The following is a 65,558-nucleotide window of genomic DNA, read 5'->3' as shown; positions in this document are numbered from 1 at the left end:
TGAGCCACCGTGCCTAACTGAGATCTGGTTGTTTAAAAGTCTGTAGCACCTCCCGCTTTGCTCTTTTCCATCTGCTCTGGCCATGTAAGATGTGCCTGCTCCCCCTTCACCTTCAGTTATGATCGTAAGTTTCCTGAGGCCTCTCCAGCCATGTCTCCTGTATAGCCTGCAGAACTGTGGACCAATTAAACCTCTTCTCTTTATAAATTACCGAGCCTTGAGTAGTTCTTATAGCAGTGCGAGAATGAACTAATACAGTATGCTAGGTAAGGAGTTCAAACTTTATACATAAAGACAAAGAGGAGTCATTGAAGGATTTACACAGGAGTGTGATGTGAACAGATTTACATATCAAAAAGATGGCTCCTATGGATAAGTATGGAATTGGTTGGAGAATCTCTTCTCCTAGTGATGTGGTGGACTTGGAGCAGAGAGGAATCTTCCTGCTACGGAAAAAAAAAAAAAAAAAAAAAAAAAATTCTAGAAAGAAGCTATAATTCTTTGAGGACATGTTGTCTATCAAGCTCTAGGCCTTGTCTGCCAAAGCCACTTCCTTGCCCACAAAGGAAAGTACATCCAAAGCTGGGAGCTTGGCAGTGAGCATCAAGCAGTGAGCTCACAGAGATCACCAGCACATAAAGATGCTAGCCACTGTGAATAAGAATCAATAGAAACAACACACAACAGATTTAGATGCTACGGGACTCCAGGTAGTGGTCTCCTATATATGATATTGAAAGGTTAACGTATGAATTTTTAGAATCTATTTTTAAAGAAAAAGAACATACACAAAATTTACAAAAAAACAAAAAAAATTTGTTTTTAATTTTTATGGCTACATTATAGTTGTACATATTTGTGGGGTATATGTGACCTTTTGACCCAAGCATACAATGTATAATGATCAAATCTGGGTAACTGGGATATTCATCACCTCAAACATTTATCATTTCTCTGTGTTGGGAACATTACAAATCATCTCTTAAAGCTAATTTTGACATATATGATAAGTTATTGTTAATATAGATGTATGGGCGGGCATGGTGGCTCCCAGCACTTTGGGAGGCTGAGGCAGGTGGATCGCTTGAATCCAGGAGTTCGAGACCAGCCCGGGCAAAATGGTGAAACCCTATCTCTACTAAAAACACAAAAATTAGCCGGGTGTGGTGGCACGCGCCTATTGTCCCAGCTACTGAGGAGGCTGAGGCACGAGAATCGATTGAACCCAGGAGGCAGAGGTGCAGTGAGCTGCCAAGATTGTACCATTACACTCCAGCCTGGGTGACAGAGTGAGACTTGATCTCAAAACATTTAAAAAAAATTTTTTTAAATGTATGAACGGAAGATGAATAAACAACAAGAGATTATCAAGGAGAGCCAAGCAGTTTTTTTTGTTTGTTTTGTTTTTTTTTTTTGATACAGAGTCTTGCTCTGTTGCCAGACTGGAGTGCAGTTGCATGATCTTAGCTCACTGCAACCTCTGCCTCCCGGGTTCAAGTAATTCCCCTGCCTCGGCCTCCTGAGTAGCTGGGAGTACAGGTGTGCGCCACCACACCTGGCTAATTTTTTGTATTTCAGTAGAGACAGGGTTTCACTATGTTGGCCAGGATGGTCTCGATCTCCTGACCTCAAGTGATCCGTCTGCCTCAGCCTCCCAAAGTGCTGAGATTACAGGTGTGAGCTACCGTGGGGTTTTGTTTTTTTTTTTTTCTTTCTTTTTTTTTGTGACAGGGTCTCACTCTGCTGTCGCCCAGGCTGGTGTGCAATGGTGCAATCTCAGCTCACTGCAACCTCCACCTCCCAGGTTCAAGTGATTCCCCTGCCTTGGCCTCCTCAATAGCTGGGACTACAGGCGCACACCACCACCATGCCCGGCTAATCTTTGTGTTTTTAGTAGAGACGGGGCTTTGCCATGTTGCCTGGGCTGGTCTCAAACTCCTGGGTTCAAGCAATACACCCGCCTCAGCCTCCTGAAGTGCTGGGATTATAGACATGAGCCACTGCTCCTGGCCAAGCATAGACTTACAAAGTCTATGAAATCAATAATAGAAAATAGAGAATGGAGGGGAGGTGATATTTGTTTAATGGGTATGGAGTTTCATTTGGGAAGACAACATGGATGGATGATGGTTGCACAACAATGGGAATGTAATTAATGTCAGTAAACTATACACTTAAAAACGTTCAAAATGTTTTTTAAAAAGGCATATCTGACCACCTAAGCATAAGGATATGGAAAGGGTGAGCTTGAAAAAGTCACACCAAAAGTAAGGTGGTATTTCTGCATTAATAACCAATCTTTAAGATGAATCATGATGAATCATATGTGTAATCCCAGCACTTTCGGAGGCTGAGGAGGGAGGATCACTTGAGCTCAGGAGTTCGAGACCAGCCTGGGCAACATGGGGAGACCCCATCTCTACAAAAAATCAAAAATTAGCCAGGCATGGTGGTGCAGGCCTGTAGTCCCAGCTACTTGGGAGGCTGTGGCAGGAGGATCACTTTAGCCTGGGAGGTCAAGGCTGCAGTGAGTTGTAATCATGCCACTGCACTCAGTCTGGGCAACACAGCAAGACCCTGTCTCAAAAAGACCAAATTAATAGCAAACTTTAAGATGAAAAACATTATAAGGGTAGAGGTGGTCACTATGCAGTAATAATAAAATGATGACATTTAAAAAAATTCACCACATAGATATAACCATCTAAATTAATATGTGCCTAATAAAATAGCCTAAAATATTTAAAGCAAAAATAATTAAAGCTACAGGGGAAAATAGACACTTCCATCATTACGGTGTGAGATATCAACAAATCTTTCTGAATTATGGTTACACCAAGGCAGCAAAACATCAGGAGCTGGCGGCAGCAGAGACCACTGGCACTGGTAGAAAAAGCTGAAGTATAGAGCACTAGATAAAGCAAATGGATAAGCAATTTGATCCCTAGGTCCCCTCCTCTACTCCATGCCACTGGCCAACTGCCCCTTTCTGAGTCTAGCATAACACTGGAGATTTATTCTCTGGAGATGGCAAAACAGAAGGTCTTTGGGCCAGCAGCTGAATAAGGGGGTTAAGTGATTGTATACACACTGAAATCTGAGACCTCCTACCCTCTTCTCTCACTTGTCAGCCAAAATGGCAACTCACTCAGTCACTAGGAGGGTAAAGCCAGACCTTTACCCTCCAGACAGCCCCTCTATGTGACTCTGGCCGACCCAGGAAGAGAGATCTAAGACGAATGTTACCCAACAAAATATCCATCCGGCTCAAAGTCAACATGCTTGCCATTGGTTTTTCAGATCTCGCTCTTCATAATGAACAATCAAGGATTACTAGACAACTAAGGAGAACCTCTGCCTTAAGAGAGACCAAACCTAGTAAGCAGAAAAAAAGCAACTTGCAGGAAAAAGAGACTCCGTAGAAAAAAGAAGGAGGAGAAGAGGAGGTGAAGAGGAGGAGGAGGAGAAGGAGAGCAAGGAGGAGGATGAAGGAGAGGCATTAATAACCTCAGAGTGGGAAAAGAAGGTATTGTATTCATGAAATAGTAACCTGATTCTACGAAAGTAAACATTCACAGAGCAACAGAAACTACTGGAAAATGATATATTTTTTAAAAGCATGATGGTAGACATGAAAACAATGAGTAAGTTTGGAAGACACAGTTGAGGGAGTACCCCCCAAAAAGAAAGAAATGGAAAATAGTGAAAAGATTAGAAAAGTAGAGAATCAATTTAGGAGGTTCAATGTCTGCATAAAGAAGGAACAGAAGAAAATGAAGGGGGTAAAGCATTAAATAAATAATTCAAGATTGTTTCCCAAAACTGAAGTATATAAGTTTTCAAACTGAAAAAGGCCACCTTAGCTGGACGTGGTGGCTCATATCTGTAATCCTAGCACTTTGGGATTCTGGTTTTTAAAAAAATTATTGTTATACTGTAAGATTTTTTTAATTGCTTATATCAGTCTTCATAAATATCAATTTTAATAGTTCATTCATTCAGCAGTTATTTGTTTGGTATTTCTTTGCCTGACAGTCACTCTTCCAGGCACTGGGTGTATAGCAATGAGCAAAACAAGGCCCTGGCCTATGAAGCTTACGTTCTAAGCTTTATAAGGCTTACAGTGTAATAAAAGACATTAAAGAGAAATAAAATAAAAGACATAAATAAAAGAGAAATCAAAGACATAAATAAATAGATAGTGATAAAGTCTTCTCAAACTTTTTTTTTTAACTCAGCATTATATCCAAGACTTACCTTATTTTATGTAACTATAGTTCATTAATTTTTTTTTTTTTTTGAGATGGAGTCTCGCTGTATTACCCAGGCTGGAGTGCAATGGCACAATCTCAGCTCACTGCAACCTCCGCCTCCAGGTTCAAGCAATTCTCCTGCCTCAGCCTCCTGAGAAGCTAGGATTACAGGCATGTGCTACCATGCCCAGCTAATTTTTGTATTTTTAGTTGAGACAGGGTTTCACCATATTGGCCAGGCTGGTCTCAAACTCCTGACCTTGTGATCTGCCTGCCTCAGCCTCCCAAAGTGTTGGGATTACAGGCGTGAGCCACCGTGCCCGGCCAGTACATTCATTTTTATTGCTGTATAATATTTCATGATAGGACCATAACTGTAGTAGGATAAAAATGGCCTCTCGGCCGGGCGCGGTGGCTCAAGCCTGTAATCCCAGCACTTTGGGAGGCCGAGACGGGCGGATCACAAGGTCAGGAGATCGAGACCATCCTGGCTAATATGGTGAAACCCCGTCTCTACTAAAAATACAAAAAACTAGCCGGGCGAGGTGGTGGGCGCCTGTAGTCCCAGCTACTCGGGAGGCTGAGGCAGGAGAATGGCGTAAACCCGGGAGGCGGAGCTTGCAGTGAGCTGAGATCCGGCCACTGCACTCCAGCCTGGGCGACAGAGCGAGACTCCGTCTCAAAAAAAAAAAAAAAAAAAAAAAGGCCTCTCAAAGTTACTGAATCCTAATCTTTGAAAACTGCAAATATTACCTTATATGAAAACAGAGTCTGTAAAGACATAATTAAGTTAAGGACTGTGAGATGGGGAGATTATTCCAAATTATTGGAGTAGACCCTAAATGCAATCACATGTATCCTTATAAGAGGGAGGCAGAAAGAGACCTGACACAGACAAAAGAGAAAAAGGCACAAGATGGAGGAGTGATGTGGCCAAAAGTCAAGGAGTGCTGGCAGCCACTAGGAGCTGAAACAGACAAGAAATGGATTCTATAATAAAGATAAATTATAAAAAGAAAACAAATAGAAATCCTGGAGTTTTAAGTATGAGCTAAGAGGAACATTAAAAAGAAAAGAAAAGAAAAAAGTAAAAAGAAAGAAATTCTGGAGTTGAAGAGTATAATAACTGAAATAAAAATTTGCTAGAGGAGCTCAATATAGATTAGAGCAGGCAAAAGAAAGAATCAGCACACTTGAAGATAAGTCAATTGAGATTAACAATCTGAGGACCAAGAATGGAGAAAAACAAACAGAGTTTAAGAGACCCATGGAATACCATCGAGCATAACAACATATGCATAATGAAAGTCCCAGATGGAGAGGAGGGAGAGGAAGAAGACAGAATATTTGAAGAAATAATGGCCCAAAACTTTCAAAATGTAATGGAAGACTCAGTCTTTACATTCAATAAGCCTAATGAATCCCAAATAGGATAAACACAACGAGATCAAAACCAAGATACATTAGAATCAAACTATTGAAAGACAAAGATAAAAAGAGAAACTTGATTTTTGTTGTTGTTGTTGTTTTGAGACAGTCTCACTTTGTTGCCCAGGCTGGAGTGCAGTGGCATGATCTCGGCTCACTGTAACCCCTGCCTTCTCCATGCCTGGCTAATTTTTGTATATTTAGTGGAGACAGGGTTTCACTATGTTGACCAAGCTGGTCTCAAACTCCTCACCTTAAGTGATCCACCACCTCAACCTCCTAAAGTGCTGGGATCACAGGCATGAGCCATGAGCCACCACTCCCTGCCCAAAAATAGAATCTTGAAAACAACAAGAAAAAGTGACTCATCATATATAAGCTAATCTCAATAAGATCAACAGTTTATTTCTCATCAGAAACCATGGGGGCCAGATAGTGGGATGATATATTCAGAAAATGCTGAAATAAACAAAAGAAGATTAAGATTTCTATATCTATCTATATATAACTAAGATTTCTATATCTGGCAAAGCTATCCTTCAGGAAAAAAAGGAGAATTCAAGACATCCCCAGATAAACTAAAGTTGAAAGAGTTTGTCACTAGTAGACCTGCCCTATAAGAAATGCTAAAGGGAGCTGTTCAAGTTGCTACTAAAGGACACTAGATAGTAACTCAAAACCACATGAAGAAATATTATAAAAAATAGACCTTAAGGCAAAAATTGTTACAAGGGACAAAGAGAAACATTTTGTAATGATAAAAGGCTCAATTCATCAAGAAGATATAACAATTATATATTTCACCTAACAGCAGAGTCCTCAAAGTATTTGAAGCAAAAACGGACAGAATTCAAAGTAGAAACAGGTCAGCAAGAATAGCTGGAAATATCAGCCGAGCACAGTGGCTCACGCCTCTAATCCCACCACTTTGGGAGGCCGAGGTGGGCAGATCACCTGAGGTCAGGAATTCGAGACCAGCCTGTCCAACATGGTAAAACACTGTCTCTGCTAAAAATACAAAAATTAGCTGGGCATGGCGGCACGTGCCTGTAATCCCAGCTACTTGGGAGGCTGAGGCAGGAGGATGGCTTGAACCTGGGAGGCAGAGGTTGCGGCGAGCCGAGATCATGCTACTACACTCCAGCCTGGTGACAGAGCAAGACTCTGTCTCAAAAAAAAAAAAAAGTTAAAAATAAATAAATAAATAAAATAAAATAAAAAGAATAGTTGGAAACGTCAATACTTCACTTTCAATAATGGCTAGAACTACACACTAGATAAGGAAATATAAGACTTGAACAATGCTAACTCTACCCAACCATAGCAGAATATACATTCTTCTCAAACTACACATAAAACATTCCCCAGGATAGACCATATATTAGACCACAAAACAAGTCTTAATAAACTTTAAAGGATGGAATTCATATGAATTATCTTTCTGATCACAATGGAATGAAATTAGAAATAACAGAATTAAAAGTGAAAAATTCACAAATATGTGGGAATTAAGCAACACACTCAAATGCCCCATGGATCAAAGAAAAAAATCACAAGAGAAATTAGATGAGATGAATGAAAATGAAAATACAGCATACTGAAACTTACCGAATACAGCAAAAGCAGTACTCAAAGGGAAATTTATAGCTGTAAAAACCTACATCAAAGAGAAGAAAGATCTCCAATTAATAACCTAAACTTCCAATTTAAGGAACTAGAAAAAGTAGAATAAACTAAACCCAAAGCAAGCAAAAGGAAGGAAAGAATAAAAATTAGAGTGGAGATAAATGAAATTGAGAAAAACAACAGAAAGAATCAATGAAAAGTTGATTCTTCAAAAAGATCAAGAAAATTGATGAAACTTTAGACTGACCAAAAAAAAAAAAAAAAAGAAGAAGACTCAAATTACTAAAGTTAGGAATAAGGCTGGGATGGCTCATGCCTGTAATCTGAGCACTTCTGGAGGCCAAGGTGGGGGAATTGCTTGAGCTCAGGAGTTCAAGACCAGCTTGGACAACATAGGGAAACCTTGTCTCTGCTAAAAATAAAATATTAAAAAATTAGCCAGGTGTGGTGGCACATGTCTGTAGTCCCAGTTATTTGAGAGGCTGAGGCAATAGGATTACTTGAGCCCAGGAGATTGAGGCTGCAGTGAACTGTGATCCTGCCACTGCACTCCAGCCTGGGCAACAGAGTAAGGCCCTGTTTCTTACTTTGTTGAGTAAGGAATGAAAGTAGAAAAATTACTACTAGCTGGACATGATGTCTCATGCCTGTAGTCCTAGTTACTGGGGAGGGTGAGGCAGGAGGATTGCCTTGAGCCCAGGAGTTCAAGGTTGCAGTGAGCTATGATCATACCACTTCTCTCCATCCTGGGTGACAGAGCAAGATGCTGTCTCTAAAGTAAATACATAAATGAATGAATAAAAATTAAAAATAAAAATGTGTCCAGGCATAGTAGTTATGCCTGTAATCCTGACACTTTGGGAGGCCAAGGTGAGAGGATGGCTTGAGACCAGGAGTTTGAGACCAGCCTGGGCAAGATGGTGAGACCCTATCTCTACAAAAAGTTTAAAAATTAAGCTGGGCGCAGTGGCTCACGCCTGTAATCCCAGCACTTTCGGAGGACGAGGCAGGCGGATCACTTGTCAGGGGTTTGAGACCAGCCTGGGCAACATGGTGAAACCTTGTCTCTACTAAAAATACAAAAATTAGCGGGGCATGGTGGCACTTGCAGGTAGTCCCAGCTACTCAGGAGGCTGAGGCGGGAGAATGGCTTGAACCTGGGAGGTGGAGGTTGCAGTGAGCCGAGATTGTACCACTGCACTCCAGCCTGGGTAGCAGAGCGAGACTCCATCTCAAAAAAAAAAAAAAAAGTAAAAATTAGCCAGGCACTGTGGCACGTGCCTGTAATCCCAGCTACTTGGGAGGCAGAGGCGGGAGGCTCCCTTGAGCCTAGGAATTCAAGGTGGCAGTGAGCTATGATCACACAACTGCACTCCAGCCTGGGTAATAAAGTGAGATTCTGTTTCTATAAATAAATAAATACATAATAAAATAAATAAAACATTTTAAAAAGAAAAACTACTACCGACCTTAGAGATACAGAAAGAATTACAGAAGAACACTATGAAAACTTGTATGACAACAAATTAGATAACCTAGAGTAAATGAACAAATGCCTAGAAACCAAAATTTCCTCAAGAGGAAACAGAAAACGTGAATAGACCTCAAACACAAGATTGAATCAGTAATACAAAAACTTCCAATAGAGAAATGATTAGGAGCAAATAAAGAATAAACACCAATCCTCAAACTCTTCCAAAAGATAAAGAAGAATATACTTCATAACCCATTCTCTCATGCCAGTATTACCCTAAAACTAAAGCCAGACAATATCTCACAAGGAAAGAAATATACAGACCAGGTCAGGTATGGTGGCTCACACCTGTAATGCCAGCACTTTGGGAGGCCAAGGCAGGCAGATCACAAGGTCAGGAGATCAAGACCATCCTGGCTAACACAGTGAAACCCCGTCTCTACTAAAAATACAAAAAAATTAGCTGGGTGTGGTGGCGGGCACCTGTAGTCCCAGCTACTCAGGAAGCTGAGGCAGGAGAATGGTGTGAACTTGGGAGTTGGAGCTTGCAGTGAGCCAAGATCGTGCCACTGCACTCCAGCCTGGGCAGCAGAGTGAGACCTCATCTCAAAAAAGAAAAAGAAAAAGAAAAGAAATATACAGACCAATATCCCTTATGAATATAGATGCAAATATCCTCAATCAAATACTAGCAAATCCAATCCAACAACATGTTAAAAAGATTATACATAATGTCCATGTGGGATTTATCATGGAAATGCAAGCAAGGTAGTTTAACACATGAAAATCAATGTAAAGGCTGGGCATGGTGGCTCATGCCTGTAATCTTCGCACTTTGGGAGGCCTAGATGGGCAGATCACGTGAGGTCAGAAGTTCGAGACCAGCCTGGCCAACATGGTAAAGCCCCGCCTCTACTAAAAATACAAAAATTAGCCAGGTATGGTGGCGTGCACCTGTAATCCCAGCTATTTGGGACGCTGAGGCAGGAGAATCGCTTGAAACCAGAAGGTGGAGGTTGCAGTGAGCTGTAATCATACCACAGCACTCCAGCCTAGGCAACAAGAGCGCAACTCCGTCTCAAAACAAACAAACAAAAAACACCTGAGCTCAAAAAATCCTCCCTCCTTGGCCTCCCCAAATGCTGGGATGACATGCATGAACCACTGCACCTGGAAAATCATGACATGATCTTATATGTAACAAACCCTAAAGAATCCACACAAAAACTATTACAGCTAGTAAATAAATTAAGCAAAGTTACAAGATACAAGGTGAATATACAAAAATGAGCTGTATTTCTATACATTAGCAATAAACAATCTGAAAATAAAATTAAGAAAATAATTCCGTTTACAAAATGGAACTTTATTATTATCAAAAAGAATAAGAGACTTAGGAATTTTTTTTTTTTTTTTTTTTTTTGAGACGGAGTCTCGCTCTGTCGCCCAGGCTGGAGTGCAGTGGCCAGATCTCAGCTCACTGCAAGCTCCGCCTCCCGGGTTCCCGCCATTCTCCTGCCTCAGCCTCCCGAGTAGCTGGGACCACAGGCGCCGCCACCTCGCCCGGCTAATTTTTTTTTGTGTGTGTGTGTGTTTTTAGTAGAGACGGGGTTTCGCCATGTTAGCCAGGATGGTCTCGATCTCCTGACCTTGTGATCCGCCCGTCTCGGCCTCCCAAAGTGCTGGGATTACAGGCTTGAGCCACCGCGCCCGGCCCAGGAATATTTTTAACCAAGAAGATGCAAGACTTGTACACTGAAAACCCGACAATAGTGGTGAATGAAACTAAAGAAGACCTAAATAAATGAAAAGACATCTGATGTTCATGGATTGGAAGACTTGATGTTGTAAAGATGACTAAGTGATCTACAGACTCAGTGTAATCCCCATCAAAATTCCAACTGCGTTTTATGCAGAAATGGGCAAGACAATCCTAAAATTCATATGGAATTGCAGTGGACCCCAAAGAGCTAAAACCATCTTGAAAAAGAACAAAGTTGGAGAGCTTACACTTCCTGGTTTTGAAATTTCTGCATAACTACATCATTAAAACAATGCAATATTGAAGTGACACATAGCTCAATAGAATAGAAGTGCTAGTCCAGAAATAAATCCATATATGTATTATCAATTGATTTTCAACATGTATGCCAAGACAAGTCAACAGGAAAGAATAAGCTTTTCAACAAATATACATAGACACCTGGATAGCTACATGCAAAAGAAGAAAGTTGGACCTTTACCTCAAATGATATATAAAAATTACCTCAAAATAGGTCAAATTCCTAAATGTAAGAACTAAAGTGATAAAAGTTTTAGAAGAAAACGTACAGGTCAGTCTTCATGACCTTGGATTTGACAGGGTCAAAATTTATCAAAATTAAAATTTTAATTTTTAAAATTCAAAATGAATTAAAAACTTTATGCAACAAGGAACCTCCTCAAGAACGTAAAAAAGATGACCTACAGAATGGGAGAAAATATTTGTAAATCACATATTTGATAATGACGTAGTATCCAGAATATATAAATGATTCTAACAACAAGAAGAAGACAAACAATCCAACTGAAAAAATGGGCAAAAGACTTGGGTAGACATTTCTCCAATGAGGATAAACAAATAGCCAATAATCACATGAGAAGATGCTTAACACTGTTTGCCATCTGGGAAATGCGAATCAAAACCACAATGAGATACTACTGCACATCTACTAGGATGCCTTTAGCATAAATAAATATGTAAACACTACATACGTAAGTGGAAAAGGTGAATTTTACAGGACGTGGATTGTACCTCAATATTAAAATTATAAAAAAAGACTGGAAGGAAATATATCAAAATGATAACTTTGTTTGGGGGTTTGTTTTGTTTTGTTTTAAACTGCTCTGTAGTTTCCTAATTGTTTATAACAAGCATTTAGTACTTTTGAAGTGTAAACAATAATCTTAAATCTCTCTTGTAATTGTATAAAGCAGGTATACATGAATCTTCCTCCCCTCCTCTCCCTCCCTCCCTCCCTCCTTCAAAATGAATTAAAAACTTTTATGCATCAAGGAACCTCCTCAAGAAAGTAAAAAAGATGACGTACAGAATGGGTCCCTCCCTCCCTCTTTCCCTTCCTTCCCTTCCTTTCCTTCCTTCCCTTCCTTTCCTTCCTTCCCTTCCTTCCCTTCCTTCCCTTCCTTTCCTTCCTTCCCTTCCTTCCCTTCCTTTCCTTCCTTCCCTTCCTTCCTTTGTTGAGACAGGGTCTTGCTCTGTCACCCAGTCGGGACTGCAGTTCTGAGCTGGTGTGATCATAGCTCACTGTAGCCTCAAACTCCTGGGCTCAGGCAATCTTTCGACCTCAGCCTCCCAAAATGTAGGGATTATATGTGCGAGCCACTGCACCAGGCCGGCTCTGCTTTGGTAACAAGCTTCCAAATGATGTAACTGGGCCCCAGGCCTCAGATTGAGAAGCCAGGTTGTAGAAGTCAGTAGCAGGAAGGAATGGATGGACTAAGCAAATCAGCAAAGCAGAGGGGCCGACAGAGAAAAGGACGATGCTCCCAGGCCCCTCCCCTGGGAGCCTATATAATGTAGGACATATTTACACTAAAAATTATTCACTTTTGTATCTGAAATTCTTATTTGCCCAACTGTCCTGTAGTTGTTTTTGTTTTTGACACGGCGTTTCACTCTTGTTACCCAGGGTGGAGTACAACGGTGTGATCTTGGCTCACTGCAACCTCCATCTCCTGGGTTCAAGTGATTCTCCTTCCTCAGCCTCCCCAAGTAGCTGAGATTACAGGCATGTGCCACCATGCCTGGCTAATTATTTTTGTATTTTTAGTAGAGACGGGATTTCTCCATGTTGGCCAGGCTGGTCTCGAATTCCTGACCTCAGGTGATTCACCCGCCTCGGCCTCCCAAAGTGCTGGGATTATAGGCATGAGCCACCACGCCTGGCCTGGCCTGTAGTTTTATTTGCTACGTCTGGTAGCCCTAGCATGGGTGGAGAAGGCTGTAGCTGTGGGAGCCCAGCCAGCCTGCATCTGAGGCAGGGAAAGGCAGCTAAGGCAGCCTGCCCTCAACCCATCGACCTGACAGATAGTGGCCAATGTGGCTTACTCCTCATCCAGCCTGCCCTTGTGCTGTCCTCCCCCACATCCACCCACTGTGACGGATGGATGACCCTTCCTCTTCCCCAGGGGTTGTTTTGATGATTAGATGACATTTCTAAAGAGAGCTTAGTGCACTGCCTGACATCCAGTAAGTGGTCAAGATGGGGAGAAATGATTATTTCTACTGTTCTTGCCCTCTCACAGTGGTCACCGCAGCGCTAAGCACGGTCGGTCAGCATTCAGTGCTCACCATGGAGTGAACCGCAGGAGCATCCTGGAGCGGTGGAGATGCTGCACTCACCTAGACAGGCGGCCTACTGTGACTTCAGGCAAGTCATTTTCCTTCTCTATACCTCAGTTTCTTTGTCTGCAAAATGAGCAGCTGGACGAGAAACTTACCATTCTTTCACAGCACGTCAAACTCAACATGCCCATCTGAGCTGAGGACACTGAGGCTACTCCCTGGGTGTGAACCTCTGACGGCATCCAGGTCCTGTAGAGTTGTCTAGGAGAAGCCTGACCCACGATGTCCTTTCCGCTACTCACCTGCCATGAGCCCCAGTTCTGAGCTGGAGGGGTGGGGGTAGGTGGAAGGTGGATAGGGTCAGTGCCTCACCTGGCCAGCTTCAGCGTGGCAGAGTCCATGGGGGAACTCACAGCCTCGTGTCTCTAGTTGGTCCGGCTCTGGTCTATTCCATGCTATTCCGTTGTCATGGGCAGGACTGGGTTTGATGAAGTTGGACCTAGGTGTATCCCAGCCTCTCCGGCCTTCCCTGGTTTCTGTCGTCTTTCCGTGGTGCCCAGGGCTTATGTGTCCATCTCTTTGAATGTTGAGTCTACTTCACCCTTCAGGGATCAGGGCTTCCTGAGCTAAGGGTGGAGGTGCTGTTGTCTGTCTGGCTTCCAGGCCCTGGACTGGCAGTGTCCCCCAACACCCCTGTCCAGCTATGCCAAGCCCCCTCCTTTTCTTTCTTGGCCTCTGCCCTGTTTGTTCTGTGACTGGCCCAAGAGAGGGGTGTGGGCTGGCAGGTGTCCCACATAGAGCCTGGAGGCAGCATCCAGGCCTGGCTGACTCACTCCAGGGCCCCCTGCCCACTGCCCCCAGCCAAGCTGGGTCCCCTTCTTCCTGCCCAGCTGAGGCAGGGCCTAGAAGGGCACCGTGGCAGGCTCTCTGTGATGCTCCTGTTGCCATGGTAATCCTAGGTGAGAAGGCCATAGCATTCTGTGTCTAGCACCTCCACCCATCTCCCCAGGTCTGCTCTGCTGCCCCAAGAGATGGCTCTCCGCTGGGGAGCTCGAGAGCTTGGAATCTGCTGCAGTCAAAGTCTCTTCCATTCGGCCAGGCGCAGTGGCTCACGCCTGCAATCCTAGGACTTTGGGAGGCCGAGGCGGGTGGACCACTTGAGGTCAGGAGTTCAAGACCAACCTGGCCAACATGGTCTCTACTAAAAATACAAAAATTAGCCAGAAATCACTTGAACCCAGGAAGCAGAAGTTGCAGTGAGCCAAGATTGTGCCACTGCACTCCAGCCTGGGCAACAGAGCAAGACACTGTCTCAAAAAAAAAAAAAAAGTCTCTTCCATGCAGGCCCCATCCTTTGGACCTCCCTTCAACCCCAAGAGAGACCACTACCCCAGTAGGTAAGACTCTACCTCTCAGAAACTGACCTCTACTATGGAGCTGATAGTGGGAAAGGGCTCAGGATCCAAAATCAAGAGACCTAGTTCCTAGTCTCAAGCCATTTATAGCTGTGTGACCTTGGACAAGGCAGGCCTTGAGCTTTAGCGTCCTCCTCTGTAAAATGTGGATAAACATGCCATACTGAACCATCCTTCAGTAATACCTATGTGACTTCTGTGGGTTGTTCCCCTGATGTGTAATGCTCTTCCATTCTTCTCAGCTCCGTGAACTCCTACTCTTGCTTCAAGACCCAACCCAAATGCCCCCTTGTCTGTAAAAATTTTCCTGCCCTCTGTGCACTTGGCACAGATCTTAGGCCTTGCCATTCGAGTTATTTAAGTGTTTCCATAATTTTTGACTATGAATACGTACAGGTAGGAATCAGATTAGGCTCAGTTCTGGAAGGAGAAATGGTTTGGTGAATATTTTCTTTGCGGAACGGAAAGCAGAAGAGGGCGACCTTGACTGGGTTGGGTGCCATCTCTGCGGGGGTCAATCCTGGGACTCTTGTTCCAGGCACGGCTTGGGTCAATCAGCATTCACGACTTTGCTGTGTGCCTGAGCCACGCCTGGCTAGCTGGGGACATTTTCATAGCTGAGACCCAGTAGGAGAGACCATGACTTGTGCCAGGGTGTGCCTGTCTCAGCTCTGGGGCAGGGCCAGGAGCAGCTGCTCATGGAATGTCGTTGGGGACATGCTGGGGCCTCTGGGAGGGGAAGGGAAACTGGGCATGCACTGTCGATGGTCCTGGTGGTACTTCTGGGATATTGCCAAGGAACCTGCGGTTCAGGGAACAGGGAGGAAGGACTCCAGTGTCTCCAACTCCCTCTTATGGCTTTATGGCTGCTTGTCGGGGTCAGGGAGATGAAGGAGTGCCAGCTCGGTGGTCTACACTGATCCTGACCAGTGAACCAGGCTGTCCCAGCCAGAGCCAGCTAGTCAAGCACGCCCTCTAGTGGCTATCACAGGGAAGACAAGAACTTGTCTCCACAAAGGCAGGATTTTCCTTTACCCCTTCAGAGAGTACAGAATGAGCATCAATGTTCCAGGCATGGTGCCAGGCATGTGTGTTAACTTTAGTTAAAACATACTTATTGGCCGAGTGTGGTGGCTCACTCCTGTAGTCCCAGCACTTTGGGAGGCCTAGGTGGGAGGACTGCTTGAACCTAGAGTTCAAGACCAGCCTGGGTAATGTAGTGAGACCCTATCTCTATAAAAAAAAAAAAAATTAGCTGGGTGTGGTGGCATGTGCCTATAGCCCCAGTGACTTGGAAGGCTGAGATGGGAGGATTGCTTGAGCCTGGGAAGTGGAGGTTGCAATGAGCCAAAATCACACCATTGCACTCCAGCCTGGGTGACCTTGTCTCAAAAAAAGATACATATATTTTTATATATTTATTAATATATATTTATATGTATAAATAGATGTATGCATATAAATAAATATATTTGTAATATTATAGACATATATTAATACTTATCTGTATATGTTAATATAAAAATATATAATATATATAAAATATATTAATATATATTTGAATATATATATTAAAATATATAATTAATCATCTTCTAAATGGAAATCTCTCTCTTGAGTTTCAGGATGTGTTGGTGGGGAAGGGAATACAGGATAGGGAAATAACCCCTTAAGCAATGACTCAGCACAAGCTGTAAAATTAGAATCAGCTGGAGAACCTGAACAATCCCAATGCCTTGGGTCCATCCAGACCAATCAAATCAGAATTCATAGGGGTCAGGCACAGGCACCAGTGGTTCGGAGAGTTGACAAACACATGTCGCATCCATCATTCTCACTCAGCTGCCAAGGTAGGCATCATTGTCCCATTTTGCACACGAGGAAACTGAGGCTGAAGTGAACCCGTTTCTTTCCCCGTTTCAGTTGAGGACAGCGATGGGGCAGCGGGGAGGCAGTAAATACTCCTACAAGGCTGCCTCTACAGAGATTCTTATAATAACAACAGCTTTATTGTTTGCCATGATTAGAAAAGTATTCAAGGTCATTGTGAAATAGTGGTTTTTTCCCTAGGCAGATAATTATATAAAGGCAAAAGTGGTGTGTAGGGGTGGGGGACAAGGGCAGGGACAGCATTAGGACAAATACCTAATGCACATGGGGCTTAAAACCTAGATGACGGGTTGACAGGTGCAGCAAACCACCATGGCACATGTATACCTATGTAACAAACCTGCACACCATGTATACCCATGGAACAAACCTGCACACCATGTATACCCATGGAACAAACCTGCACATTCTGCACATGTATCCTAGAACTTAAAGTGAAAAAAAAAAAAGTGGTGTGTAGAAAAATCACCTGCAATTTCAGCATAGTTAACTCTTAGTACTATTTCAGAGACAGGGTGACAGGAAAGGAAGGATAAGGCACAAGGTCATATTATAAATCAGGGCTTCTGGAAGTGTAGTCCCAAGACCACACACATTATAATCCCCTGCAGTGCTTGATTAAAATGCAACATCCCTAAGGCCACAGACTCAGACTCCGGAGAAAGATCCAGAAAACTGCACGTTTAATAAACATTTGGGCGATTCTTATGGCCTCTAAAGACCAAGAACCACTGCTGCCTGGAGCTCTGCTCTCTTCATTGAACAATACAAGAGGAGCGTGTAGGTAGACACCTATCACTTCCAACAGCTTAGGAGAGCCTTTGAGTATGGATTGATGTATTAAAATTTATTGAATCACATGCTGCGATTTTCACCAGCTGCCCGTGGGGATCTGGGCACTTATTCCCATATTGCACTGGCTGGAAGCCAGCAGCATAAATTTCAGGGCTGTTCTGTCAACCCCCACCAGCCCCGGCAAGTTCTCACCCCCTACACCAGCCTCAGGCTTCTCCTTCCATCTCTCTGAAGCAACCTACTAATGGGCCCTGCCAGCCAATCACAGCCAGAATAACGTATGATGTCACCAGCAGCCAATCAGCGCTCCTCACCAGTATATGCAGAATTCTGTCATTTTACTAGGGTGATGAAATTCCCAAGCAACACCATCCTTTTCAGATAAGGGCACTGAGGCCGAGAGAGGAACTGAAACCCACCCAGAGTCACCACACACAGGTGGCAAGGCTGGGACTAGAAACCAGGACTGGTGACTGCAGCCGGGTATTCATTCTTTCCACAGCCCAGAGGGCTGTCAAAGACCCCAGGGCCTGGTCAGAGGCACCTCCTTCCTGGAGAGTTCCTGGCACAGGAGTTGAGGCTCAGCACAGTCCCCTAACCCCCAACTCTCTCTGCAAGGCCTCAGGGGTCAGAACACTGGTGGAGCAGATGCTTCGGCCTCTGGATTTTAGGGCCATGGTAGAGGGGGTGTTGCCCTAAATTCCAGCCCTGGTCTCAGTCCAACGGCCTCCAAGAAGAAATTAGAGGCCGGGCGCGGTGGCTCAAGCCTGTAATCCCAGCACTTTGGGAGGCCGAGACGGGCGGATCACGAGGTCAGGAGATCGAGACCATCCTGGCTAACACGGTGAAACCCCGTCTCTATTAAGAAATACAAAAAAAACTAGCCGGGCGAGGTGGCGGGCGCCTGTAGTCCCAGCTACTCGGGAGGCTGAGGCCGGAGAATGGCGTGAACCCGGGAGGCGGAGCTTGCAGTGAGCTGAGATCCGGCCACTGCACTCCAGCCTGGGTGACAGAGCGAGACTCCGTCTCAAAAAAAAAAAAAAAAAAAGAAGAAGAAATTAGAGGGGCCATGGCCAGGCTGTGCTGGCCGTTGCTTCTGAGCAGATTACAAGGAGGGACCGAGACAAGGACTCCTTTGTGGAGGCCCTGGCTTAGGGAGTCAAGTGACGGCTCAGCACTCACATGGGCAGTGCCAGCCTCTAAAAGTGGGCAGGGGCACTGGCCAGAGAGTCCCAGGGAGTCCCACCAGCCTAGTGGCCCGACCTTCTGTGGGATCACCGGATCCACCTGGAACCCCACCTGTGAGTACAAGGTGCCCCAGGTGGACTGGGCTGGGGCTTTGAGGCCTTCAGGGTTGGAGGGCCATCTTGCATATGTGTGTGGGATGTGCACACACAGGCAGCACATGCGTGGGTGTGTGGGCACCTGTGTGTCTGTGCAAAGGCCCTGAGGTGGGAATGAGCTTGGTGTGCATCAGGCACAGCCAGCCAGTGTGGCTGCAGCAAAACACATAGGGAAAGAATGGAAGGGACATCAATCACTGCTTCAGTAAATTTTCATCGAGCGCCTTCTATGAGAACACAAGAGGAGATTCCATTGTGAGGAGGAAACAGGCAGTAAACAGGCAGATATCCTGTATAATTTCAAGTAGTGATAAGTGCTCTCTAGAAATGTCAAGCAAGGTGAGGAGACAGAGAGCACCGGCAGCAGTGGGCTCTATTTCCAGGTAGGATGGTTGGGAACATTCTTTCTAAAGGGAACCTGGAGTGGGAAGGAGCCATGCGGGTACCTCAGGAAGACCTTCCTCCAGGCAGGAAGATCAGCAGGTGGAAAGGCCCTGGAGCCACCATTCAGTAAACATCGTTTGAGCATCTCTACCAGCTAGGTTCCGTTGTGGGAATGGGAATATGGTGGTGGACAGGGCTGCCTGGTGCCTTCCATACTTCTCACACTAGAGTGGTTGAGCGAGCTTAGGAGTAATGAACAAGATGGGCTGAGAACACTGCCTAGCCCAGGGACTTAAGCTTAGTGTGTAGACATTACTGCTGTTACTGCCTTTGTCATTGTACAAATTATTTATTTATTTATTTATTTATTTATTTTTAGACAGAGTTTTTGCTCTTGTTGCCCAGGCTGGAGTGCAATGGCGCGATCTCAGCTCACTGCAGCCTCCACCTGCTGGTTCAAGCGATTCCCCTGCCTCAGCCTCCTGAGTAGCTGGGATTACAGGCACCCACACCACGCCTAGATAATTTTTTGTATTTTTAGTAGAGACGGGGTTTCACCATGTTACCCAGGCTGGTCTCGAACTCCTGACCTCAGGTGATCCACCCGCCGCAGCTTCCCAAAGTGCTGGGATTATACACATGAGCCACCGTGCCCAGTGATTACAGAAAGTTAAAGGCACATGGCAATGCACATGCCTATCTACATCTTCTCCTGCCAAAGCAATGGGTAGCCTCTAGGCTCACTTTCTTGGGTTTCCACCTTCAACAGGCAGTCAGAGCTGGCAGGGCCTTGGAGACCACTTCATCCACCTCCCAGGGTCCCTATGGGAGAGTTGAGGCCCAGAGCAGGGAAGGGTCCTGACAGGCTCTGACCAGGGTCTCTGATCCCTACCAACCCCCAAATCCGTGTCCCTCTCTACTAGGACCCAAGCCCACCTGCTGCAGCCAAGTGCCTGGCCATGACCATCACCTACACGAGCCAAGTGGCTAATGCCCGCTTAGGCTCCTTCTCCCGCCTGCTGCTGTGCTGGCGGGGCAGCATCTACAAGCTGCTGTATGGCGAGTTCTTCATCTTCCTGCTCTGCTACTACATCATCCGCTTTATTTATAGGTAAAGCTGGCAGGGCTGGGGTGGGGGGCCTGGGAGGGATGTGGCGGGGGCTGAGAGCTCCTGGGGGCCTCCCAGCCTGCTCAGGGGCCAATGCACCAGTTCACTACAAGACTAAGCTGAGCTCCTGACCAGGTCCTGGGCACTGGAGCTGAGGCTGGGGCTGGGGGCTGGGGAGAGAAAAGAAGTCAGACTGAGAGGCTGCTCAACCCAGGCCAGAAGGGTTTTAGCCACCCTTCCTCCAACCCCAGGAGGAGCCCTGGAGCCCAGAATTTGTCTGGTGCCACTCAACTGGCCTGTTTTATTGAATCCCACACAGACTCATAGGTCCACATGGTACACTGAGAGAGAGAGAGAAAGAGATAGAAAGAGAGAGAGAGAGAGAGAGTCTCACTGTGTTGTCCAGGCTGGTCTCGAACTCCTAAGCTCAAGCAATCCCCCTGCCTTAGCCTCCCAAGGTGCTGGGATTACAGGTGTGAGCTACTGCGCCTGGTCAACCACATGGTACTTTTTTTTCTTTTTTTTTTTTTTTGAGACAGGGTCTCACTTTCAGCTCTACAGTAGAGGTCAGTTTCTGAGAGGTAGAGTCTTACCTGCTAGGGCAGTGGTCTCTCTTGGGGTTGAAGGGAGGTCCAAGGGATGGGGCCTGCATGGAAGAGATTTTTTTTTTTTTGAGATGGAGTCTCGCTCTGTTGCCCAGGCTGGAGTACAGGGGCACGATCTCGGCTCACTGCAACTTCTGCCTCCTGGGTTCAAGTGATTTCTGGCTGTTTTGTATTTTTACAGCCTGCACTCCAGGCTGGAGTGCAGTGGGGGCGATCTTGGCTCACTGTAACCTCTACCTCCCAGGTTCAAGCGATTCTTCCGCCTTAGCCTCTTGAGTAGCTGGAATTATAAGCACACATCACCACGCCTGGCTAATTTTTTTTTTCTGTATTTTTAGTGGAGACGGGGTTTCATCATGTTGGCCAGGCTGGTCTTGAACCCCTGACCTCAAGTGATCCACCCATCTCGGCCTCCCAAAGTGCTGGGATTACAGGTGTCAGCCACTGTGCCCAGTCCACATGGTTCATTTTTTAAAAATTATTTTTTAATTAAAATGTATATCTAAGGCCAGTAGCAGTGACTCATGTCTGTAATCCCAGCACTGTGAGAGGCCAAAGTGGGGGGAATCACTTGAGCCTGGGAGTTCAGAATGGGCAATATAGTGAGACCCCATCTCTATCAAAAATTTTAAAAAGTAGCTGGGAGTGGTGGCATTTGCCTGTGGTGCCAGCTACTTGGGAGGCTGAGGCGGGCGGATCATGAGGTCAGGAGTTCAAGACCAGCCTGGCCAACATAGTGAAACCCTGTCTCTACTAAAAATACAGAAATTAGCCGAGTGTGGTGGCACGTGCCTGTAGTCCCAGCTACTCGGGAGAATGAGGCAGGAGAATTGCTAGAGCCCGGGAGGCAGAGGTTGCAGTGAGCCGAGACCATGCCATCGTACTCCAGCCTAGGTGACAGAGTAAGACTCCATCTAAAAAAAAAATCAAAAAATGATCTGGTCGTGGTGACTTATGCCTGTAGTCCCACCCAGCTTCTCAGGAGGCTGAAGCAGGAGGATTGTTTGAGCCCAGGAGGTTGAGGCTGCAGTAGGTCATGATTGTGCTACTGTACTCGAGCCTGGGTAACAGAGCAAGATCCTATCTCAAAACAAACAAACAAACAAACAAAAACCAATAAACCAAAAACATTTACCTAAACAATAAAATAGAGGACAGATATAATCAGAATATATGACAGCATTTTAAACTGAAAAAGCACTAATGACTACAATGGATTATAAAACATCAAATACATAAAATTCTTGAGTTCCTTATAATACCAATAAGAAAGCACATTGGTCTTTGGTTTTTACTTGGGCACCAATGCATGCTGAAAAAAGTCAGACTTCATTTTTTTTTTTTTTTTTTGAGACAGAGTCTCGCTCTGTGGCCCAGGCTGGAGTGCAGTGGCCGGATCGCAGCTCACTGCAAGCTCCGCCTCCCGGGTTTACGCCATTCTCCTGCCTCAGCCTCCCGAGTAGCTGGGACTACAGGCGCCCGCCACCTCGCCCGGCTAGTTTTTTGTATTTTTTAGTAAAGACGGGGTTTCACCGTGTTAGCCAGGATGGTCTCGATCTCCTGACCTCGTGATCCGCCCGTCTCAGCCTCCCAAAGTGCTGGGATTACAGGCTTGAGCCACCGCGCCCGGCCTAGACTTCATTTTTTTTTTTTTTTTTTTTTTTTTTGAGACGGAGTCTCGCTCTGTCACCCAGGCTGGAGTGCAGTGGCCGGATCTCAGCTCACTGCAAGCTCCGCCTCCCGGGTTCACGCCATTCTCCTGCCTCAGCCTCCCGAGTAGCTGGGACTACAGGCGCCCGCCACCTCGCCCGGCTAAGTTTTTGTATTTTTAGTAGAGACAGGGTTTCACTGTGTTAGCCAGGATGGTCTCGATCTCCTGACCTCGTGATCCGCCCGTCTTGGCCTCCCAAAGTGCTGGGATTACAGGCTTGAGCCACCGCGCCCGGCCCTAGACTTCATTTTTTAGAGCGGTTTTAGGTTCACAGCAAAATTGAGCAGAAGGTAGAGTTCTCATGTGTTTCTTTGCTCCTCCCCCTGCCCCCAGCCTCCCCACTATCAACACCCCCACACTACAGTGGCAGATTTATTACAATCCCTGAACACACATTGACACATCACCATCACCCAAAGTTCATAGCGTACAGCAGGGTTCAGTCTTGGGGCTGTACATTCCATGGGTTGGATAAATGTGTAATGATGTCTCCGCCATGGCAGCATCAGGCAGAGCAGTTTCACTGCTCTAACAAAATCCTCTGTCTGCCTATTCACCCCTCTCGTTAAAGCCAAACACTCTGTTTCTTTTTAGAGACAGGGTCTTGCTCTGTCACCCAGGCTGAAGTGCAATGGCAATCACAGCCCATTGCAGCTTCCAACTCCTGGGCTGAAGTGATCCTCCTACCTCAGCCTCCAGTGGCTAGGACTGCAGGCATATGGCCATCACACCCAGCTAATTTTTTTTTTTTTTTTTTTTTTTTTTTGAGACGGAGTCTCGCTCTGTCGCCCAGGCTGGAGTGCAGTGCTGCCATCTCGGCTCACTGCAAGCTCCGCCTCCCGGGTTCACACCATTCTCCTGCCTCAGCCTCCCGATTGGCTGGGACTACAGGCACCCACCACCACCCCGGGCTAATTGTATTTTTAGTAGAGACGAGATTTCACCGTGTTAGCCAGAATGGTCTTGATCTCGTGACCTCATGATCTGCCCGCCTTGGCCTCCCAAAGTGCTGGGACACCCAGCTAATTTTTTGTAGAGATGGGGTCTTGCTATGTTGCCCAGGCTGGTCTTGAATTCCTGGTCCTGCCTCAGCCTCCCAGAGCTCTGGGATTACAGGCGTGAACCACCGTGCCCGGCCCAAACACTCTGTTTTGGCCTGCTTTTAAAAACTGACCCCTGGCTGCGTTCAAAGGGTCAGGGTGTCTGAAACTGGCCTCTGCAGCAGGACCTGAACTACACATCTCCCAGTGGCCAGTGTGAGGATTCTCCCCACAAGAAACCACTGGAGGGGGCCTCCTCTAGCCTGTCTGGGTTAGGGGCTGCACAAGGAGCATCATGGACCTGGCTCAGGCCTCAGGAGGGGACCTGGGCTGGGGAAAATGTGGACAGCATCGAGGCAGTCCCATTCCTGCAGTAAGTCATGATTGTGCCACTGCACTCGAGCCTGCGTAAGAGAGCAAGATAAAACCAAAAACATGTATCTAAACAATAAAATAGAGGACAGATATAATCACAGAATATATGACAGCATTTTAAATTGAAAAAGGGCCGGGCTAGACCTGGGGACAGTCTCAGCCATCTCCTCGCTGCGTCCACACATGTCCACCCCACACCCACCCCCAGGCTGGCCCTCACAGAAGAGCAACAGCTGATGTTTGAGAAGCTGACTCTGTATTGCGACAGCTACATCCAGCTCATCCCCATTTCCTTCGTGCTGGGTGAGTTCCCCCTTCTGGCTGTTCTGGGTCCCCGTGGCCGCCCAGGCTCCAGACAGGCCAGGGGAGGACCACGAGGAGCTGAGGCAAGGGGCTGTCGTGGGGGAAGCGGGGACGCCAGCGGCAGGTCGGCGCCTCTCTGTAGTTCAGGGAAAGGTGCGGACTGCAGCCAGAGAGACTGAAGTTAGACGTTAGGTAAGACGTCCTGCTGCTAGCAATGAAAACCCCATTTTCTGAGGGAAGCGCTGACATCATGGTCCCTGGAGCCCCTGCGCGGGAGGGGAGGGTGTCTGGAGGATTTCTGGGACCAGCAGGGGGCCCCCCGGGAGACAGAACCCTTGGAGCTCTCGCGCCTCCATGAGAGGCTCTGCCTGCCTCCCGCTCCTGAGCGCCTTCCAGGAGGGTTGGGGGCTAGGCCCGCTCGCAGCAGAAAGCTGGAGGAGCCGAGGCATCACCTGGCGCTGGGCCCTGGGCTCTGGCCGCAGCCTGGCCCCTCGCCCCTCGCCCCTCCTGCCCAGGCTTCTACGTGACGCTGGTCGTGACCCGCTGGTGGAACCAGTACGAGAACCTGCCGTGGCCCGACCGCCTCATGAGCTTGGTGTCGGGCTTCGTGGAAGGCAAGGACGAGCAAGGCCGGCTGCTGCGGCGCACGCTCATCCGCTACGCCAACCTGGGCAACGTGCTCATCTTGCGCAGCGTCAGCACCGCGGTCTACAAGCGCTTCCCCAGCGCCCAGCACCTGGTGCAAGCAGGTGGGCTGATCCGGGGCAACGGGGCGGATGAGGCGGAGCCAGGGGCCATGATGGGCTCCGCAACAATGGAAGATGGGTGGAGCCAAAGTCCCCCGGACTCGGGGGATTGGGTGAAGCCAGGAGTGGGGTGGGGTCAAGATTTGGGGGTCCAATTGGGCGGGACAGAGTCAGGTGTCTGAAGGTGGGGCGAGGCCAGGAGCCCACCCTCCGAGAGTAGGTGTCTGAGGACCCTTGAGAGATAATGGAAAGAAGGGTGATGGCTTGGGAACTGATGAGATACTAGGGTCTACCTCCCTCTGCCCTTGCCCCTTCTGATCTCCGGTTTCCACTCTGGAGGTATGGGACATTGGTCTCTGACTCCCCCTCAGCCTTGCCTGAACTGGTCCTGGTTAATAAGACAGATCCAGGCTAGGCGTGGTGGCTCTCGCCTGTAACCCCAGCGCTTTCGGAGGCGAAGGTGGGAAGATCGCTTGAGCCCAGGAGTTTGAGACGCCCCTGAGCAACGTAGGGAGACCCCCATCTCTACAAAAACATTAAAAATTAGCAGGGCATAGTGGCTTGTGCCTGTAGTCTGAGGCTGAGTATCGGGAGGCTGAGGTAGGAGGATCACTTGAGCCCAGGAATTCCAGGCTGCAGTGAGCTAGGATCGCATCACTGCATTCCAACCTAGGTGACAGAGCCAGACCCAGTCTCTGGAAATAAATAAATACCCTGCCCACATGCTCAGCCCAGAATAGCACATAGTAGGTGCTCAGAAATATTGTTGTTGTTGAAAGAAAGAAGATGGCAAAGGAGTGCTGAGGTTCCTATAGGTCAGCAGGTCCTGGCCTGGCCACCGGATGCCAGCCATCCCTTCTGCAGGTTCTCCCACCCACCGCTTTCTTCACTCCACTCTGCAGGCTTTATGACCCCGGCAGAACACAAGCAGTTGGAGAAGCTGAGCTTACCACACAACATGTTCTGGGTGCCCTGGGTGTGGTTTGCCAACCTGTCAATGAAGGCGTGGCTTGGAGGTCGAATCCGGGACCCTATCCTGCTCCAGAGCCTGCTGAACGTGAGTCCACTATGCAGACAGAGCTGCCGCGGAGTGGGAAGGGTTGTGGTCCACAGGAAACAAGGTTTCCTGCAAAGAAAAGGCTCGAGCTCCTGAGAGTCTTCCCAGAGCCTGAAGTGGGGTTGCAGAATCTTTTCCAACAGCGTTCCCCAGCCCGAGGTGGTCCCTCCTCAGATGCCCCTCCTTCCTCTCTGAGTCTGTGAGGTCCTGGTTCTTTTTTGATAGATGAGGAAGCTGAGACACAAAGAGGTTTAGTGAGCTGCCCATGACCACACAGCCAGGAATGGACCATGAGTACCAGGCCCTGGTACTTGGAGAAGAGTGGGGGTGAGCCCAGGGTGGGGGCAGGTGGTGTTCAGAACCCCATCCCTCCCTGCTGCCCCCCAGGAGATGAACACCTTGCGCACTCAGTGTGGACACCTGTATGCCTACGACTGGATTAGTATCCCACTGGTGTATACACAGGTGAGGACTAGGCTGGCAAGGCTGCCCTTTTGGGAAACTGAGGCTGGAAGGACCAAGGAAGCAGCTGGGATGGGAAGGGCTCACCTAGAGGCTGAGTAAGTGGCTCCCCCAGGAGTTGGGTCCGCACTTTGAAGTTGGGTCTAGACTTTGAAGTGCCGAGTTCTTAGAGACCAGGCTCCTGCCTGACGCAGTCCAGTAGGGGTGGTGTGATTATCCCCATTTTAAAGAGAGGTTGGCCAGGCGCAGTGGCTCACGCCTGTAATCCCAGCATGTTGGGAAGCTGAGGCAGGTGGATCACCTGAGGTCAGGAGTTCAAGACCAATCTGGCCAACATGGCAAAACCCCATGTCTACTAAAAATACAAAAATTAGCTGGGCATGGTGGCGCATGCCTGTAATCCCAGCTACTTGGGAGGCTGAGGCAGGAGAATTGCTTGAACCCGGGAGGCGGAGGTTGCAGTGAGTGAAGATCGCACCACTGCACTCCAGCCTGGACGACAGAGCAAGACTCTGTCTCAAACAAACAAACAAAAAAAGGGGGGCGGTTAACAGAGACTCTAAGTCACGTGAGTGTGCAAGTCAGAACAAGGCCTCGGTCTCCTGTCTCAGACTCCCAGCCCCGGGAGCATCCTGATTTCAGGGTTCCCACCTAGTCCGTTGCTGCTGCACCCTCCTCCTCCTTGTCCTCTTCCAGGTGGTGACTGTGGCAGTGTACAGCTTCTTCCTGACTTGTCTAGTTGGGCGGCAGTTTCTGAACCCAGCCAAGGCCTACCCTGGCCATGAGCTGGACCTCGTTGTGCCCGTCTTCACATTCCTGCAGTTCTTCTTCTATGTTGGCTGGTTGAAGGTGAGCCTCTCCAGGGCCCCTCTCGGCTGGAGGCATGGCCAGAGGGGTCATGGCCAGCAGCTGCCTGAGACGAGGACGCATTGTCAGGAAAGGAAGGTCTCATGGGTAGAAAGCAGCGAGCAGGGCCCCGACCACAGCCCTCTGGTCTGCACATTCCCATGTTGTTACATATGAGGAAACTGAGACTCCAGCGGGGCCTTCTTGAGGCCTGAGTCTGCTTCCAAGGCTGCACCCAAGGCCCAGACTTAGCAGCTTGAGGGACAAGGAGAGCTCAGTCAGTCTAACCATTTGCTGCTCCCTCAAGAGAATATTCTTTTTTTTTTGAGACGGAGTCTGGCTCTGTTGCCCAGGCTGGAGTGCAGTGGCCGGATCTCAGCTCACTGCAAGCCCCGCCTCCCGGGTTCACGCCATTCTCCTGCCTCAGCCTCCCGAGTAGCTGGGAGTACAGGCACCCGCCACCTCGCCCGGCTAATTTTTTTTGTATTTTAGTAGAGACGGGGTTTCACCGTGTTAGCCAGGATGGTCTCGATCTCCTGAACTCGTGATCCGCCCGTCTCGGCCTCCCAAAGTGCTGGGATTACAGGCTTGAGCCACTGCGCCCGGCCTGAGAATATTCTTGAAACGTTTGTCCAGAGAATAGGGGAATTCATGGAATCGGAGTGGCAGTGGCAGGCCCTGCTGGTGAGGACACTTCTCATCTCTGCTTAAAACAAAGCCGTGAGGCCAGGTGCCGCGGCTCATGCCTGTAATCCCAACACTTTAGGAGGCCGAGGCGGGTGGATCACCTGAGGTCAGGAGTTTGAGACCAGCCTGACCAACATGGTGAAACTCCGTCTCTACTAAAAATACAAAAATTAGCCAAGCGTGGTGGTGCACACCTGTAATCCCAGCTACTTGGGAGGCTGAGGCAGGAGGATCGCTTGAACCCCGGAGTCAGAGGTTGCAGTGAGCTGAGATCGCACCACTGCACTCCAGCCTGGGCAAAAGAATGAAACTCCGTCTCAAACAACAACAACAACAACCACCACCACCACCACCACACACACACACAAAAGCCCTAAGGTTCACTAGCCTCTGCCCTTTACAAGGCAAATTGGTACCACCTCTCCTTATTCAAGATGCCTGTTGGGGTGTCTTGTTCCTCACCTCGAGTGGCTTGTCCAGGTATTCCCTCCCACCACAGCCAGTACGCCAAACAGGAGTTCTCAATCCCAGTTTTCTCTCCAACTCTTTATCTTTCCTTCCTTCTGTTGCCCACCCACTTCTCTCCCTTCCTACCTTCCTTTATTTTTTGGTAGTGGGGGTGTAAGTCTCCATCTCTGCCCTTCCTGTTGCTGTGACACACACACACACACACACACACACATGCATTCCTATTCCTCTAAATTCTCCCTGCCCCCCAGTTATCTTTGGTTTCTACAGATCAAAACAAATCACACTTTTATGCTTGAAATTCTCCAAGGTGCCCCAGTGGCCTGTAAGATGTCCCCTGGACCCCGAAGGCAGAGGCGTGCCACCTCTTCGGGGCTTTGTTAGGGCATTTTAGAGATTGCTATCCAGGAATCTGCCCACCTAGACGGCCCTTTAGTTCAGCCCAGCTTCAGTATATATCTTTGTTGCAGGAATGAATAAAATTATGCAACTCCAGGTAAGATACATGAGGTGAGATAAAGGTGATGACTCAGCCGAGTGATACACTCAGGGACAACTGTGGGTGCTCAGGGAAGGACTGGCTCAGGAGAGTTAGAGGGGCTGTGTCCAGAAGTGTGTGGGTGCCCACAGGTGTGGGGGGCTGGAGCCCTAAACTCTGGCTTTGAAGACAGTGGTCAGGCAGGAAGGGCATCATGTGGTGTGGAAATGGCAGCAGCTGAGGTTTAAGTGGGGAGGCTGGCTTTGAGGAGTCCTGCCTGAGGGTTTACAGAGCCTCACCTGTCCCCAAGGTGGCAGAGCAGCTCATCAACCCGTTTGGAGAGGACGATGATGATTTTGAGACCAACTGGATTGTCGACAGGAATTTGCAGGTATGGGGAGAGGGAGAGAGGCCATACCATGGACCTTCCCCACAGTGGACCCAAAGAGAGGACCCCACTGTTCTGTAGGGAGGTCTCACAGTGAATGATCACCCCTTCCCCTCCTCGCTCCTGCAGCCATTCACTCACAGGATTCTCACCTCAATCTTTGAGGCTGCAGGCAGGCACCCATCTCCCCATTTCACAGACAGGGAAACTGAGGTCCAGAGAGAGGGAGAGATTCCTCCAAGTCATCAGGCACGTACAAGGTCCTGCCTGGGATGACCTTTCTGTGGGACTTCTTCTGTCCCTGGTGACCAGGTGTCCCTGCTGGCTGTGGATGAGATGCACCAGGACCTGCCTCGGATGGAGCCAGACATGTACTGGAATGAGCCTGAGCCACACCCCCCCTACACAGCTGCTTCCGCCCAGTTCCGTCGAGCCTCCTTTATGGGCTCCACCTTCAACATCAGGTGTGGCCAGTGCCAGGGCGCTGGGTGGGAAGCCCCTCCTAGTGCAGGGGTCTGCCTAGGAACTTAGAATAGCACTAGGTAATACATACTGGGTGCCTCAGTAAGTGTCAGGCACTGTACTATGCTCTTTATAAATAGTAACTATTTTTTCCTCCCAATAATTTTGGTTTGTTATCCCAAGTGTTCAGATGATTAAAGTACAGGTTCAGAAAGAGTAAGTTGCCCAAGGCCACATAGCTAGCAAATGGTGCATCTGCTACTCGAAGGACAGCCTGTGATCAATGATGCAGTGGAAGGTTAGGACCTGGCTCCTGTCATCCAGAACTATGTTTTCTTTTCTTTTTGAGACAGAGTCCCGCTCTGTCACCCAGGTTGGAGCGCAGTGTTGTGATCTCGGCTCACTGCAACCTCCGCCTCCTGGGTTCAAGTGATTCTCCTGCCTCAGCCTCCCTAGTAGCTGGGATTACAGGTGCCCACCACCACAACCGGATAATTTTTGTACTTTTAGTAGAGACGAGGTTTCACCATGTTGGCCAGGCTGGTCTCGAACTCCTGACCAGTAATCTGCCCGCTTTGGCCTCCCAAAGTGCTGGAATTATAGGTGTCAGAACTGTGTTTTCTGATAAGCTACGGTGCTTGGATGGGAAGTGGAAGTGGGGTTCCCTGGGATGGGGAAGGGGCAGCAAACATATCCTAGCAGGCAGCCAGGCCATCACAGGTACCTCCTGAATTGACTTTGTCCTACTGAGTAAAGGGCTCAGGCCACCCACAGCAGCCAGACTTATCCTCACATAGTCCCACTTCCCTGATTCCATCTGAATCCCTCTTGAGCTGCAGTGGGCTGAAGGGCTATCCCAGCTGGTCCTTTCTCCCCAGGACAAGAGTTGAAAGTGCCTTAGAGTGTTGGGCACATGTCAGGGTTCATACTCAAGGTTTTCTTCCACAGTATCCAGTGCTGTTCTCGGCTTGTTCTTTTCTCTTTCCATTTTTTGTTTTTTTTTTTTAAACGGAGTTTTGCCCTTGTTGCCCAGGCTGGAGTGCAGTGGCACAGTCTTGGCTCACTGCAACCTCTGCCTCCCAGGTTCAAACAATTCTCCTGCCTCAGCCTCCTGAGTAGCTGGGATTACGGGTGCCTGCCACCAAGCCTGGCTAATTTTTATATTTTTAGTAGAGACAGTTTCACCATGTTGGCCAGGATGGTCTCAAACTCCTGACCTCAGGTGATCCACCCTCCTCGGCCTCCCAAAGTGCTGGGATTACAAGTGTGAGTCACCGTGCCTGGCCACTTGTTCTTTTAAGAACCAAGTATCCGGCCGGGCGCGGTGGCTCAAGCCTGTAATCCCAGCACTTTGGGAGGCCGAGACGGGTGGATCACAAGGTCAGGAGATCGAGACCATCCTGGCTAACACGGTGAAACCCCCGTCTCTACTAAAAAATACAAAAACTAGCCGGGCGAGGTGGCGGCCGCCTGTAGTCCCAACTACTCGGGAGGCTGAGGCAGGAGAATGGCGTGAACCCGGGAGGCGGAGCTTGCAGTGAGCTGAGATCCGGCCATTGCACTCCAGCCTGGGCAGCAGAGCGAGACTCCGTCTCAAAAAAAAAAAAAAAAAAAAAAAAAAGAACCAAGTATCCTACTGGACTGCAATCGAGTTTAACTAGAGTCTGTAGTTTGAGGAAGAGTTGGGAAGGTGATCAAATGAAGGCTGGAGGCTTGCTTAGGTCATAAACATTTCTGGAGGATGACTTTGAGCCCTACATGGTCTGTACCCCAGCAGCTGAAGGTTGTTGGGGGGAAAGCTGAAAACAGAACAATAAAGCATAGACCTTGTCTCCAAGGAATGCGCAATTTACGGAGGGAGCTCAAACCCAAGCCTCAAACTGTGGATACAAGGTACAAAGTACTGGACATCTAGGAAAGGGACAGAACATGGAACACAGTCACCTTTGTCTGCCTGGAGGCGGCTTCCAGCAGGGTCTGGAGCTGGGCCATGGAACATGGGAAGAATCTGAACTTGGGAAAGGGCAGGCCATACTCTGTGGTAGATAAGCTTTCCCTTGCAGGGTAAAGGTCTTGGGCTCCTGGGATGCCTGTTGCTAGGAAGCCAAATTTCCCTTTGTGGATGTCGCTCCCAGTTGGAACCACAAATCCCTGGCATTGCCCAGTCACTCATGGGCCTCATCTGAACCACTCATGCCAGGGCACCAGTGTTTCTGACTGCCTGGAGTGAGGGGGTTTTAAAGGGGAAGTGAATGATGAGGAGGGCTTTACATGCCAGGCAGGGGTGGTTGAGGGGGTTGGGTGTTAACTCTGGTCAAGAGGGAGTCAACGAACAGTGAGGTGAGCAGGGCCTGGAGGGATCACCGGGAGGTACAGGATGGATCAGGAGAGAGGTGAGAGCTGGGGTATTGTGAGGAAGATGGTGTGGCCTTGGCTTGGGCCAACCGAGAGAGAGGAGGGGGTAAGGGAGAAGGCCAGGTGTTAGTCCTTTGTCCACTGGCCCAGCCCTGCATCTCCTGCTTCTTTCCAGCCTGAACAAAGAGGAGATGGAGTTTCAGCCCAATCAGGAGGACAAAGAGGACGCTCACACTGGCATCATTGGCCGCTTCCTAGGGCTGCAGTCCCATGATCACCATCCTCCCGGGGCAAACTCAAGGACCAAACTACTGTGGCCCAAGAGGGAATCCCTTCTCCACGAGGGCCTGCCCAAAAACCACAAGGCAGTCAAACAGAACGTTAGGGGCCTGGAAGACAACAAGGCCTGGAAGCTTAAGGCTGTAGATGCCTTCAAGTCTGCCCCACTGTATCAGAGGCCAGGCTACTACAGTGCCCCACAGACGCCCCTCAGCCCCACTCCCATGTTCTTCCCCCCAGAACCATCAGTGCTGTCAAAGCTTCACAGTGTCACAGGCATAGACACCAAAGACAAAAGCCTAAAGACTGTGAGTTCTGGGGCCAAGAACAGTTCTGAATTGCTCTCAGGGAGCGATGGGGCCTTGATGGAGCACCCAGAAGTATCTCACGTGAGGAGGAAAACCGTGGAGTTTAACCTGACGGATATGCCAGAGATCCCCGAAAATCATCTCAAAGAACCTTTGGAACTATCAACAACCAACATACATGCTACACTAAAAGATCACGTGGATCCTTATTGGGCCTTGGAAAACAGGTCTGTCCTCCACCCGAACCAGGGGCACTGTATTGCCCTGTGCCCCACCCCAGCTTCCCTTGCTCTGAACCTACCCTTCCTCCACAATTTCCTAGGGTTCCATCACTGCCAGAGCACGCTGGACCTACGCCCAGCACTGGCTTGGGGTATATACTTGGCCACCTCCACAGGGATCCTAGGGAAGTGTTCGGGACCTTTTCTCACTTCACCCAAGAGCCTGGTATCACCAGGAAGACTTCTTGGGAGCAGGTGAAGGAAGCTGAGGTTGTGCTGACCGGAGTGCTGCTAGAGAACTGTCCCAGGGCTGCCAGGCCAGGCTTCGCTGAACAGATGTTATCACTGGCCCCGACTTACTTTGAGCAAGGGTAGCTGACCCAAAACCATGGGGTGGCAGTCAGCTGGATGACAGATGAACACTTCCCCATAACCATTTAGGGTAGTACCCAAGCACTATGGTGATGGTGACATTGAGGGTGTCCGGGGCCCTTAGGTCATTTTCTCACTGCCTGGGGCACCTCACCAAAATACTTCATGCTTCCTTGGGGTCAGCCCAAAGCTGTCACAAAATCAGATGTTTCCCTTTATTCCAGATTTCCTGGGCACTTTCACCCAATTGGAAACACCCCACTTCAGCCCCAATCATGAGGGAAGGAAGTATATAACTTCCCTTTTCTGGATTCTCAAGCAGTTACTTTCAGTCAGAACACCCAGCTATTGTAATTGAAAACTTAAAAGGGCAACAGTTTCAGTCTTGCTTCTAGGGCCAGACAGGAACTTGGCAAACATCTGTGGCTTGTTTAGCAAAGGATGTTATTTCAGAATCTTGTCTTGGGCTGGGTGTGGAGGCAGGCAGATCATGTGAGGTCAGGAGTTTGAGACCAACCTAGCCAACACGAAACCCTACCAAAATAATACAAAAATCAGCTGGGTGTTGTGGCATGTGCTTGTGGTCCCAACTCAGGAGGTTGAGGGGAGAATTGCTTGAACCCAGGAGGCGGAGGTTGCAGTGAGACTGAGCGACTGCACTCCAGCCTGGGCGACGGAGTGAGACCCTGTCTCAAAAAAAAAAATAAAAAAGGATCCTCTCAACCTTTGTCCTCCTACTACAACATTTTAGTATTTGAAATGAAGGTTCCTTCCATATTCACACTGTTAATTCTCTCCCATTCTCACTAGGGATGAAGCACATTCCTAACGTGCTTCCCAACGGGGATGCTTCGCCAGCCAGGTCCTCTCCGGTGTGTACACCAGCAGGACACCGATCCAGTCACAGCCATACAGCTGTCCACACTGAAGAACATGTCCTATGACAGCCTGAATCAAATGGTTAGTTTAATAGATAAAATCAGCAGTCCAGGACTACTTCAGCCTTTAATGCCTTTCATTCATAAAAATTATGAAAGCTAGACTGAACCATCGGAAACATTTAGCTCAGACACTGGATTGAGAGTCAGGAACCCTTAATCCTGTCTGAATCCAAGACAGCCATACCTCAGTATACTGCCCAAACTAAGGCGTTTAATAAATACAAATACTCTGTTTCTTTTTGATTAGTGTGATTAGAACTGAGCAACGGCACTTAAGGAATCTGGAAGATAGACTGGATAGATTTCTGATTCATCCCAAGACCTCAAAGACAACACCTGGGTACCAAATGTCTTTATTTGAAGGAATGGTACAAATCAAAGAACTTAAGTGGATGTTTTGGTACAACTTATAGAAAAGGTAAAGGAAACCCCAACATGCATGCACTGCCTTGGTGACCAGGGAAGTCACCCCATGGCTATAGGGAAATTAGCCTGAGGCTTAGCTTTCATTATCACTGTCTCCCAGGGTGTGCTTGTCAAAGAGATACTCTGCCAAGCCAGATTCGGGTGCTCCCATCTTGCGCAAGTTGGTCACGTGGTCACCCAATTCTTTGATGGCTTTCACCTGCTCATTCAGGTAATGTGTCTCAATGAAGTCACACAACTACAAAACAATGGGCAAGACAGTTAGTGGGCAGCTTTCCCAATCCCTAAGGCAAATGATTTCCTCTATTTCCTGGGTTTCCAGTACTCACATGGGGGTCATTTTTGTCAGTGGCCAGTTTGTGCAGTTCCAGTAGTGACTGATTCACATTTTTTTCCAAATGTAAAGCACACTCCATTGCATTCAGCCCGCTCTCCCAGTCGTCATAGTCTGGTTTCTGAACGAGGAGGATAGGTTAATGCATCTCTACCAACTAACCTACAAATCAGCAAGCCCGTCATCTCTAACCACCACGCTTTGGCAAAAGGGACATTACTATTTGCCTAATTTAGTTTAGATGGTAAGCCTAAAAAAACCACAAAAGGCAAAAGCCCAGTGTATCATCACTTTATAAGGGCAACTGCTAGTTTAAGTGATTTCTGATACCCAAACACGGCTAGATGATGAAGTATGACACCCCTAGGATCTTTTGTTCACCTTAATATCCTGAAGGAAGATTCGGCCACCTCGTTGGTTCTGCAGCTTCATCAGTTTCTCGGCATGTTCCCTTTCCTCATGAGATTGGTGAAGAAAGTATTTGGCAAAGTTCTTCAAAGCCACATCATCGCGGTCAAAGTAGTAAGACTGAAAGGAGAACACTGAATGTGTTATATTAGGGATCCCCAAAGACAGGTAGCTGTGATGGTCTACACTGAGGCAAGATGGTCTAGATAGTCAGCCTAGGCTTCCTTTCTCAAGGCGCAGCATGAAGGGGTCAGTGCCCAAGGAAACTGGGGGCAGATGAGCTACTGGATTGAACCCAACAGTAATCTTTCTATTCTAATAGAAAACTGAAACTTGATCCTTCAAAGTTTACTTCAAGGACTTCAAGGAACCTTTAGATTATGGGCATTGCCTGGGGCAATGTCTTAAGGCTCTGTATTAGTGCACAGAAAACTTTCATTGTCTGATGAGAGGGTGCTGGGGTACTGATCCCGCACTTAGTCCTTTTCTCCTCCCTGTTCCTGGATTAACCATCTTAAAGCATGGTTAAAACAAAGAGCTCAGGAGCCTGCCAGCTGTACCGCGATTTATTTATAAAATTAAAAACCCCTACTGGGCGCAGTGGCTCACGCCTGTAATCCCAGTACTTTGGGAGGCCGAGACGGTTGGATCACGAGGTCAGGAGACCATCCTGGCCAACATGGTGAAACCCAGTCTCTACTAAAAATACAAAAAATTAGCCGGGCGTGGTGGCGGGCACCTGTAATTCCAGTTACTCAGGAGGCTGAGGTAAGAGAATCGCTTGAACCCGGGAGGCGGAGGCTGCAGTGAGCCGAGATCGTGCCACTGCACTCCAGTCTGGGCGACAGAACAAGACTCTGTCTCAAAAAAAATAAATAAATAAAAATTTAAAACGCCCATGCAAGGTGACAAATGTGGGCAGTATGTTGATGCAAATATACTTTTAAAATACTTGTATCACAAAAATTTGATTTTCAGTTTTAGACATTTGATGTAGTCAAGTGCTTCTGAAAGGCAATGACAGTCACAGAAATACAGGCCTGTTTTCAAATCCATTTGGAACACATTCTTGGGATAGTTTGGACAATCACAAGGCAATTCTAGGAAGACTCCCACGACACTGCCTAAGACCAAGATTTGGGAAAACTGATTCCACTGATCACTGAAAAATTTATTGCCCAGTAACTGTCGGTGGACTTTATCCAAGAACTGGAGGTTCACTTAGTACGCCACACCTCTTACAGTAAGATACATAAAAGATAAAAATTAAGTTCCCTAGACGCAGGGTCAGGTGACACTTCGGTGACTGCAGAAGGGGCGATTTCTGGAGATATGCTTCAATGCAAGTGGGGCTTAGAGATAAGCAGAGCTGAGAAGTGGATAGGGCTGCTCCAGAGGGATCTGCCCACAAGATAAGCCACTTCGCGCCAGCCCCTAGGGTTTGCTGTTCGACACCGTTACCCAGCAGGCCCGCCATACCTAGGGGACTGGAGCTGGATACCTAAGCAAAAAACGCTAGGCTTCAGAGCCAACTGCCGGAGGCAGAGAAAAAGATGGGAGTGCAAAACTCCACCTTCCTAACCGCAGGATTGATCGCACGGGCTGACAGTTTTGCAAACCCAGGATTTCAGGACACCCAACTCTCCTTAAAAAAAAGAACGGTGTGCAGAGGCGGCCCCGGCCTAGGAGGGAGCCTTCCCAGCGTACAGCCGAGAAGAACCAGCTGCCCCCACTTTCTGCGCCAGAGAAGTCCTCGGAAACCTCGAGCAGCCTCCATTTTCCAGAAGGGCGCAGGGAGGCGGGGGATCCCGCGGGTGGCCACACCCCCGGCCCGCCCCAGCGCGCTCCCCGGGAACCGCGCCCGACCCCCGCCACCGCCCCGAGCCGCCCGCGCTCACCATGGACAGGTAAACGTAGGAAGCGTAGAGCTCCAGATTGATCTGGCGGTTGATGGCGGCCTCTGAGTCCTGGTGGTAGTTCTGGCGCACCTGCGAGGTGGACGCGGTCGTCATGGCGGAGGCTAAGGACAGGCGGCGGCGGCGGTGGCTGCGCGGCGCTGGAGCGGCGGCGGGGCCCTTGGGGCAGTCCGAGGACGCGGTGAAGAGGAGACGGAAGGCTGGCTATGGGCGGCCGGCCGGGATGGGGGACGAGCGCCGGGTTCCGTCCAAGCACTGTTGAAGCAGGAAACCCCGACGACTCTCGGCGAAGAACGTTTGGCGCAGCGGGTAGCTTGCGGTCTCTTATAGCGGCGGCGGCGTCAGGCCCGCCCCGGCCAATCAGCACCGCCCGCCCCGCGCCCGCTCCTTCCGGTGGGCGCGGGGCCCCGCCTGCGGTGGGGGAGGGGCGGCCGCTGGAGGCCCTCGCGCGCTCTGGCGGAGCTCGGGAGCGGGGACCGGTACTGGACTGCCTCGGGGACAGTGGTGTCGTCTCTGTGCCCCTGGGGCCCGTTTAGTGGAGTTGGAGGGAAGCTGCGAGGAGGCGCGGGAAGTCCACCTCAGAGCCCCCCGCTCTAGGTGTGCCCGGACCTTGGAACCGGCGGGGGCGGGGTGCGGGGGCGCATGGGGTGATCCTGATTTGGCTCCCATTTTCCCGAACGAGCACCCTGAGGCTCCTGGCCCGGGGCATGGTGTTAAAAATCATAGCTGCGGGGAAGCCCTTGTGACATCTTGCTGCAGATTGAGAAGGTGGAAGGTGGAGACGCGGGTCTTAACTTAGGTGGTCGAGCGCACTTTCTCTTCCTCAAGAGTCCAGGAAGGAGCGCGCTGGAGAAGTGGGGCTCACGGCGGGTTTCGGGTCCGCCCCTGCCCTTCTGATTCCGGCGACCACGTCTGCCTTTGGCTGAAAGCAAATATGGCTCCGAGTGCAGTTTCTACAACAAAGGCTGGGCGGGCCGGGTTTCCCTAGGGATGGGGACCGCCTCCCCTGGGGGTCTTGGGAGTGAGCCACCGGGGCTTCCGAGAGAATCGCTGGAGTCGCTTCGCACCCAAGGGACACATCTCGGGTTAGAAAGGAGAAGCGACGTGGATCTAAAGGCGAAGCCCATGCTGAGGCCTTTTCAAAATGGCCTCTTACCAGCCACACTCACAGGAGCTTCAGGCTTCGGCGGCCCTGTAGGACAACCCCGGGGTGTCATTGGAGAAAAGCTGACGGGGTTGATGGCGGGTGACAGGTGAAAGAGACCCCGGATGGGCGGGGCCAGTGTGTGTGGCTTGCAGTTGAGTCCCAGGCACAGGGTGGATGTGAATTTATGGGTGGCAGAGCTGGAGCTAGGCCCTGCCCCTACCTAGGTCCTGGCTTCGAGGTCCACTGTTGTGTTGCATCTTTTGACGCATCGGTGGAAGAACTATTAATTTCAGGATGCTCACAAACCTGCAGCTGAAAGCTAGACTTCCAAACCTTATTTTAAAAAAGCAACTCTACTGAAATATTAAAAACAAATTGCCGACGGAATTAGGGTGATTTCTTTTTCACGGTTTCATTAAATGCACCTATGTTACTTACAGGAAAAAAATTTTCGTGGTGCTAGAGCTACAAGAATAAGGTAAACAGAAGGATGCTCCTAGACCAGGAGTACCTTACCCAGTCTGGGATAGGAGGAGGTCAGGGAAGCCTTCCCTGAGCAAGACCCCTGAGCTAAGTTTGCAGAAAAAGTTAAAAGCAAGGTGAAGTGCAGGAGGGAAACAGGGAAGGGAATTTAGAGCAGAGTGAAGAGCATATGCAAAGGTGTGGCAATGTGGAAATGCATGACCTGTTCAAGCTGCCTTAAGAAAGTATGTTGCCTGGGGCTGGGCACTGTGGCTCACGCCTGTAATCCCAACACTTCAGGAGGCCAAGGCGGGCGGATCACTTGAGGTCAGGAGTTGGAGATAGGCCTGGCTAACTAACATGGCGAAACCCCTCTCTACTAAAAATACAAAAATTAGCCGGGTGTGGTGGCATGCACCTGTAATCCTAGCTACTCTGGAGGCTGAGGCGGCAGAATCGCTTGAACCTGGGAGGCGGGGGTTGCAGTGAGCCGAGATCGCGCCATTGCACTCCAGCCTGGAAGACAAAACAAAACTCCGTGTCAAAAAAAAAAAGAATGTTGGCCTGGAAAGTACAGTGCATGTTGGGGGATACTGGATAGGGTGGAGAATAGGGGCAAGGTCGGGCAGGGTTGTGTTCCATAAAAAGAGGTTAAACTTGATCCTGGAGACAACATAGAGACACCGCATTAGCTTTGTTTTTAGAAACCTTACACTGGAAATCTCTTAGAATAAGAGTATAGCAAAGTCACCATATATAGGATCCAAAGCTTTCCTTGATAGCAGTAACCACCAGTTAGAAAATAGGGGGAAAAAATGGAAAAAAACAGTGTTTTTCGGTTACATTGACAACAACAGCTTAAAGTACCTTGGAATAACGTTAACAAGAAATATATAGAGAAAACTATAAATGCTTACTGCTGGACCAAAAAAATCCAAAAAGCCTAGCATAAATGAAGAGGTACCATATTCCCAAATGGTTGGTCAGTCTTCATTTTGTAAAGATGTCAGTTTTCCCCAAATAAACGTAAATTCACTGCAATTTCCATAAAAGGCAGTTTTTTGTTTTTGTTTTTCCTCAGCCATTATTATTATTATTTTTTTTTTTTGAAACTTCACAAAATGGCTCTAAAGTTCATTTGGAGGAGTCAGTGTGTTGATAGATTTGCATTTAGTGCTATAATAAAAGTACAGTAAAGTGCTATAAGCAGTATGGTACTGGCACAGGAAGAGATGACTAGATTAATGTGACAAAATAGTCCTGCCCACCTATGTATGAGAAGTTGGGATATGCTAAACTGTTGTGTCAAATTAGGGAAGAAAGAATGGGTTTAACAAATTATGTTGAAACAATTGACAGTCATGTGGAGAAAAATGACTCACTCAGTATTTAAAAATACATTCCAGATAGATTAAAAATCCAAGTCTGAAAAAAAGTATAAAGTTTTGAGGAGAATGTATAGAAGATTTTTTTTTAATAATTTTGGGGTAGGGAATGTTCTTCTGAGGCTGTCAGAAGCCATAAAAGTACAGTTGGCAGATTTGCCTACTTAAAAATGAAAAGCTGTAAGACAAAAGATGTTGTCAACAAGGTTAAAACAGAGATGACAAATTCGGTTGATATTTGTAACTCATATAAGTGATGAAGATTAGGAACTGTAATATATATTTGTATGTTTAATGAAATACTATATATGTATCACACTTTTTTTTTTTTTTTTTTTTTGAGACGGAGTTTCACTCTTGTTGCCCAGGCTGGAGTGCAGTGGCTTGATCTCAGCTCACTGCACCCTCCACGTCCCGGGTTCAAGCGATCCTTCTGTCACAGCCTCCCAAGTAGCTGGGACTACAGGCACCTGCCACTACGCCTGGCTGATTTTTGTGTTTTTAATAGCGACAGGGTTTCACCATGTTGGCCAGGCTGGTCTCGAGCTCCTGACCTCAAGTGATCCACCTGCCTCGGCCTCCCAAAGTGCTGGGATAACAGGCATGACCCACCCCACCTGGCCTTATGAGACCCTTTCGATTGCCTGCGCTGGTGCTGTAGATGGTAAGCTCCTGGAAGGCAGGCATTGTTTCTGTCTTGTCTCTGCACTCCCAGCTTTTTGCAAGGTGCTTGTTACTTGGTGCCCAGTATCTGTTCCATGAACAGATGGATTCATGATTGAATGTGGAGGATGGCTGAGAGTGAGGCTAGAGGGCTGGGCACCAGTCGGGAGGCAGCAGCCTTAGTTCTTAGTGAGCAGAGGCGATAGAACACAGATTTGACAGATCTGGAGAAGATCAAATGAACAGACTGATTGGCGAAAGTGGGGGGCCGGGGTGGGCAGTGGGTAAGAGATCTCCCAGCTTTCTGATTTGGTAGTCCTGGCTGCTGCTGCCATTCCCTTAGCCAAGGAGTGCAGGAGGAAATGCAGGTTTGGGGGAAGGCCAGCTTGGTTTTGAACTAGATGTGCTGAGTTTCCAGGCTTCTGGGCTGTTCAGAGGGACAAAGCCAGCGTGAAGTTTTGGACCCACCGGAGGGCAGTCGGTCTACTGCAGGGAGTAGGTTTCCTGAATCAGTGTTGGCTCCATGTTTGGCTAAACACGCATGTAGCTGCAGTGAACATCGCAGCAAGACTGAGGGACAGCTTGTGCTGTTGAAGGTCACTGGGAGGAGGCTGGCTGGGAACAATGGAAGGGGCATCTATTGGTGGGGGAGTGTGAGTGTGTGTGTGTGTGTGTTTATATGATTGCTTGTTTCCCCTACTTTCTGGTAACTTGAGGTGTCAGAACTGCAATCTCCAAGCCTTTCGATTCTTCCGAAGCTGTGGCCTGGTCTTTGGACCTTTGTTGACCAGGGTTCTACCTCCCCCACCCTCGTTCAACCCTGCTCCTCGTGACTTGGAGGCGCCAGAGAGTTTGGCTGGTCTCCCGGGACAGCCGCCTCCCAGGGCCAGGAGTGGCGGGAGGGACCTCGGATGAGAGAAGAGCCAAGCCGGTGGTTTCTGGAGGTTCAGCACATCCTGGAGCAGGAGGGGGCGGCGGTGGGGGTTGCAGTGGAGAGTTGCTGTCCCACCGTGACTCAGCACTCTGCTAGGCTGGGCTTGGGCTCAAAAAGTGCTTTGTCATGGAGGAGAAGAGCAGTCATAAGACCTGGAGGGCTGTGGCTTCACTGTGGAGGGAGGGAGGGAGGGAGGGAGAGCGTCCCCCTCCCCTCATTTCCTAATGGGACAAAGACCAGAGGCCGGACTGGGAACAAAGGGGTCTGAGATCACCTAGCGGGGCCTCTGATGGTGTTTTTGCTGGCAAGCCGCGGTGTCACTTTTCCTACCTATCTCCTGCTCAGTGCCTTCCCGCCGTATGGGGAATTTTCAATAGATGTTGAGTCTCTTTCCCTTCTAGGGATTGTTATTGTGTGGTCACAATTTAGGATCTACAGCTAGGAAATCATAGACCCCCACAAATTTTAAGGCTTGGAAAGGACGTTAGAGCTTCCAAATCATCGTGTTTTACAGATAAGGTGAGACTTATCTGTAGCCTCAGAAGAAGGTTAGGCTTACCCAAAGCCATAGAGTCACTGGCTGAAACACAAGCTGAAAACTAGGACAGGGCACATGACGGAACCCCGCGTGGCCGTTAAATACAGTAAGTGTGTTTAATAAGTGTGTTTAATGTGTGTGTGCGGGAACGCTATGTGAAAAGGCAGACCCCAAACCGTTCCACAGACTGATTGCAGCAAAGGAAAACCTCAGGGCTGGAGACATAGATGAGGATTGGGAGAGAATCGGTTACGTGGTATTTTAAGTGAAGAGCTCATGCTTTAAATGTCTGGGATTCCCCCTGAAGTGAAGTAAAGCAGGAAATTCAAGTTTTGAAATTCCGAACAAGGAAAAACAATACTAAATCAGTATTCTGGTACATTTCTGGATGATGCAATCATACTCACAGAGCTTGTCCTTAAATCATTTCTTGAAAACCCTTGAGGCCATTCAGACTCAGAGTCTAGGTATTCGGAATCCCCCGCTTCCAGAAGGTTAACGAGAGCCACAGCCTGCGATGTTTGAGGACAACTGTGAATGGAAGGCAAGGCCCATTTTTGAACGCTAACTCGGGCCTCACTGCACTCCAGACTTCTGCCAGAGACTTTATCACATGGGGCCCCAGCTATGTGTTTACCTCTTCTGGCTGGACTTTGAACTTAACTTTAAGCTGTGTCCCCAGGCCTGGTACAGCCCAGGGGTCCTTCCAGTTCTAGCGGTTTGCAGCTCTGTGCCTCTTCTCTGGAATGGTCATGCCCAGCAGAACATCTGCTCTCTACCTTTGGACTAGCAGCTCCTGGAGATCGAGGGTCTTGCCTTTAACAGTCCCCAGCTGTATCCTTCCCAGTGAGCCCCTGGGATCTGCACATGGTGAAGAGGCCAGGTGGCCTCTCTGAACTTTGATTCCTGTATTATTTACGGTATCTGATGACAGCCCTCTCCCATGCTACCTTGAGCACCCGCTCTGGGCACCCTCTTCACCACAGTTCCCGTTGCACCCCGTCAGCTGGGACCCAGCCACACGGCATCCCCACATCACCACATCCAGGCTCAGTTGTGCTCACCCTGGCCAAATCGGGAGGCCCAGCTCAGCGCAGGGGACAGGTGGGAGCCATGGCTAGCAGCCTTGGGAGGAGGGTGAAAAAACAGAAAAAAGTCTTGCATGTCTGGGCAGGGACCTCAGCAGCCAGAGGCCTGGGCAGCCAGGGGCTGGGAGTGGCTCCTCGTGGAAATGGGTACTGTGCCTCAGGAGTTTTCACCTTGTAGACACTCACTATGGTGGAGGGGAACAAAGGCTGCACAGCACAGTCCCTTGGGCACTGGGGTGGAGGGAGTAGGGATCAAGAGGGTCTGAGAGATCAGCAGCCAGGGACTAACCCAGCTGGGAGGCAGCAGAAAGAGGCAGTCGGAAGGAGCGGCTAGGGCTTTCCTGCCCCCAGAGAAGAGGCACAGTCCAGGAGAGCTAGTGAGTCTCCCTGGGCCAGCAGATCCTGAGTGTCTGTCCTGTGAGAGGGTCAGGACCCAAAAGATCTCACCCTCAGCATGGATGAGGCCTCCCTCCAGCCTCTGGCTGTTCCCACTGTCCCAGGCTCCTTATTTCCTGCCTGAACCACCTCCTGCAGTCCCACTCTCTCTAACTTGTCTCTTTTCCGTCTGTCCCAGCATTATGAAATGCAAAGATAAGCACTTTGTGGTTACAGCTTCTTCAAGGAGGCGGGTACAGTGGCTCACACCTGTAATCCCAGCACTTTGGAGGCCGCGGCAGGCAGATTGCTTGCCCAGGAGTTTGAGACCAGCCTGGGTAACATAGTGAGTCCCCCTCTCTACAAAAAAAAAAAAAAAAAAAAAAAAAAAAAAAAAAAAAAAAAACACAAAAATAAGCCGGGTATGATGGCACAGGCCTATAGTCCCAGCCATTCAGGAGGCTGAGGCAGGAGGATTGCTTGAGCCCAGGAGTTTGAAGCTGTAGTCAGCAATGATTGTGTCATTGCACTCCAGCCTGGGTGACAGAGCCAAACCTTGTCTCTAAAAAAAATAAAAAATAAAATAAAACTCCTGAAGTGCTCCCCACTGCCCTTGGGATAGAATTGCAATTCCTGGGTGTGGCCCGGCCACTCACTCCCAGGCTCCTCTCTAGCCCTCCAGAGCTCCTCTCACACCTTGGGACTTGGCACAGCTGGTCTACCTGCCCAGACGGCCTGCCCCTCACTCTTCTGCATGAAAAAGTACCCAGCCTTCAAGACCCAGCTCAAATACCCTCCCGAAGCTCCCTGCACGGCCCTGCGGAGCTGAGAATTTCCATTCTTTATGCCCTCCAGCGCTCCGAGCGTGTCGTCTCCACTGCCACGCACTACTGCAGTGACCTACTCCGTACCCGTCTCCCCCACTGCAAGGGAACTTCTGCCCTGTTTATCTTGGCCATGCCTTTGCCTTTCCCACCTCAGCACCTGGCAAAGCACTCAGAGTTTCATAGGCTCCCAGACTACTGACAAATACGGGCTGGATTTAAGTTGGACTTAGCTCTTAGCCCAACTCTTACTCATCTTTTCTGTTACTGAGTGTTAGGCTGCGCCACCACTACCCCGTGCCTCATAGGTTTTTTGTTTTTTTGACAGAGTCTTGCTCTGTTACCCAGGCTGGAGTGCAGCGGCGCCATCTCAGCTCACTGCAACCTCTGCCTCCCAGGTTCAAGTGATTCTCCTACCTCAGCCTCCTGAGTAGCTGGGACTACAGGCACACACCACCATGCCCAGCTCATTTTTGTATTTTCAGTAGAACAGGGTTTTGCCATGTTGCCCATGCTGGTCTCGAACTCCGGGCCTCAAGCAATCTGCCCACCTCAGCCTCCCAAAATGCTTCCGTGAGCCACTGGGCCCGGCCAGGTTTGGTTTTTCCATCTTTACTTAAGACTACCAGCTGTTTCTGCCTCCCGTATGGAAGATGCTGGGAATCAGTGGAAGATGCTGGGAATCAGTGAGTCCTTCTGGGGTTTCAGGATTATTCCTAGGCAGAGACCTGAAGCCACTGTGAGGCAGTCGGGGCTGGGACTGGCGCAGCCACGGGGATGGCGATGTCACAGTCACAGGCTCAGTGGCTCTGAGGTCCAATCCCCGTGGCTTGCTTTTGTGGCCACAGAGTGTTTCCTCAACTGCAGGAATCTGTGGGCTGTCACTAGGGACCAATGGGGAAGGAAGGCAAGAAGGGTTGGTATAAAACCGGCTTGCTACTACAAAACAGTGTCCTATCCTTCCTGGCAGCGGGCCAGTGCATTGTTGGAATTGTCATTCTATAAACATAACGGAGATTTTTACATAAAGTAAGTTGACAGTTGACACCTTTGGCGCTGACACTGACAGCCCCTCTGAGTAAGTAGGGCAGGTAGCCCGTGCTGGCAGCAGAGGTTCCCTTTATCCAGTGAGGAAACTGGAAGTCAGAGAGGGTAAGAGACGGCCTTGCCTAAGATTGCGCAGCTAGTAAGAGACAGGGCTCTGACGGGAACCTGGACTCTGATTGTGGTGCAGTTTTCTAAATCTGGTGCCCTGACACAGCCATGACGGCAATTCTGAAACTCAGCACGTACATTACCCTTAATCTCGAGGCATGCAGGAGGAAGAGCTCCAAGATTCTACTTGCTTAGGCTTCTGAAATATCCCTGCAGCTGGAGAGCACTTCCCGCAGTCCTGAATCCTGAAGGCGAGCCAGCACCCAACTTCGGCCAGCTTCAAGCCACCAGAGTTGGCGGAGGGCGCTTTCAAAGTAGTTGCTGTGTTTCTACCGGCAGCAAAGTTATCATGGGTGATCTTTGAAATTAATAGGCTGATTTGATTAGTAACTGCAGTCTGTTTGCTTGGTAGGAGTTTTGTGGTTCTTTGGAAGGCACAGGGGATCTCATGGTAGGACTTAGAGTATTGGACTTGGTCTTGAGTAATCTGGACTTGGTGCTAATGGCTGGCAGGCCCAGGAGATGCCTGGGCAGCCTGGAGACTGGTGGCTGTCCAGTGGCATTTCAAGCAGGGCAGTCCCGCACCTTAGGCCCACACCGGAGTGCTTAGTGTATTTCTGGAGCATGTAGTTTCCAGGGACCGTGGCTGGCTCCTCAGAGCCTCAGTACTCCCACTGTGCTTGGCTGGTCCTCCCAGGGGTTGGGGGCCTCTGCTCAGCCACAGGACACACCATATTAGGGAGCAGTGGGAGAAGCTTTCCTGAGGGTTTCATGGTGCCTCATTCCTATGTAGGATCTGAGAACCATATAAACTTGCCTGAAAGAGTCTCTGGGCCTCTGGAGCTGAAGCTCTTCACATGCCAGGAAGCATAGGATGACCCACTTCCAAACTGGGGCAACGCCAGCTCCTCCCCTGGGGCCTTAGTTTTCTGTGCAGAGGGCTCACCCACCTTTCTGACAAAGCTTCTGATGCTCAGAAGGCAGTCGGCCTGAGTCAGAGCCAGGAGAGCCTTCCCATGGGAAGGGGCTTTACATGCTATTACCTTTCTCATCTGTTTCCAGCTGCACAGATGATATTCTTACCCCCTGTCAAACATCCCGGCCTTTTGTAATTTGAAAGCATTAGATGGAACCAAGTGGCTCTCGTTCTTTTCCTACTATTTACTCACCTATCCAGCTGCCCTTTTGATATCATGGGTGTGTATGTGGGTGGACGGGGGTGTGTATGTGTAGTGGCAGGAATCCGGATGTTTTGCTTTTTGCTTTTTTCTGGAATTGATTTCTCCAGATCCATACCTACTTCCCAATATCCACCTCCCTTCTGGACACTAGATCCAGATTTTCCTCTGGGGATCTATTTCCTTCCTTCCAACCTCTGTGATGTGCTATGATGGAAACTGCCTCCATCCCTAGATTCAGGGATAGACGTGTTTTGTTTCACTTGCAACACATTTTTCAGTCCACTTACCTTTTACATCAGGGGTCCCCAAGCCCCGGTCCGTAGACTGGTACCGTAGCCTGTTAGGGACCAGGCTGCACAGCAGGAGGTGAGCAGCGGGCGAGTGAACATTACCTCCGAGCTCTGCCTGCTGCCTACCCGAGCTCTGCCTCCTGTCAGATCAGCAGCGGCATCAGCTTCTCGTAGGAGTGTGAACCCTATGGTGAACCGCCATGACAGGGATCTAGGTTGTGCGCTCCTTATGAGAATCTAATGAATGCCTGATGATCTGAGGTGGAGCAGTTTCATCCTGAAACCATCTCCCTCCCCAACCCCTTGTCTGTGGAAAAAATTGTCTTCCACAAAACCGGTCCCTGGTGCCAAAAAGGTTGGGACCACTGTTTTACATCATCTAAATGGCAACTGATTCTTACATGAGTCACAGAATTTTCAAGACAGGAAGGAGCCTTTGAGACTCTCTAATACTTTCAATCACTCAACTAATGTTTTTATTTTATTATTACTCTTTTAAAAATAGAGACAGGATCTCAACTCTGTCACCCAGGCTGGAGTGCAGTAGCACAATTGTAGCTCACTGCAGCCACCAACTCCTGGGCTCAAGTAGTCCTCCCACCTCAGCCTCCTGAGTAGCTGGGATTACAGGTGCATGCCACCACACCTGGCTAATTAAAGCAATTTTTGATGGGGTCTCACTATATTGCCCAGGTCCTGAACTCCTGACCTCCAAAGATCCTCCTGCCTCAGCCTCCCCAAAGCTTGTGATTACAGGCCTGAGCCACTACACCTGGCTTCAAACATTTTAAAATGCCAGCTCTGTGCCAGCCCCTGGGGTTAGATGAAGAAAATGATATCTGGGGCCAGGGATTGGGGGGACCAGATCAGGGTTACAGGGAAAGTCAGTGGCTGAGCCAAGGACCAAAACCTAGGCCTTCTGACTCCCACACCAGCCTTCTTTCCTCATGCTTTTCTGCTTCCTGAGATTAAATTCTTCTGGCAGTGCTCACATACAGTTATGTGATTATGAAAAACACAGGGAGCTCTGTGCCAAGCAGCTATCATTGGTTTCGTGGGCAGGGTTGCAGAGAAAGAGAGAGGAGAAGGACAAAGGAGCTTCACTCACCCCTGCGTGTGAGACTCAGCTCTCTGGCGGGGGGCGAAACAGGCTCATGGGGCTGCCTGAGGGCTCGTCCTCTGGTGTCCCTCCTCTGGGCCCCATCAGCCCTCTGCTTCATCCACACCAGCCCCTGGGGTGCCCCACAGCACCCCTGGTCCCCCGCCTCTGTCCTTTGCTGAAGTCTTTCCTCCCCTCGCTGTTCACTTTTATCTATCAAAGGCCCACCCTTTCTCCAAGCTGCAGTCCAGGTCCTGCCTCTGCCGAGAAGTCTTCCTGGATTCAGAGCTTGTCTCTTATTCCTGCTAATGTTTATTCCTTCGGCCTTTACTGACTGACAGGAGGCCCTGTGCCATTGCATCACCATGGGGGAGGCTCGTAGGAAGGCATCATAGAAGACTCACAGGAAGCTGCTCTTCATCTCTGCTCCCAGGAATGGGACCAGGCCCTGGCACCTGGCAGAGCCTCAGCTAAGACTCTGGTTGGATGTGATTGAATCATTGTGAGAAAGGGGAATCCTTGCCCTGCTGCAGGGCAAAGCAGGGGGTAACGTTTGGACCCCCTGCCCTGCCCCATCTCACAGGCATTGTGAAAAGGCCTTGAGCTTTGTCTGACTGGGTCTTGCTTGAGCCAGTACTGCCTCTTCATTCCTTGAAAGATGGTTCTCTGCACTTAACTCCAGGTAAGGGAGGGCCCGTCCTGCAGTTTCCCCTTAAGAGCCTGGAATGGGAGCCTTGGGAGTTAGAACTGGTCTCTGGAGTTTGCCTTAAGCCCAACCAGCTTGGTCAGCTCTTTAGTCCAAAACTCCTGTATTCCAAGGGCGGGGATCCTCAGGCCCAAGCTCCACCCAGCTGGGTGGGTTAGACTCAGACTCTTTTCTTAAAATGAATCAAGTAAGAATAAAAACTAATACTTATTAATAAAAGCAGATACTTCTTGACCCCTTACTACATAGGCCAAACGTTGTTTGACAGATGAGGAAATTGATGCACAGAACTACAAAGTAACTTGCCCAAGGACACACACCTGCAGTTCCAATCCAGAGCCCACACTCTTAACCGCTCCTCGTCCCCACCCACTGTCCAGATCATTGGGCTCCATCCTGTCATCCACTTGTCATTCCACTGTTTGCCCAGGACCTAGTATGGCGGCTCCCATATGGGGGTTTAGTAAATGCTTATCATATGGGTGCTTATTGAATTTGAGATTTCTGTTTGTTTACCAGGTTATCCCTAGCAAGGCATGGAGGGAATAAGAGGGAACAACAAAAATGCTGGATGCAAAAATGCTGGATGCTGGGCGGGGCACGGTGGCTCACGCCTGTAATCCCAGCACTTTGGGAGGCTGAGGTGGATGGATCACCTGAGGTCAGGAGTTCGAGACCAGCCTGGCCAACATGGTGAAACCCCGTTTCTACTAAAAGTACAAAATTAGATGTGGTGGTATGCGCCTATAATGCCAGCTACACGGGAGGCTGAGGCAGGAGAATCGCTTGAACCCAGGAGGCAGAGGTTGCGGTGAGCTGAGATTGCACCATTGCGCTCCAGCCTGGGCAAAAAGAGCAAAACTCTGTCTCAAAAAAATAAATAAAAATGCTGGATGCTGCATCTGTGTCTTGCTGTGGGATCAGTCCTTGGCACAGACATCCCACCCAAGCCAGGCTTCTTGCATGCCCTTACTCTCTGCCGTTCCCAGGGAAGGAGGATATATTTCTGAAAAGGTCCTGAATTTCAGATGGGCTCTCATCACTGTCAGTGTTAGGATGGAAGGACTGAGCACAGTTGCCTCCAGACCAGCCCCTGTGAAAAATACTCCAGGGAAAATCACTCTGGAGAGAACGTGGCTTCTGAGATGGTGCCCTGGGTGGATGGAGGAGAGACCTGGGAGGTCTCACATCAGTCAGGATGATTTTGGTTTCAAGCAACAAAACCCAACCCACAATACATTAAGCAACAAGGGGGATTTATTGACTCGTGGAGTTGAAAAGCCCAGAGGAGGTGGACTTTAGACATGGTTCCATCAGGGCTTGGGCCCCGTTTCTCTGTGATTCAGATCTGCTCCCATCCACAGGGCTTCATCCTCCGGCTGTCTTCCAGCAGCATCCACAGTTGCAGGCTTCCTTCTTCCAGGGGTAAAGTTAGGACACCCTGCCTGCCCCATCTCACAAGCATGGTGAAAAGGTCTTGAGCTTTATCTGACTGGGTCTCGCTTGAGCCAGTACTGCCTCTTGGAGTGTCTGATTCTAAATGGTTGTTTAAGCAAATTAAGGAAATGGAGTTGATGACCACTTCTGAGTGGCATCGGGCCCCAGGGCTCACTGGAGACAGGAAGAGTCTTTATCAACTGCTCTCTGCTCTCTCTGCGCTTGCCGTGTCTGATTTCACCAGAGTAGGGTGACCTCAGCTGGGACCCTCAGGCCTGCACCATTCAGAGTTCAGAGCTGTTTGCGGATCTGTGTGAAGACCTCTAGGAGCCCAGCACTCAGATTTGGGAGGCCCCACTGCACATCAGGGCAAACACGTTAAAACATGCCCACACTCCGCATGCAGCATTGTAACCGAAACACAGGTTCAGTTGCTTGCCACTTGTAGAGTCCAAATAACAAGAGTGAGGTCCTGGTATAAGTCAAGTGACTTTTTATTTCAAAGCTAGCTTAGGGGAAGAGGTACAGGCTTCTTGCCTTAAGAGTGCCACCTTGGGGCTGGGCGCGGTGGCTCAAGCCTGTAATCCCAGCACTTTGGGAAGCCAAGGCGGGTGGATCACCTGAGGTTGGGAGTTCAAGACCAGCCTGACCAACATGGAGAAACCCCTTCTCTACTAAAATGACAAAATTAGCCAGGCGTAGTAGCGCATGCCTGTAATCCCAGCTACTTGGGAGGCTGAGGCAGGAGAATCGCTTGAACCCGGGAGGCGGAGGTTGTGGTGAGCTGAGATCACACCATTGCATTCCAGCCTGGGCCACAAGAGAAAAACTCTGTTTCAAAAACAAAAACAATCAAAACAAAACAAAACAAAAACAAAAAAGACTACCACTTTGGGCTGGGTGCAGTGGCTCATGCCTGTAATCCCAGCACTTTGGGAGGCAGAGGCAGGCAGATCACCTGAGGTCAGGAGTTCGAGACTAACCTGGTCAACATGGCGAAATGCTATCTCTACTAAAAATATAAAAATTATCCAGGCGTGGCGGCGGGCGCCTGTAATCCCAGCTACCTGGGAGGCTGAGGCAGGAGAATCACTTGAACCCAGCAGGCAGAGGCTGCTGTGAGCTGAGATCGTGCCACTGCACTCCAGTCTGGATGACAGAGCAAGACTCCTTCTTAAAAAAAAAAAAAAGAGTACCACTTCGCTTTTGGAGTGGAAAGTGGGTGCTTTTAAAGGGGGCCTGGCACACAGACATGAATGGCACACAGGGGAGGAAGCAGGCAGGTGGGGGGCTGTGTACTTGCTTTGGTGCCTTATCTACCAGGTGGCCGAGTTGGTGTCTTTGAGGACAGAACTGGGTTGTGAAGGTGGCCAGAACTCTCCAGGTGGGAGAGAGTTTCATAGCAGGCATACTTTGGGTTGTAAATGGACTGTTGTCTCTCAAGGCAGTCCCCTGGTGGGAGAGAGTTCTACCCTGGAGCTTCTAAGCACATAGTTAGATGAACTTGCCCTGTTGGGAGTGTCTGGTGAAGAGGAAGTGAAAGGTTATAACTGCATTTCTAAAGGGACAAGTGGGATGTAGGGAATAGGGAAATAGAGGAAAGACAAGAGAAAAAATAATTTAAAATGATGCCTTGCTTCCTTCCTCTCTCTCTGTCTCTCCCTCTCTCTCTCTCTGTCTTTCTTCTTTCTTTTTTTTTTTTTTCTGACAGAGCTTCACTCTTGTTCCCCAGGCTGGAGTGCAGTGGTGTGATCTCGGCTTACTGCAACCTCCACCTCCCAGGTTCAAGTGATTCTCCTGCCTCAGCCTCCCAAGTAGCTGGGATTATAGGTGCCCACCACCACACCCGGCTAATTTTTGTATTTTAAGTAGAAATGGGGTTTCACCATGTTGGCTAGGCTGGTCTCGAACTCCTGACCTTAGTTATAAGCAAAAAATAATTAAAGAAGGCCTGAGCTCAATTGCAGTTGAATAGATGACAGCTTTACAGTTCATAAATATTTGCTTTTATGAACTTTGCTGTTTTCTTTTTAAATTTAGGAGCCAGTACATTTTCTTGGGCCCTTGTAAAGCTCATAGGCACTAGGCCTGGGCCTGTCATGCGTAATAGAGAAACCTGCCTGTTTGAGGCCAGTGGTGGTGATTTGTGTGTGTGTCCCTAAAGGAACACCAGGCCTGGAGCCAGGACTGTGGAAGCTGGTCCCAGCTCTGCCATTAACTAGCTGGGTGACCTTGGATAAGCCGCCGACTTCTCTGGGCCTCTGTGTAGTCACTTGTCAATTGGAGATAATGTCACCTCTATTTGTCGCCTGCGTTCTTTGCTGAAGGGGCATTTCTTCCGGCTGGGGAGACTGGAGGGGCTTAACTGAGTCTTGCCATAGAGCCAAGTAAACCCAATTTCTCTGGGATCCTTCTGACACTGGTTGGCTGCCCATGGTGAGCCAAGCTTGCAGCCCAGCTCTGGAGAGTAGACATGGCTAAGCCAGAGCTTGTGTTCACAGGAGCCCAGAAAGACAGGCTCAGCAGAGACGTGTGGAAGGGGCACACTGGGATTCAGATGAGCAGCCTGAGAGCCTGAGAGAGCCATGGAAGAGCCTGACAATGGAACGGCCCTTTCCTTGCCAAGGAAGGTAAAATACCCAAACCAAGTCAATTCAGCAATGATCCAGGCAGGAGCCTGGGGTGCAAGAGTGAAAGGGCCAGGGGCTGTAGCTGCCTCTTAGCCCCAGTGTAGTGATGACTCCCTTCTGTTTTTTGTTTTGTTTTGGTTTTGTTTGTTTTTCCTTTTTTGAGACAGGGCTTGGCTCTGTCACTCAGGCTGGAGTGCAGTGGCACATACATGGCTCACTGCAACCTCGACCTCCTGGGCTCAAGCAATCCTCCCACCTCAGTCTCCTGAGTAGCTGGGACTATAGGTGTGTGCCACCACACCTGGCTAACTGTTTTTATTTTTTTATTTTTGAGACGGAATTTCGCTCTTGTTGTTCAGGCTGGAGTGCAATGGTGCAATCTTGGCTCACTGCAACCTCTGCCTCCCGGGTTCAATCAATTCTCCTGCCTCAGCCTCCCAAGTAGCTGAGATTACAGGCACGCGCCACCACACCTGGCTAATTTTGTATTTTTTTTTTTTTTTTGAGACGGAGTCTCGCTCTGTCGCCCAGGCTGGAGTGCAGTGACGTGATCTCAGCTCACTGCAAGCTCCGCCTCCCGGGTTCATGCCATTCTCCTGCCTCAGCCTCCTGAGTAGCTGGGACTACAGGCGCCCACCACCTCGCCCGGCTAGTTTTTTGTATTTTTTAGTAGAGACAGGGTTTCTCCATGTTGGTCAGGCTGGTTTCGAACTCCCAATCTCAGGTGATCCGCCCATCTCTGCCTCCCAAAGTGCTGGTACAGGCATAAGCCACCGCGCCCGGCCTGTTTTTTGATTTTTAGTAGAGGTGTTTCCATATTGCCCAGACTGTTCTTGAACTGCTGGGCTCAAGCAATCCTGCTGCCTTGGCCTCCCAAAGTGTTGGGATTATAGATGTGAGCCACCGCACCGGCTCTCTCTTAATAACCTTTAAGTGTACATCACAATATTGTTACCTATTTGCACATGGTTTTACAAGAGTTCTCCCAAACTTTTTTTTCTTCCATGACTGAAACTCTATCGCGTTGAGCAAAAACTCCCCATTTCCCCTCCCCTCAGCTCCTGGAAACCACCATTCTACTTTGTGTCTCTATGAATTTGATTACTTTAGGTACCTCTTGTAGGTGGAATCATGCAATATTTCCCTTTTTATGATTGGCTTGTTTCACTTAGCATGATGTCTTCAGGGTTGTCGTTGATATAGTATATGACAGGATTTCCGGTTTTTAAAAAAGACTGAATGACATTTCATTGTATGTATATACTATGTTTTTTTAATCCATTTATCCATCCACAGGATAAATGGATTAAAATTTGTGTTGCTTCCACATCTTGGCTATTGTGGATAATGTCGTAATGAACATGGGAATGCAGATATCTCTTTGAGCTGAGATCCTGTTTTTCATTCCTTAGGATATGTACTCAGAAGTGGGATTGCAGTATCATATGGTAGTTCTATTTTTTTTTTTTTTTTTTTTTTTGAGACGGAGTCTTGCTCTGTCACCCAGGCTGGAGTGCAGTGGCCGGATCTCAGCTCACTGCAAGCTCCTCCTCTCGGGTTCACACCATTCTCCTGCCTCAGCCTCCCGAGTAGCTGGGACTACAGGCACCCGCCACTTCGCCCGGCTAGTTTTTTGTATTTTTTAGTAGAGACGGGGTTTCACCGTATTAGCCAGGATGGTCTCGATCTCCTGACCTCGTGATCCGCCCGTCTCGGCCTCCCAAAGTGCTGTGATTACAGGCTTGAGCCACCGCGCCCGGCCGGTAGTTCTATTTTTAATTTTTTGAGGAGCCTCCATATTATTTTTCATAGCAGTACACCATTTTACAATCCCACCAACAGTTTGCAAGAGAACCCTCCCGGGTTCAAGCGATTCTCCTGCCTCAGCCTCCCAAGTAGCTGGGATTACAGGTACCCACCCCCACGCCCACCTGATTTTTTTTTGTAGTTTTAGTAGAGACAGAGTTTCACTATGTTGGCCAGGATGGTCTCAAACTCCTGACCTCATGATCCGCCGACCTGGTAATCTGCTCACCTCGGCCTCCCAAAGTGCTGGGATTACAGGCGTGAGCCACTGCACCCGGTCCACTTTTTGTTTTTTTGATAGTAGCTATTCCAATGGGCATAAGGTGATAGCTGATTGTGGTTTTGATTTACAATTCCCTGATGATTAGTGAGCATCTTTTCGTATGCTTGTTGGTCTGACCGTTGAAAAAAAAAAAAAACAAACAGAAAGAAAAAACAAAAACAGCATCAACAAAAAAGTCCCCACACAACCCATCCAAAGGTCAGCAGCCTTGAAGATTGAAGCTAAACTCATGAAGATGAGAAAAAAATAAATGAAAAATTGCTGAAAACTCAAAGAGCCAGAGTGCCTCTCCTCCCACAAATGATTGCAACACCTCTCCAGCAAGAGCTCAGAACCAGGCTGAGGCTGAGACGGATGAACTGACAGAAGTAGGCTTTAGAAGGGGAGTAAGAACCAACTTCGCCAAACTGAAGGAGCTTGTTCTAACCCAATGCAAAGAAGATAAGAACCATGATAAAATATTACAGGAGCTGTTAACCAGAATAACCAGTTTAGAGAGGGACATAAATGACCTGATGGAGCTGAAAAACACAGCATGAGAACTTCACAGTGCAACCACAGGTATCAATAACTGAATACGCCAAGCGGAGGAAAGAATTTCAGAGCTTGAAGACTATCTTGCTAAAATAAGACAGAAAAGATGAGAGAAAAAAAGAATGAAAAGGAACAAACAAAACCTCTGAAAACTATGGAATTATGTAAAAAGACTGAATTTACAAATGATTAGGGTACCCAAAAGAGACGGGAGAATGGAACCAAGTGGAAAACATACTTCAGGGTATCACCCAGGAGAACTTCCCCACCCTAGCAAGACAGGCCAACATTCAAATCCAGGAAATCCAGATAACCCCAGTAAGATACTCTATGAGAAGATCAACCCCAAGACACATAATCGTCGGATTCTCCAAGGTCAAAATGAAGGTAAAAATATTAAGGGCAGCCAGAGAGAAAGGCCAGGTCACTTCAGAGGGAAGCCCATCAGACTAACAGTGGACCTCGCAGTGGAAACCCTACAAGCCAGAAGAGGTTGGGGGCCAATATTCAACATTTTTAAAGAAAAGAATTTCCAACCCAGAATTTCATATCCTGCCAAACTAAGCTTCATAAGCAAAGGAGAAATAAAATCCTTTTCAGACAAGCAAGTGCTGAGGTAATTCATCACCACCAGGCCTGCCTTGCAAGAGCTCCTGAAGGAAGCACTAACTTACCAACCACTACAAAAACACGCTGAAATACAAAGACCAATGAAACTATGAAGCAACTACATCAACAAGTCTGCAAAATAACTAGCTAGCATCATGACAACAGGATCAAATTCACACAATCTTAAATGTAAATGGGCTAAATGCCCCAATTAAAAGACACAGAACAGCAAGCTGGATAGAGTCAAGACCCATCGGTATGCTGTACTCAAGACACCCATCTGACATGCAAAGACACACATAGGCTCAAAATAAAGGGATGGAGGAAAACATACCAAGCAAACAGAGAGCAGAAAAAAGCAAGGGAGGAAAATTTACCAAGCAAACGGAAAGCAGAAAAAAAGCAAGGGTTGCAATCCTAGTTTCTGACAAAACAGAGTTTAAACCAACAAAGATTAAAAAAAAAAAAAAGAAAGACAAGGACATTACATAATGGTAAAGGGTTCAATTTAATAAGAAGAGCTAAGTATCCTAAATATATTTATGCACCCAACACAGGAGCACCCAGATTCATAAAGAAAGTCCATAGCAACCTACGAAGAGACTTAGATTCCCACACAATAATAGTGGGAGGCTTTAACACACCACTGTTAATATTAGACAGATCATCAAGACAGAAAATTAACAAGGATATTCAGGACTTGATCTCAGCTCTGGATCAAGTGGACCTGATAGATATCTACAGAACTCTCTACCCAAAAACAACAGAATATACATTCTCCTCAGCATCACATGGCTTTTACTCTAAAATGATCACAGAATTTGAAGTAAAACACTCCTCAGCAATGGAAAATAACTGAAATCATAACAAACATTCTCTCAGACTGCAGCGTAATCAAATTAGAACTCGTGATTAAGAAACTCACTTAAAACCACACAACTACAAGGAAACTGAACAACCTGCTCCTGAATGATTCCTAGGTAAATAATGAAATTAAGGCAGAAATCAAGAAGTTCTTTGAAACCAATGAGAACAAGGAGACAATGTACCAGAATCTCTGGGACACAGCTAAAGCAGTATTAAGAGGGAAATTTATAGCACTAAATGTCCACATCTAAAAGCTAGAAAAATCTCAAATCTACACGCTACCATCACAACTAAAAGAACTAAAGACCCAAGGTGAACAAACCCCAAAGCAAGCAGAAGAAAAGAAATAACCAAGATCAGAGCAGAACTGAAAGAGATAGAGACACCTTTCAGCCAGGCACAGTGGCTCATGCCTGTAATCCCAGCACTTTGGGAGGCTGAGGAGGGCAGATCATGAGGTCAAGAGATCAAAACCATCCTGGCCAACATGGTGAAACCCTGTCTCTATTAAAAATACAAAAATTAGCTGGGCATGGTGGCGTGCACCTGAATTCCCAGCTACTCTGGATGCTGTGGCAGGAGAATTGCTTGAACCTGGGAGGTGGAGTTTGCAGTGAGCCGAGATCACTCCACTGCCCTCCAGCCTGGTGACAGAGCAAGACTCCATCTAAAAAAAAAAAAAAAAAAAAAAAAAAACTTCAAAAAAATCAGTGAATACGGGAGCTGGCTTTTTGAAAAAATTAAGAATATAATAGATTGCTAGCTAGACTAATAAATACAATAAAAAATGATAAAGGGGATATTCACTGACCTCACAGAAACACAAACAACCATTAGAGAATACTATAACCACCTCTATGCAAATAAACTAGAAAATCTAGAAGAAATGGATAAATTCCTGGACACATACACCCGCAAAGACTGAACCAGGAAGAAGTTGAATTCCTGAATAGACTAATATCAAGTTCGAAAATTGAGGCAGTAATAAATAGTCTACAAAAAAAGCCAAGGACCAGATGGCTTTACAGCTGAAAATTCTACCAGAGGTACCAAGAGGAGCTGGTACCATTTCTTCTGAAACTATTCCAAACAATTGAAATGGAGGGACTCCTCCCTAACCCATTTTACGAGGCCAGCATCATTCAGATACCAAAACCTGGCAAAGATATAACAAAAAAAGAAAACTTCAGGCCAATATCCCTGATGAACATCGATGTGAAAATCTTCAATAAAATACTGACAAACCAAATCCATCAGCACATCAACAAGCTTATCCACCATAATCAAGTTGGCTTAATCCCTGGGATGCAAGGCTGGTTCAACAAGTGCAAATCAATAAACATAATTCAACAGAACTGAAGACAAAAAACACATGATTATCTCAATAGATGCAGAAAAGGCCTTTGATAAAATTCAACATCATAAGTGGCTCTTATTATTTTGTGGTAAAACTAAGTGTTGAAGGAACATACCTCAAGATAATAAGAGCCATTTATGACAAACCCACAACCAATATCGTACTGAATGGGCAAAAACTGGAAGCATTCCCCTTGAAAACCGGCACAAGACAAGGATGCCCTCTCTCACTACTTTTATTCAACATAGTATTGGAAGTTCTGGGCAGGGCAATTAGGCAAGAGAAAGATATAAAGGGTATTCAAATAGGGGAAGAGAAGAAGTCAAACTGTCTCTGTTTGCAGATAACATGATCCTATATCTAAAAAACCCCATCGTCTCAGCCCAAAAGTGTCTTAAGCCGATAAGCAACTTTAGCAAAGTCTCAGGATACAAAATCAATGTGCAAAAATCACAAGCATTGCTATACACCAACAACAGACAGAGAGCCAAATCATGAATGAACTCCCATTCACAATTGCTACAAAGAGTGAAATACCTAGGAATACAGCTAACAAGGGAAGTGAAGGATTTCTTCAAGGAGAACTATAAACCACTGCTCAAGGGAATCACAGAGGATACAAACAAATGGAAAATAATTTTATGCTCGTGGATAGGAAGAATCAATATCATGAAAATGGCCATACTGCCCAAAGTAATTTATAGATTCAATGCTATTCTCATTAAACTACCATTGACATCCTTTGCAGAATTAGAAAAAAACTACTTTGAAATTCATGTGGAACCAAAAAAGAGCCTGTATAGCCAAGATTATCCTAAGCAAAAAGAATAAAGCTGGAGGAGTCATGCTACCTGACTTCAAACTATACTACAAGGCTACATTAACCAAACAGCATGGTACTGGTACAAATACAGACACATAGACCAATGGAACAGAATAGAGATCTCAGAAATAAGACTGTACACCTAAAACCATCTGATCTTTGACAGACCTAACAAAAACAAGCAATGGGAGAAGGATTCCCTTTTTAATAAACAGTGCTGGGAGAACTGGCTAGCCATATACAGAAAACTGAAACATGACCCTTTCCTTACACCTTATAGAAAAATTTACTCGGCCGGGCGCGGTGGCTCAAGCCTGTAATCCCAGCACTTTGGGAGGCTGAGGCGGGCGGATCACAAGGTCAGGAGATCGAGACCACAGTGAAACCCTGTCTCTACTAAAAATACAAAAAATTAGCCGGGCGCGGTGGCGGGCGCCTGTAGTCCTAGCTACTCAGGAGGCTGAGGCAGGAGAATGGCGTGAACCCAGGAGGCGGAGCTTGCAGTGAGCCGAGATCGCGCCACTGCACTCCAGCCTGGGCAACAGCGTGAGACTCCGTCTCAAAAAAAAAAAAAAAAGAAAAGAAAAATTTACTCAAGATGGATTAAAGACTTAAGTGTAAATCCCAAAACTATAAAGACCCTAGAAGAAAATCTAGGCAATACCATTCATGACATAGGCACAGGCAAGGATTTCATGATGAACATGTTAAAAGTAATTGCAACAAAAGCAAAAATTGACAAATGGGATCTAATTAAACTAAAGAGCTTCTGCACAGAAAAAGAAACTATCATCTTGGTGAACAGACAACCTACAGATTGGAAGAAAATTTTTGTAATCTGTCCATCTGACAAAGGTCTAATATCCAGAATCTAAACAAATTTACAAGAAAAAACACCATTAAAAAGTGGGCAAAGGAATGAACAGACACTTCTCCAAAGAAGACATTTGTGTGGCCAACAAACGTATGAAAAAAAGCTCAACTTCACTGATCATTAGAGACATGAAAATCAAAACCACAGTGAGATTCCATCTCACACCAGTCAGAATGGCGATTATTAAAAAGTCAAGAAACAACAGATGCTGTTGAGGCTGTGGAGAAAGAGGGAACGCTTGTACACTGTTGATGGGAGTGTAAATTAGTTCAACCATTGTGGAATACAGTGTGGCGATTCCTCAAAGACCTAGAACCAGAAATACCATTGCTGGTTATATACACAAAGGAATATAAATCATTCTATTATAAAGATACATGCATGTGTATGTTCATTGCAGCACTATTCACAATAGCAAAGACATGGAATCAATCCAAATGCCCATCAATGATAGACTGGATAGGCCGGGCGCGGTGGCTCACGCCTGTAATCCCAGCACTTTGGGAGGCCGAGGTGGGCGGATCACAAGGTCAGGAGATCGAGACCACGGTGAAACCCCGTCTCTACTAAAAATACAAAAAATGAGCCGGGCGCAGTGGCGGGCGCCTGTAGTCCCAGCTACTCGGGAGGCTGGGGCAGGAGAATGGCGTGAACCCAGGAGGCGGAGCTTGCAGTGAGCCAGGATCGCGCCACTGCACTCCAGCTTGGGCGACAGAGCAAGACTCCGTCTCAAAAAAAAAAAAAAAAAATGATAGACTGGATAAATAAAATGTGGTACATATACACCATGGAATGCTATGGAGCCATAAAAGGGAACGAGATCATATCCGTTGCAGGGATGTGGATGAAGCTCGAAGCCATTATCCTCAGCAAACTAACGCAGGAACAGAAAACCAAACACTGCATGTTCTCACTGACAAGTGGGAGCTGAACAGTGAGAACACATGGACACACAGAGGGGAGCAACACACACTGGGGCTTGTGGGGTGCAGGGAGAGCGAGAGCATCAGGATAAACAGCTAATGCATGTGGGGCTTAATACCTAGGTGATGGGTTGATAGGTGCAGCAAATCACCATGGTACACATTTACCTATATAACACACCTGCACGTCCTGCACATGTATCCCAGAACTTAAAATTAAATTGAACTTAAAGAATAGTTTAAAAAAACAAAAACAAACCAAAAAATGCCTTTTAAAAAATTTAATTTGTTTGAACCAGGATTTAAAAAGTTCTGTAGACCTGGCATGGTGGCTCACGCCTGTAATCCCAGCATTTTGGGAGGCCGAGGCAGGCAGATCATGAGGTCAGGGGTTCGAGACAAGCCTGGCCAACATGGTGAAACCCCGTCTCTACTAAAAATACAAAAATTAGCTGGGCGTGGTGGCGGGCACCTGTAATCCCAGCTACTTAGGAGGCTGAGGCAGGAGAATCATTTGAATCCTGGAGGTGGAGGAGGTTGCAGTGAGCCGAGATCGCGCCATTGCACTGCAGCCTGGAAGACAGGGTAAGATTCCGTCTCAAAAAAAAAAAAACAGTTCTGTGGCTGGTTGATATGTCTCTTTAGACTCTTAACAGACTTCCTGACCGGGCACAGTGGCTCACACCTGTAATCCCAGCACTTTGGGAGGCTGAGGCGGGCGGATCACGAGGTCGGGAGATCGAGACCATCCTGGCTAACACGGTGAAACCCCATCTCTACTAAAAACACAAAAAATTAGCTGGGCATGGTGGTGGGCGCCTTTAGTCCCAGCTACTTGGGAGGCTGAGGCAGGAGAATGGCGTGAACCCGGGAGGCGGAGCTTGCAGTGAGCTGAGATCGGGCCACTGCACTCCAGCCTGGGTGACAGAGTGAGACTCCGTCTCAAAAAACAAAAACCAAAACAAAACAATAAAACAGACTTCCTTCCCATCTTCTTTCTCCACCCCCACTCCCTGATCTGGAGCTTACTATCTTTGTGGTATTTGACATGCTCCTCTGTCCCCTGAATTTCCTGTAAGTTGGTAGTTAAATCTAGAGGCTTGATCAGATATTTGGGGCATATTATTTTTGGCCCAGTTACTTTACAGGTCATGTTTTGTTCTTCCATCAGAAGGTACATGTCTGTCTTTCTGCTTGTTAGCAGTTGTTGCTCTCTTAATTTATTAGAATTTGCAAAATGGTGATATTCAAACCTATCATTCCATCTTCCCTTACTATGTGAAATATTTCTGTAGAATCTTCCCTTTATGAACTATTTGGCTAGCCTGAAGAATAGTTCTTTTAAAAAGGCTGAAAAGGCCAGGCACGGTGGCTCACGCTTGTAATCCCAGCACTTTGGGAGGCCGAGGCGGGCAGATCGCCTGAGGTCAGGAGTTCGAGACCAGCCTGGCCAACATGGCAAAACCCCATCTCGACTAAAAATACAAAAATTAGCCTGGCGTGGTGGCGCACGCCTGTAGTCTCAGCTACTTGGTAGGCTGAGGTAGGAGAATGGCTTAAACCTGGGAGATGGAGGTTGCAGTGAGCTGAGATTGTACCACTGCACTCAAGCCTGGGAGAAAGAGTGAGACTCCATCTCAAAAAAAAAAAAAAAATGGCTGAAGAAATGCTTGATTTCCCCACCTCCTTCCCCCACATATAATAAGTTAGTTTTCTAGTATCCACTAAATTTTAAAAATTACGAACTCCTGGATTTAAAAGTATTTGATTAACTATAATTCAATTTACTATAATTATTGTCTGTATTGATTTTCAAATTATCTCAGTTTGGGTCCAGTGGCAGCCTGTTCACCTTGACCGTGAGTCCTTTTGACATGGCCTCTATAATAGAGATCTTTGATTAGTTCTTTGCTTTCTGGTATGATGAGCTGTTCCAGGCTTAAACTCACTTTGTACATTTACTTCTACTCCCCAGGCTTGCAATCAGCCATTTCTCCCAGGAGTCCTGGTTCCTTTGGTGGAAATATTAGGTTAGTGTCAAAGTAATTGAGGTTTGCCAAAGTAATTACTTTTGCACCAATCTTAATAGCATTTACAAATCACCATCTGGGTACCAGAAGCACTCATTGTTTCTGTGTTCAAGAATGCTAGGCCTTTTCAGAGGACACAGATTGGACCATTTAAAAAAATTTTTTAAGAAGAAAAATGAGGGCCGGGCGCGGTGGCTCAAGCCTGTAATCCCAGCACTTTGGGAGGCCGAGACGGGTGGATCACGAGGTCAGGAGATCGAGACCATCCTGGCTGACACGGTGAAACCCCGTCTCTACTAAGAAATACAAAAAACTAGCCGGGCGAGGTGGCGGGCGCCTGTAGTCCCAGCTACCTGGGAGGCTGAGGCCGGAGAATGGCGTGAACCCGGGAGGCGGAGCTTGCAGTGAGCTGAGATCTGGCCACTGCACTCCAGCCTGGGCTACAGAGTGAGACTCCGTCTCAAAATAAATAAATAAATAAAATAAATAAATAAATAAATAAATAAATAAAAATAAATTAAAAAAAAAATAAAAAATAAAAAAAGAAGAAAAATGAGGCCGGGCGCGGTGGCTCAAGCCTGTAATCCCAGCACTTTGGGAGGCCAAGACGGGCGGATCATGAGGTCAGGAGATCGAGACCATCCTGGCTAACAAGGTGAAACCCCGTCTCTACTAAAAATACAAAAAATTAGCCGGGCGTGGTGGCAGGCGCCTGTAGTCCCAGCTACTCGGGAGGCTGAGGCAGGAGAATGGCGTGAACCCGGGAGCTGGAGCCTGCAGTGAGCTGAGATCGCGCCACTGCACTCCAGCCTGGGCCACAGAGCCAGACTCGGTCTCAAAAAAAAAAAAGAAGAAAAATGAGTTCATTCTGATACTTTCAATTCAAATTCAGAATTCTAGGGTTTTTGCTTCATCTTAAAGATTTTACATCTGAATTGCCTTTCTTCTAATGCCCCAAATATCTGTTCTCAAGTACAATTACAGAATTATTTATTTATATTTTTCTCCACGACATACACAGCAGTGTTAAAGTAATAATCCCTATTATTATAATTATTGAATAATTGAATACAGTTATTATTGAAAACAGCTTAATATTTTGATCTTGTAGTTTTCTTCATATAGTAAATCCCACCAGGAATATACAGTCAAATGAATGTACTTTAAAGCTCCTTTGGAAGAGCTCCTCTCTGTGTTTGTGCTGCCAACCCATTTAACCCATTACACAGTTAGGAGCATTTACTTCATTTTGCTTTCAATTTTTAGAATTGCTTTTTAAAGTTTAATTTAGTTTTATAATTATGTGAAATATATGCATGGTCAAAGTCAAATCTATAAAATAAGATATATTTAAAAGGATCTAGGCTGGGAATGGTGGCTCATGCCTATAGTCCCAGAACTTTGGGAAGCTGAAGTGGGGAGGATCACTTGAGCTCAGGAGTTCAAGACCAGCTTGGGCAATGTAGCAAGACCCCATCTGTACAACAATTTAAAATTTTTTATTTAAAAAAGCTAAGTGTGGTGGTGCATGCCTGTAGTCCTAGCTACATGGAAGGGTGAGGTGGAAGGACCGCTTAAGCCCAGGATTTCAAGGCTGCAGTGAGCTGCTATCATGCTACTGCATGGGTAACAGAGCAAGACCCTATCTCAAAAATAAAAAATAAATAAATAAATAAATGGATCTAGTGTCTATTCTCCCCCTACTCTCCTCTTTCTTTCTGTTAAACTATCAATGTTTGGTATTTAATTATAAGAAAGTATTTACTTTTTTTTTTTTTGAGACAGTCTTGCTGTGTCGCCAGGCTGTAGTGCAGTGAGTGGTGTAATCTCAGCTCACTGCAACCTCCGCCTCCCAGGTTCAAGCGATTCTCCTGCCTCAGCCTCCCAAATAGCTGGGACTACAGATACGCGCCACCACGCCTGGCTGATTTTTTATATTTTTGGTAGAGACGGGGTTTCACCATGTTAGCCAGGCTGGTCTCGATCTCCTGACCTTGTGATCTCCCCACCTCAGCCTCCCAAAATGCAGGGATTACAGGCGTGAGCCACCGTGCCCGGCCCTGTATTTATATATTTTTGTTTATATTTGTATCTTTCCTTCTTAGAGAAACAGATCCTAAGGTGTCCTTAGGATCATACTGCATTCGCTTGTAGAGATCTTCCTTGTTCTTTTTGTGGCTGCAAAGTACCCTATTGTGTAGATGTGCTATTGTTTATTTCTCAAAGTCCTTATTGATGGATTTTTGGCTTTCTCCCATGCTTTGGCTTTTACAAACAGGGCTGAAATAA

General features: G+C 47.8%; 2 protein-coding genes across 7 annotated transcripts; one reads left to right on the top strand and one right to left on the bottom strand.

The window, feature by feature from the left end:
• The first annotated feature begins 18,453 nt into the window (after positions 1–18,453).
• BEST1 (bestrophin 1) lies at positions 18,454–34,399 on the top strand. 6 transcript variants are annotated; one of them, XM_005577603.5, is made up of 11 exons: positions 18,454–18,527; positions 19,877–20,064; positions 24,001–24,095; positions 24,611–24,844; positions 25,744–25,898; positions 26,286–26,363; positions 27,057–27,209; positions 29,150–29,230; positions 29,540–29,691; positions 32,220–32,858; positions 34,035–34,399. In XM_005577603.5, exons 2-11 carry the CDS (start codon positions 19,913–19,915, stop codon positions 34,051–34,053), a joined length of 1,758 nt encoding a protein of 585 aa, XP_005577660.2. In that variant the 5' UTR covers positions 18,454–18,527; positions 19,877–19,912; the 3' UTR covers positions 34,054–34,399. The 6 variants fall into 6 exon arrangements, with proteins under 6 accessions (XP_005577660.2, XP_015289622.2, XP_073869530.1 ...); XM_015434136.4 differs by lacking the exon at positions 26,286–26,363; XM_074013429.1 differs by lacking the exon at positions 32,220–32,858.
• A 103-nt stretch (positions 34,400–34,502) lies between these two features.
• FTH1 (ferritin heavy chain 1) lies at positions 34,503–37,551 on the bottom strand. Its single transcript, XM_015434164.2, has 4 exons — positions 37,232–37,551; positions 35,307–35,453; positions 34,921–35,046; positions 34,503–34,829 (listed from the first exon to the last, which is right to left on the bottom strand). The coding sequence occupies exons 1-4, from the start codon at positions 37,343–37,345 to the stop codon at positions 34,665–34,667; spliced, it is 552 nt and encodes a 183-aa protein (XP_015289650.1). The 5' UTR covers positions 37,346–37,551; the 3' UTR covers positions 34,503–34,664.
• Positions 37,552–65,558: the final 28,007 nt, after the last annotated feature.

Source organism: Macaca fascicularis, chromosome 14, assembly GCF_037993035.2.
Source record: "Macaca fascicularis isolate 582-1 chromosome 14, T2T-MFA8v1.1".
NCBI lineage: Eukaryota > Metazoa > Chordata > Mammalia > Primates > Cercopithecidae > Macaca > Macaca fascicularis.
The sequence above is the reverse complement of the archived record's forward strand: the minus strand, read 5'-3'. Positions and strand labels throughout refer to the sequence as shown.

Excerpts from the sequence above, each read along its gene's own strand:
- BEST1 (XM_005577603.5), top strand. The coding sequence starts at position 19,913 with ATGACCATCACCTACACGAGCCAAGTGGCTAATGCCCGCTTAGGCTCC. Across the intron at positions 20,065-24,000 it reads ATCATCCGCTTTATTTATAG|GCTGGCCCTCACAGAAGAGC; the intron begins GTAAAGCTGGCA and ends ACCCACCCCCAG. Across the intron at positions 24,096-24,610 it reads CCCCATTTCCTTCGTGCTGG|GCTTCTACGTGACGCTGGTC; the intron begins GTGAGTTCCCCC and ends CCTCCTGCCCAG.
- FTH1 (XM_015434164.2), bottom strand. The coding sequence starts at position 37,345 with ATGACGACCGCGTCCACCTCGCAGGTGCGCCAGAACTACCACCAGGAC. Across the intron at positions 35,454-37,231 it reads CCTACGTTTACCTGTCCATG|TCTTACTACTTTGACCGCGA; the intron begins GTGAGCGCGGGC and ends TTCTCCTTTCAG. Across the intron at positions 35,047-35,306 it reads TCTTCCTTCAGGATATTAAG|AAACCAGACTATGACGACTG; the intron begins GTGAACAAAAGA and ends CTCCTCGTTCAG.